Genomic DNA, 67472 nt, shown 5'->3' on the forward strand with positions numbered 1-67472 from the left:
ATCACACGCGACAACGGCAAGATCGATCAACAATCTTCGACACTGTCACATATGTAGAACCTCGGCTTCAGGAAGGTAAATCATTTCATCATGATGCTATTGCTTTCTTCTTTTCATTCTTTTTTTCATGGATTACGAATATTCGTCAAAGTGGCGATTTATGATTTACTTCTTCACACAGGATGTTACACAAAATATAAATACTATTTATATACATATGATTGAAACTAATTATGTAACGAATTTATTGAATTCTAGGAAAAAAGAGATTTTACACAGGGAATTAATGGAGGTTCCCGCAAGTAGTTGATCGCTCTGATGGGTCCATCTGGGCGAGAATTACGTTATTCGATGTACTTCACCGCGTAACCGGAGTGGATGGTACTATATTTGTCACGGTCATGTCCGGGATCTCAACTCTTTCCGGAAGTAAGTTATTCAATCACTAATTGACTTATCAAATCCGAGATTGTTCGTAGATAGTATATCTAAGAAAACTTATATATTCTGTATTATATAAAAGATATGAAAATATTTATATATTACTAAATGTATTTTTATACTGTTTGTTTTTATAAATGAACCCTACATTTTTGACGCTCGTTTATTTTTCTTCAGTACACTGCTACATTACACAGGAGGTCGGTTGGAACCTTTACTCACTTGTACTCGAATATATGAAGTCGCCGCCGATTTAAAGCTGCCGGCGGATACCTTACAAAATAAAAAAGAAGCGACTGTACGTTTAGGAATAAGTAATAACAATTAATAATTTATTACGGTTGGAACCGAAGTTATTTTAACTTATATAAGTAGTAAATTATGTATATAGTAGATAACAAATTATTAAATCATGATCATATTACTAAATTTATAGTAGATAATAAATTATTATTTAAATCATCATCACATATATACAGTGCTTGGTAGCCTCCGTGATTCTCTTTCATTCTCTATTCATAGTCTTCTCTATTGTACTCCCATACTCCTCAAATTTTCCATCTCTCTCCTTCTCGATCTTTTCTTCTCTACTCCATATGTATATGAGATATGTACTGTACAAGGGATGCAAATATGGTAAAAATAGGTGAACACGATGTAATATGTATTTATTGTTGCACAGCCTTTTCCTTAAGTTAAAGTAAATACTGGGAGCTTCTTATCGGCTTCACCTGACGTGGCCAGGTCCGCGGCTATCAGGTTCTAATTTATTGAGACATAGTAGAACATTATAACTGGGCGCTAATTTTATAAGTTGTAAAATTGATAAGTCTCAGGGTGGATATTTGGAGGACCCTTTCTATACGATACTGACTGTTAAACACCGATTGACAGGATATAATGGATGAAATAAAACGTTATACGGAGACTTCATACTATATAATTCGGAATAATAGGTCTCACAGAAAATTTAGCTTTAGGCAGAATAGTGCAAGTTATTTCTACTCACAAGACGACGGGAGGTCTCTTACTCTTCAGCCTTGTGTTATTAAAACTTTGCAATCTCAGGTTGTAGCCGTCCACGGTTCAGAGAAATCTTATAAAGCGACGTCCGACTCCCCGGGAGCTGACTCTAGGATGTTGCTGGACTTTACTATAGCACCGCCATCCAAAGAGTGCCACACGTGATCCCGCTCCTTCGAGCATAGACCGGTACGATGCCGTCGGTCATTTACGCATGCGTTCTTTGCGTATCGAAGATCGATATCAATCGACATTCTATACAATGAGCATACGCCCCTGATCACCTCTATCCTCGTCCGTCTATGGACCGGATGGGAACACACCTCGCTTTCTCCTCGCTCCCGTCCATCGGTCGCACACCGCGTCTCCTTCGGCACAATTCAGTGACCATAGTGAGAGACTCCCGTTTGTCCGAAATATGCAATCAAATTTTAGCGCAACAATTCGATAATGTAATATAATAGTTTCAAAATTCATAAACAGTTTCAGAAATTAATGATAATTTGCAATAATTTCAATAACATCAATAAAAAAATATAAAATGAAAATATTTAAAATATTCCTTTGTTATATAAACTTCCGACGAGCCGGATCACGTCGACGTTGGGAAATAAAACTTACACTGTCACATTGTATGAAACTACTGAAACTATTTTATTCTTTATTGAAAAATAGAAATCTTTCATTCACCTATATAAAACTATATATATGTTTTTAGTTATACAGGTACATATCTTTGTAGGTCTGAATAAAATGTAATAAATGTTTTTACATTTCATTACAATAAATGCTTTAATGAAATGTTTTATTATAATAATAAAATAATAAAGACACGGAGAACCTACGGTACATACGATCAGATTTTGACAAACATCTCCTTTCACATGACTTTGCTGACTATTTCGAGCGTGTCATTTGCAGGCGTGTTCTCACTGTGTTCAGTTACTTTATCTTGTACTAATTTTTTCTTTTTCAACCAGTACGTGGTAGATATTTATTTATATTGTACTCTTGCGTTTTATATTGTTCTTTTTTATTTTTTTATATTTTTATATTGTATATTTTACTTTATATTTGTTGAAAAAGACATATCACTTGAAAAAGGACCGGATTTCGGTCGAAAACGTTTGTCGCATTTGAATAAACTGCCAGTGAGTTGATTAAGGATTCTCGTTCATTCATTGAATTTTCTGGTGACTTGAATTTTGGTTATCTTATAATAAATGTTTGAATATATAAGTCATCTCTCTTTTCGACATTTACGTATTCTTATTTTAAGGGAGGAATCTGCTTTTGGGTCGAAAATCGATTTTACTTTTAATCGATAGTAATACATGTGAAAAATATAATTCTAATGTTTAGATCGAAGTAGTAGTATTCAGGCCCGGTAAAGGCCCCGAAGCAGCTGGGCGTCACGTATACCTGCGCATCGAATACTCGGAGCGTCGAACAGGTCTTGAATGTTCTTCGTATAACTTATATGCAGCTATTTACCTGAATTTATGGTATGAGTCAATGTTTGTATATTTGATAAGCCTATAGAGTTATAACTCTACCATTTGGCGTCTCTCCTCAAGTATCTCAATCCGGCAAAAAATTGACATTAAAATCGCTGCTTTTATAGCTGTCGTGTTTTAATGAAAGGTTATTATGCAGTTTTGAAGGGTATTTAACGTGATGGATGGCGGTGCTATAGTAAAGTCCTAGCAGAATCCTAGAGTCAGCTCCCGGGGAGTCGGATCGCCGCTTTATAAGATTTCTCTGAACCGTGGACGGCTTACAACTGAGATTGGCAAAGTTTTAATAACACAAGGCTGACAGAGTAAGAGACCTCCCGTCGTCATTGTGAGTAGAAATAACTTGCACTATTCTGCCTAAAGCTAAATTTTCTGTGAGACCCTATTATTCCGAATTATATAGTATTTGAAGTTCCGTATAACGTTTTTTATTTCTCAATTATATCCTGTCAATCGGTGTTTTAACAGTCAGTATCGTATAGAAAGGGTCCTCCCAAATATCCACCCCTGAGACCTTATCCAATTTTACTAATTTTATAAAATTAGTTGGCGCCCAGTTATAATGTTCTACTATGTCTCAATAAATTAGCAACCTGATAGCCGCGGACCTGGCCACGTCAGGTGAAGCCGATAAGAAGCTCCCAGTAATTTTTACTTAACGGGAGAAAAGGCTGTCGCAACAATAATAACATATTACATACGTGTCTACCTATTTTTTACCATATTTGCATCCCTTGTACAGTACATATCTCATATACATATGGAGTAGAGAAAGAAAAAGATCGAGAAGGAGAGAGATGGAAAATTTGAGGAGTATGGGAGTTAACAACTAGAGAAGACTATGAATAGAGAGAATGAAAGAGAATCACGGAGGCTCACCAAGCACTGTATATAGTACTGTGATGATGATTTAAATAATAATTTATTATCTACTATATAATTTAGTAATAATATGATCATGATTTAAATAATAATTTGTTATCTACTATATACTATAATTTACTACTATATAATTTAGTTAAAATAACTTCGGTTCCAATCGGTAATAAATTATTAATTGTTAATTAATTTCTTATTCTAAACGTACAGTCGCTTCTTTTTTATTTTGTAAGGTATCCGCCGGCAGCTTTAAATCGGCGGCGATCTTCATATATTCGAGTACAGTGAGTAAAGGTTCCAACCGATCCTCCTGTGTAATGTAGGCAGTGTACCTGAAGACAAAAAATAAACGAGGCGTCAAAAATGTAGGCGTTCATTTATAAAAACAAACAGTATAAAAATACATTTAGTAATATATAAATACTTTTCTTACATCTTTTTATATATATACAAGTATATATATAAGTTTTCTTAGATATACTATCTACGAAACAATCTCGGATTTGATAAGTCAATTAGTGATTGAAAACTTACTTCCGGAAAGAGTTGAGATCCCGGACATGACCGTTGACAAATATAGTACCATCCACTCCGGTTACGCGGAAGCCAGAGAGTACATCGAATAACGTGGACTTCCCTGCACCAGATGGACCCATCAGAGCGATCAACTGTTTGCTGGGAAGCCTTCCATTAATTCCGTGTAAAATCTCTTTTTTTCCTAGAATTAACAATGCGATGTTACATAATTAGTTTCATTCATATGTATAATTAAATAGTATTTCTATAATTTTTTGTGTAACATCCTGTGTGAAGAAGCTAATATCATAAATCGCACTAATTCGCGACGAATATTCGTAATCCATGTAGAAAAAAAAGAAGAATGAAAAGAAGAAAGCAATAGCGTGATCATGATGATCATGATTTACCTTTCCTGAAGCCGAGGTTCACAGTATATGTGATGTGCTCGAAGATTATGTTGATCGATTCTTTGCCGTTGTCGCGTGTGATGCTGGACGCATCCTGGTCGACATCCTCCGGCGAAGATCGGTCCAAGTCAATCCAATTACACATTGCTGGTGCATCGACCTCTTGTCGATTGATCGTTTCATTACTTCCGTACTTCTTAACTTCAAGCTTTAATACTTCCATTGTTTGTCCTCCCCGTGCACACCTAAGTGATGATTATATACAAATTGCGTCGATGTGGCAGAAGGCTGCAACAGAAAATTCACCACTGTCATAAATACATGTGTTATATGCTATCTTAGGATTATACGTTTAAGTACGTTAAACGTGGTCATCTAACGATAAGATAACATTGAATACAACAATAATAAGACCAATTGAAAAATAAGTTACACGTAAAATTATTTATATTAATCATGTTTATCCATTCCTACTTATAATTAATAATGCATTATTTAATAATAATAATAATACATTATTATCATAAATATTAGCGAGACCATCCCCACCACATGCTACCGAACATGCTACCGTGGCGCGACCTGGCATGAAAAGACAGAAGCGGACGGAAGAATCGCGAATAGTCTAGAGAAGCGATCAGAAGGTTCTCGAACAATCTGGAGACTTGATTAGGAGAACTTAGACTAGTCTATAAACGATTCAGATGTTCAAATGGTTCAACTTGTACCTAGTGCCGGGCGGAATTTTTTTTATTTTTTCACTTATCACTGTATTCGTTACTTTAAACCACTTATTTACACATTCCGTGGAGTATTTTCACTGCGCGCGCTTACCCGAATTTGTTACGAGCCTAGTAAGCTGCCGAGAAAAGAATTACTATGGTGCGTAAGTATACAATTGCATTCCTGCGAGTTACTATCGCTGACCGAAGAGAAGGATTAATGAAAATAACGTCGAATGTCTACAATATTGTAAAATTATTAGATTCGAACTATGAATATTCAACTTACGAGAACGAAAAGAACGAAGTATCCTGTCCCAATGCTGAACGACTTGTGGAGCTTCGTCAGCGGAGAAGGGATCAGCGATGCCAGAAACATGATAGCATGTGGTGGGGATGATCTCGCGACGCACACGGACGCGACACGTAGATTGGTGCGTCGCGAGGCCATCCTCACACCATCCATGCTAACGAACCGTGGTGAAGAATCGCGAATAGTCTAAAGAAGCGATCAGAAGCTTCTCGAACAATCTAGAGACTTGATCAAAAGAATTTAGACTGGTCTAGAGAGCGATTCAGATGTTCAAACAGAACCAAATGTTCATGAAAAGACAGAAGCGGACGGAAGAATCGCGTATAGTCTAGAGAAGCGATCAGAACGTTCTCGAACAAACTAGAGACTTGATTAGGAGAACCTAGACTAGTCTAGAAAACGATTCAGATGTTCAAATGGTTCAACTTGTACCTCGTGCCGGGCGGAATTTTTTTATTTTTTCACTTATCACTGTATTCGTTACTTTAAACCACTTATTTACACATTCCGTGGAGTATTTTCACTGCGCGCGCTTACCCGAATTTGTTACGAGCCTAGTAAGCTGCCGAGAAAAGAATTACTATGGTGCGTAAGTATACAATTGCATTCCTGCGAGTTACTATCGCTGACCGAAGAGAAGGATTAATGAAAATAACGTCGAATGTCTACAATATTGTAAAATTATTAGATTCGAACTATGAATATTCAACTTACGAGAACGAAAAGAACGAAGTATCCTGTCCCAATGCTGAACGACTTGTGGAGCTTCGTCAGCGGAGAAGGGATCAGCGATGCCAGAAACATGATAGCATGTGGTGGGGATGGTCTCGCGACGCACACGGACGCGACACGTAGATTGGTGCGTCGCGAGGCCATCCTCACACCATCCATGCTAACGAACCGTGGTGAAGAATCGCGAATAGTCTAAAGAAGCGATCAGAAGCTTCTCGAACAATCTAGAGACTTGATCAAAAGAATTTAGACTGGTCTAGAGAGCGATTCAGATGTTCAAACAGAACCAAATGTTCATGAAAAGACAGAAGCGGACGGAAGAATCGCGTATAGTCTAGAGAAGCGATCAGAACGTTCTCGAACAAACTAGAGACTTGATTAGGAGAACCTAGACTAGTCTAGAAAACGATTCAGATGTTCAAATGGTTCAACTTGTACCTCGTGCCGGGCGGAATTTTTTTATTTTTTCACTTATCACTGTATTCGTTACTTTAAACCACTTATTTACACATTCCGTGGAGTATTTTCACTGCGCGCGCTTACCCGAATTTGTTACGAGCCTAGTAAGCTGCCGAGAAAAGAATTACTATGGTGCGTAAGTATACAATTGCATTCCTGCGAGTTACTATCGCTGACCGAAGAGAAGGATTAATGAAAATAACGTCGAATGTCTACAATATTGTAAAATTATTAGATTCGAACTATGAATATTCAACTTACGAGAACGAAAAGAACGAAGTATCCTGTCCCAATGCTGAACGACTTGTGGAGCTTCGTCAGCGGAGAAGGGATCAGCGATGCCAGAAACATGATAGCATGTGGTGGGGATGGTCTCGCGACGCACACGGACGCGACACGTAGATTGGTGCGTCGCGAGGCCATCCTCACACCATCCATGCTAACGAACCGTGGTGAAGAATCGCGAATAGTCTAAAGAAGCGATCAGAAGCTTCTCGAACAATCTAGAGACTTGATCAAAAGAATTTAGACTGGTCTAGAGAGCGATTCAGATGTTCAAACAGAACCAAATGTTCATGAAAAGACAGAAGCGGACGGAAGAATCGCGTATAGTCTAGAGAAGCGATCAGAACGTTCTCGAACAAACTAGAGACTTGATTAGGAGAACCTAGACTAGTCTAGAAAACGATTCAGATGTTCAAATGGTTCAACTTGTACCTCGTGCCGGGCGGAATTTTTTTATTTTTTCACTTATCACTGTATTCGTTACTTTAAACCACTTATTTACACATTCCGTGGAGTATTTTCACTGCGCGCGCTTACCCGAATTTGTTACGAGCCTAGTAAGCTGCCGAGAAAAGAATTACTATGGTGCGTAAGTATACAATTGCATTCCTGCGAGTTACTATCGCTGACCGAAGAGAAGGATTAATGAAAATAACGTCGAATGTCTACAATATTGTAAAATTATTAGATTCGAACTATGAATATTCAACTTACGAGAACGAAAAGAACGAAGTATCCTGTCCCAATGCTGAACGACTTGTGGAGCTTCGTCAGCGGAGAAGGGATCAGCGATGCCAGAAACATGATAGCATGTGGTGGGGATGGTCTCGCGACGCACACGGACGCGACACGTAGATTGGTGCGTCGCGAGGCCATCCTCACACCATCCATGCTAACGAACCGTGGTGAAGAATCGCGAATAGTCTAAAGAAGCGATCAGAAGCTTCTCGAACAATCTAGAGACTTGATCAAAAGAATTTAGACTGGTCTAGAGAGCGATTCAGATGTTCAAACAGAACCAAATGTTCATGAAAAGACAGAAGCGGACGGAAGAATCGCGTATAGTCTAGAGAAGCGATCAGAACGTTCTCGAACAATCTAGAGACTTGATTAGGAGAACCTAGACTAGTCTAGAAAGCTATTCAGATGTTCGAACGGTTCAACTTGTACATCGTGCCGGGCGGGATGTTTTTCTTTTTTCTCTTATCACTGTATTCGTTACTTTACACCGCTTATTTACACATTCTCTGGAGTATTTGCACTGCGCGCGCTTACACGAATTTGTTACAGGCCTAGTAAGCTGCCTAGAAAAGAATTGCTATGGTGCGTAAATATACAATTGCATTCCTGCGAGTTACTATCGCTGCCCGGAGAGAAGGATTAATGAAAATACCGTCAGTAGGGAAGGATAGCAGATTCTAACGCTGGGATCTGAGTGGCTGAGTCAGGTGGAAGGGGGGGATCGCGGACTATTCGCGAGAGGGGGTTTTCGCGGACCTAACCCGCGGGAGGGGAGACCGTGACATGTTTGCTGACCTAACCCGCGGAGGGGTGGACCGTGACATGTTTGCTGACCTAACCCGCGGAGGGGCAAGGGGGGGGAGAGCCACGTGCGCGATGTAATAGACACCTCATTGTACACAACATGTTTCGCGGGTGACGTGATGTCGCGGACCTAACTCGCGGGAGGGGAGGGAGGGTCGCAGTGCATGATGCACGTGCATACTTGTCATACGCGATATGATTTGCTATCCGCTGATTCGCTCCAGGTGTTAATACCACTGACGCACGTTTTATCTCGCTTTCTATGTTCCTCTTATTGTTACTTACTCCTACTACTGTTACTCGCGGGAGGGGAGGGAGGGTCGCAGCGACATTTTCGCGAACTATTCGCGAACCCAACCGGAGCCACGTGCGCGATATAATAGAAACCCCCATTGTACACAACATATGTCAGGGTGGCGTGATGGAATGTGCATGATAGCATTCGTTACTAAGGAACCAATATCCAGCATCTCGGCACTTCCGCTGACCTGAGCCCTCGAGCGCCGTCCGGCTGCTATGAAATCGGATGAGTGGATGTTAAAGCACATCGCGTCCACGTGCGTGACGTAACCGATGCATCCTTCGATGACACGTTTCGCGGTGGAGGGGGTGAAACAAAATGCATATATAAAGTGAAAAGCGAATGTTAAAAATATTAGTTGTTCAGTGGACTAAGCACGATTAGATCTGAAGAGAAGAAGCTAGAAGGAACAATGTGGAGCAAGAGACACATGGAGCAGAAGCGCGAACAGCAGCGTGGAAGCGAAGCTAGTAAGTATATTTAGCAATTGATATATGAAGCATGGATTTCTAATAGTTCTACATTATTTCTCCGCAGTGCTAATTCCACAGCGGGCGTCACTTCCGAAGCGCGTGATACTGCAGCATCGCAACCACAACGCCGATGACGATGCGTTCGTATCCTAGGAAGAAGATACGCATTGGCAACGACGGAACACAAGTATTTAGAAGTTGGCATAAACGTGAGACATGGTCCGAGTTACATGGAGATTGCTGTGGGAGACAAACGAGGGAATGAATTGATCCTCGGAATGGAAACCTGGAAAGGCCTCATGGAACATCAACATTTAATCCAGGAGTATTTTTCCAAAACTAATAAACGACCCGTAGATCCCATATATATCGGGCCATTAACTGTAGACTTTATTAAGTATAACAATACGAAGTGTGTTCGGTTCGAAGTAACAAACGTGCGATCAATAATGATGGAAGCTACACTAACAACTATGTTTAATCTCGATAAATGTATCGATTACATGTACAATTGGTTAGTAAGCTGCATCGACCATGTAGATTACAAGTACGAACAGTTCTGTAAGATCGCACGTAGCATTGATAATCCTAACGACATAACCGTTACCATACAAAACAGCGAATACTTCGATGACAAGGAACTTATCGATTGTGAGTTATTAGCATTAGCGTTCTGAAAAAAGAACATTATTGTGTAATGTAAAACATAATATTGTGGAATAAAGTATGGAATAAAATAATATTTACTCCTAATCGTTGTAGTGCACTCCCAGTTTATTCGCATAGGTTAGATAAGTATCATAGAAGGTATCAAATGGCGCGAACACGTTCTGTGTAGCCTCATGAAACATTGCATCATGACATTGAGACACGTGCAACTAAGTTGCACATCTTGGGTAGCCTCACAAGATATTTTAGATGAGATAATGCAATTCTTCAACACGTTGCGTTAGAGCGAGATAAAGATATAGGGTGGTAGAGATCATATAATTAGGAAACGATATGCAACGCATAGCAGTATACGTGTCGGGAGTTCTGGATGATGCATCGGTCACGAAAGTCGAAAATGAAGACACTCACTCAAATAGAACAGGCCATTGTGGCATAATCATCGCGTGTGTCAACTTTGGGTGAATATTTCGCATGGACGCAACAGTGCGATGACTTCATCGAGAAATTGGAAGAACGCAATCGCGCCAAGCAGCCGCGACTCTTTATCGGATACAAACAATCCTTAGTGGCTCGAATCGCGCGGCTCGAGGGACTGAAGAAGCGATTAGAAAAACGCTTTATCCATATTGGTGGCGAGTATACAGGGTGGAATAACAGTGTTGAAGGACTCTCGTGGCGAGTGATAGAGACCGCGTTCGAAAGCCGCATTTTAACCGGTGCTGTGATAAATTCCGGCTATATTGAACCGCGGCGATTCTTGGAAGACGCTAGCATCATAGTGCTCGATCATGTGCAAACATTAATGAATGAACACGAAAGTGTGAAAGTAAATACCATGTTCAATGGCGAGTTTGTGGCGGGTGAGAAGATCGCCAATAAGAGTATCAATACGCGAAACCGAGCACTCTTTCGTACGTCCAATCTGAAAGAGTGATTCGCTCAATATGTTTTCGAGTCCATCTTGGCGTCTCTCGAAGAGTTCCAGGAGCGCGACAGTGGATGGGCGTTGTCGCGTATACTGGACCTGACGGTTACATCAACAAGTATAACCCTATGCACGCTGGATGTCATGCCAAAGTACCGAAAGAGATTATGTTGAAGAGAGCAGTAATAAACATACAGAGTAACGATAACGCATGTTTTGCGTGGTCGGTGATCGCTGCTCTCTATCCGGCTGAAAGCAACGCGGAAAGGACAAACGGATATCCCGATTGTAAGTCAATATTAAGACTTGATGGCATTGAATTCCCTATGTCGTTGAAGCAAATAAACAAATTTGAGCTTCTGAACAATATATCGATAAATGTATATACCCCACTGGAGAAGAAGAACGAGGAAAAACTCACGGTCGTACCGATACGGCTCACTGATCAGAAGATGGATACGCATGTCAATCTGTTGTACATGCAGGATCCGCTGGACAACGTGGGGCATTTTGCGTACATAAAAACTTATCCCGGCTGGTGAGCGCCCAACTGAGCAACAACAAACGAAAAAAATACATTTGCGATCGGTAAGTACAATATTATATTATAATGAATACACTCTCTGGGCCAGATTAAAGTAATTAACAGATCCTTACATTCATGCAGATGTCTGCACTACTTCTCCTCCAACAAGAGATTGGAGGCTCACTCTGTCGATTGCACAAAACTAAACGATTGTGCCATCGTTTTACCTAACGAGGACAAGGGCACAAGTGGCTGCGTTTCGACAACCACAGCAGAAGGAGCGGATGCCGTTCGTCGTATACGCCGACTTGGAGTATGCATTGGAGAAGAGAGAAACGGAAAAATCCGGCACATACCCATATCACCATCACAAGGCATATAGTGCTGCGTACTACGTGCGGTGTTCATACGACAACTCATTATCCGCGTATCGATATCGTCGCGGCACCGACTGCATTTCGTGGTTTGTCGAAGAACTGAAAGCTCTAGCGTTTCGCGTAAAAGCAATTCTAACCGCTAATGTGCCCATGGAAAATCGGTAATTATTCAGTTTAGCGGCCTCACCTCAAAACTCGATGAAATTAGGCTCATTCGACGCGTTTTTGCATAAAACGAAAGGATCTGGCAGAAAAAAGTGTCGCTCTGCCACGCGAAGCGAGATATTAATCGTTAAAGTTGTCCACTTATTAGGTTAGGAAACCTGTCATACCGACGAAATGTAGTGACACGAGCATGCATGTGGCATGCCTTTTAGTTACTTGTCGCTAGTAGAAGGCTCGTAATTTGAATTTTAGGTGTAAAACAAATGAAATGCAAAAATGTTATTGTTATTCCTGAGTTGCAATTCGCACGCACGATGTTGAGCCTCATCGAATTTGGGCATCTTACGTATAATACAGAAGGACTAGTAGATGTTTTAATACAGCACGGTGTCTTAGCATCTACAATTAAATGTAATAAATGTGGTAACGATAGTAATATCGATAAATAACATTATGGTACGATGTAGAAACATGTACTCAATAAAGAACAAACATAAGAAACGTGTCTCCGTGCAGTGTGACTTTAAAGAAGTGCTATGAAAAATACGTGGTTCAACAGAAGTCATCTTGACGTGGCAACAATTTGTAAAATTGTTGCACGCTTTTTAATGTTGCGACATCCGCGTCAAGATGACACAAGGACGAAACTGGCGTCGTGTCGGCTACGATTGTTGATTGGTTTAATTTTTGCCGAGAGGTAATTATATTTTCATATATTTTAAGAATCACATTGTATATTGTTAAATAAGTACGTTTATTTCGCGCTTCAGGAATCATAAGTGTATCTCACAACGAATGTGTGCAAATACGTGTGATATGAATGAGTGAGAGAGAGAGCTTGAGTGAGAGAACTGAAGAGTCAAATAATATTATGTATCCCGGCTGTAGGCTCAACGGATTTGACGATAGCAATCTATAATTCCCAAATGATCTAGATCGATAGACTGATCATGCGCCGATCATGTTTGCGATATCCTTTCCGCCCAAAGTGAGCTCACTCGTGCTAGAGCCGTTGTATAGCACACGTATAGTCTTGTCTGAATAAAAGTTACTTTGTCAATCGCAACCTGCTGTTTATTCAATTAAAATCTCAACATATATGTACATAAGAAAGATTAAGTAGTGTATAAAATATAAAATTTTAATATTATTTGTATTTATAGGTCTGTGTGTTCTGAGCTGAAAATCAAAATGAAAAACTTGGGGGCCCAGGACGCACAGTAGAAATCGATGAAGCAAAGATTGGCAAACGGAAGTACAATCGTGGTCGACTTGTGAAAAGGAATTGGATTTTTGGAGGATACGAGCGAGAATCAAAAATTTTTATCGTGCCAGTGGAGGATCGGACAGAAAATACACTCCTGGAGTGTATAAAGGAATGGATACTACCAGGAACAACAATTATTTCAGACTGTTGGAAGTCCTATAATTGTTTAAACAATGAGGGATTCCAACATTTAACAGTCAACCATTCCTACAACTTTGTCGATCCAGAAACTGGTGAGACATGTTTAAAATTGTTAATATATATTACGAATAACGATGTAGGTTGGTAAAAGTAATTAACAAAAAGATTAATATGTATCATACGTTCTAATATATTTTTTAAATTTACAGGTGCGCATACTCAGCACATAGAGCGTATTTGGAGAAGTTCGGGGAAATATTCCAAGATATGGAACCAGATCCGACCACGTCATTGGATATTTGTCCGAATTTCTGTTCAAACGCGTCTATAGTCGGCTGGAACGCATCGAAATCTTTTTTGATTTAATCGCAAAAATGTATCCTCCATTAGTCACTTCCGAGGATCAGCCAGGAACGTCCGAAGAACCACGTAGCACTGCATGAAGAAGTTTCGTTTTCACACACACATAGACACACCACATACACACACACACTACACACATACATAGACACATACATTGGTACTATAATGTTATTTTGTCGATATTAATATCGTTATCATATTTATTACATTTCATTGTAGACGCTAGGACATCGTGCTGTATTAAAACATCTACTAGTCTTTTTGTGCAATTATGTATATTTATATAGTATATTTATATATTTTAGTAAATTGTATTTATGCAACTAATAATGTATTTATATGTATTGATATTAATTTCAAATCTCCCGTTATTTACTTTATAGTAAATTTAAAATTATTATTTTTAGTAGTTTAGTTATATTTACATATGACATAGGTTTGGTTAGGTTAGTTTAGGTTTAAAATAATATAAAACAATAAGTTTTTGTGTTATAAACCTAAACTAACCTAATATGTAATAGTAAATTTAATTATTATATTTTTAGCAGTTTCGTTATATTCACATACACTATAGTTTGGTTAGGTTAGTTTAAGTTTAAAATAATATAAAAATAAGTTTTCTGTTATAAACCTAAACTAAAACCCCTATGCACACCAGCAAACCTAAGAACTGGCCAAAATACTAAAAGTGCTTCAATTGTAATGTAATTTGGTATCTAAGGGTTTCTAGGATCGCTGAATTCGAATTTGAATTCAAAATTTAGAAATTTAAAATGACGGGTCCAAAATGGCGGACAGAAGCACTAAAAATACTTATTATAGTATCCAAAATAATGGTAAAAAACATTTATTAATTTTTAGGTAATTTAGTGTCATTTCTAATCATCTTGACCTTGAGATATGTTATCAAGAACAGCACTCTAAATAATCTTCAAAACATTTTAATCGACGCTCGTTTTATTAATAACTTTTTAATAAAGATGATTATTACCAAGATGCTTTCTTTACCATGAATCCCTTGCATCTCACGAACCGGGGTGCTTTGAAGTTCATAAAATATTTAAAAATTATTATTTAATTTTTCATTTAAAGAGAATCTTTGGTAGGCTCTTCATATTTGTCTGAAAGTTTTGTATTTTGCTCTTCGTCATCCGATAATACCGTGTCATCTAAAAATTCAAAAGTTTCAGAAAGGCCCGGCAAATTCATGGTATCACTTTGTTCATTATTGCTGCTTGTCATCGTTGCTTCAACATCAGAAATGTACAATAAATCTCTTATATCCTGTGAAAATGATAGCTCTTTGATTTTCTTAACTTGTGAATTAAGCTTTAGAGTAGCTATTATTGGATCCGATGTATCCATTGCTCTATAAAATACATCGTGTAGATTTAATTGACGAGAGTGTTGTCTACTATGAAACCGCCTATAATTTTTATAATGCTTATTACGTGCTTCAGATCCTTCTTCACCCAACATTCCAACAGGTAATACACTTGTACTTATAATCTGTGCTCCGTGCATAAGAATTTTATGCAAAGTCGAAGACATGGGAAACCAAGAATACTGATCGATATAAATTTGAACAGTTGCCATACACAATTTGTCAAATCTAACTGGATCTATTGGAAGATGAGACGATAAAGCGACTAAAATCGTTTTGAAGTTACAAAGTAATTGACAATTCAGATCAAGATATTGAGCAAGGAGAGTTTGATTTTCGAAAGCTCGACGTGCCGTATTTCCGTCATTAGTAGTACCATAGCCTTCGACTTTTGGTTTATCCACAATTAAACCCATCTTCTCCCATAAGATTTGTTGAATTAACTTTTTCCGTTTCACAAAAATGGCTTTCTGTTCATTACTTCTCACTTGCCAGACTTTCATATCTATTCTAATGAAATGTGTAGAACACATTCGAAAATTCTTATCCAGGCATGAAGAGGACTGATACCATACTGAAGCGAATTGGGATTAGGCAAAAAGTACCTGTTTTCTTATTAGAAATATTATTGAATTGTTTAGGAGTCGCATGGCAAATTGGGCAAGTCTGCATCGATGTAGTATTTGTGATAATATTTAACACCTTTTCATCTATTAATGTTAAAAATAGAGAAAAATGTATACAAGTACAATAAACATCATCTAGTTTAATTTCTACGACTTTTAAATTCCTTATTTGCTCCTCAATCTCACTTTTCTGTTTTAAAACAACATCCCGCGATTCCCGCACAAAGTTTAATGAAATAGACCTGCAAAAGCTTGCAGATTGAGAAATACGGTTATTTCACAAAATTGCATTAGTGTTGTCAATCGTAGTGGAATCATAGAAGTAACAAATAGGTTTTCATCTTCATTCGGATTTCCATCTGTACATGCATATGATTGTTTATAAGCAGAGTAACCAGAACTACCATCAAATCCCATGAACATATTAAAACAGCGTCTGTAACAAGAACATTAGTATTTTGCATATTCTGAATAATTACATTGGACTGCAATTTAACTAATCTTCGTGCTGTATGTTCTAATAAAGATTGGAGGGATACATGTGCTTTCTTCTCGCTGATAACAATGTTTCTTTCGATGGTCTACATTGCGATTTAGCTTCTCTCACGACATTATACGTTGGCCAAATGTCGGCTCCAGATAATTTGGACTCTAATCGCATATCCATATAAACTCTTTTAGACATAGAATTCTTCAGTATGAATTGCAAAGCTTCTATCGGAGTCTTCGGTTTAAGTACAATTTAAGGGTGTCTATTAATTTCTTTATTTTTTTGGACTTGCTGCAACTTCATCGAGAATCGCATTAAGCTCTTGATCACCTGAATAGTTTGCAGCATAACGACATGGGTTCAGGATTCTCTGGGCATTATTTTTTAACGCGGTACTTATCTTACAGGCATCTCGACGTTTCGAACGATCAGACATATTGCTAAAATCAATTGTTGGACGACCAGGACCTGCAGTTGAACTTAATATTTCCAATTTCTCATTATTGTCATCGACGATTAATTTACGATAATCAAATACAAATTCTGAATCTAACCATTGTGCATTTTTCATTTCAAATCTGCTTTTTATTCTTCTCGCAGCCTGAAATTTAGAATTACGTCTCGTTCTAAGTGAAGATATAAGTGATTTTAACTCTTCTTTCCCTTGAGGATGAACATTGTCATCGCGCAAATCCATTTTTGATAAAATGTATGTAACTCCAGAGTCTACACTTCCATCTTTTAAAATTACATTCAAGATTTCTCTTTTTGTAAACTTTAGTGTCATTATAAAACTTTGCGTTGCTTTTAAATTGAATAAGAAGAAATGTGTGAAAAACAATTAAATTTTAGCTAAATAAAACATGAAAAGAGTGAATGAAGGAAATAAATGACTAATACTATTAATTATGCGATTGAAAATAACAAGGTTATTTTGTACAGTATTGCGAGCTGAAACAATCTCTGAAAGCGCCAGTGTCTTTACAGCTCCACGAAAGAGTGTAAAATGGACATGTTAACATCTGAACACTAAACAGAGAAACTCATTATGCGCGCGTAGTAAGCGCCCGCGCTCGCGTCCATGACGATTCGCGCGACGTGACGGTACGTGCGCTGTCATGTTTATACATTGTTTTCTTAGTAACATCAAAAGGAACAAAAATGAGCATATGTACGTTATACTGTATAACATATGTTGGGGTGTACAGATAACTTGACTCTTAGTGTATCACAAGTACTAGAACGATTTATTAAGAGATATATAAAATACACGTCGTACTCTTATAACGAACCGAACGAGAAGAAGGAAGCGCGCGATCCATGTATTACTACGCGTGCCTAGTAACCTATTACAGAGCCATCTATCAAAACTATTGTATCACTAACTCAATATCCAACACTCCCACTAGTTAGGAACACAATTAACCAGTTAAACAAATTAACTCATATTTAAAGCTGAACGCATTATACGAAATTCTCACAAAAAAGTCCTTTAGTCATAATATCAGTCAATTGCTGATCGTAGGTACAAATTCTACAACAATGTCTTTCTTTAGTACATGATCCCGAACTAAATGAAACCGTACATCTATATGCTTAGTTCGACGATACAATTCTGTACCACTAGACAATTTAACTGTACCTTGGTTATCTATACGAAATAATGTTTCTCTCTGTTTGAAACCAATACTATCAAGTAATGTTCGTAGCCATAAAACCTCCTTGGTTGTGTCCGCTGCTACGACGTACTTAGCTTCAGTCGTAGATTGAGCGACGATACTCTGACGACGACTCATCCACAAAACTGGCACTCCAGCCAGCTGTAATATTGCTCCAGAGATAGACTTCCGATTCTCCACATTATTGGCGTAATCAGCATCACTGTATGCAATAAGTTGGTTGTTTCCCGTTGAAGTATAAATAATCCCAAAATCACTGGTTGCCTTTAGATACCGAAATATCTTCTTAACTGCTTTCCAGTGCTCCATAGAAGGATTAGCCAGATGCTGACTCACTCTTGAAACCGCATACATGATATCTGGTCGAGTAACCACTGCTGCAAACATTAAGGATCCCACTGCCTAACGATATGGTACCTTTAACATGACAGGATCCTTGTCTGTATTTGACATTATATGAACATTCGGGTCAGCTGGAACATTTACTGATTTTGCATCACTCATTCCAAAACGCTCCAAGATTCGCTTGATATATTGCGTCTGATGAATCTTGATGTTTCCTGTATCAGCATCTCGTTGAATTTCTATGCCTACAAAATAGTCACCTATCCTAATAGTGACTTCGAATTCGTCCTTTAGAGCTTTCAAGATTACGTCGATCACCTCTCGTTTCTCAGCTAACACTAGTCCGTCATTAACGTATATTCCTAGCAGTACCATCGAGCCATCTATTCGTCCTCGATATACACATCTGTCAGCAGGACTAGCCTTAAATTTGTAACGAGTCAAGAACTTATTAAAACATTTATTCCACTGGCGAGGTGCTTGCTTTAGACCATAGAGTGATCGTTTGAAGCTTGACAGTCTTATTCTAGCTTGAATTCCTTTCTAGCAGTTCAATAAAAATTTCTTCATCTAGCTCTCCATTAAGAAACGCAGTCTTAACGTCAATTGACCATTTCGAGTTTTTTCCGTAGCAGCCTCTGCTAATAAGGTTCGAACACTCTCATATCGAACTACAGGAGAAATGTTTCAGAGTAGTCGATACCTTCTCGTTGACTAAATCCGCGTGCCACCAGTCTTGCCTATACTGATCCACTTCACCATGGGCATTTCGTTTAATTTTAAACACCCATTTGGCAGAGATAGGTTTCTGGTCCTTTGGTAATTCAGCTGCAATCCAAGTATTATTCTTTTTTCAACGCTTGAACTTCTTCTTCAATCGCTTGTTTCCACTTGCTTGCATCCTTGCTATTCATAGCCTCTTCGTATGTCGTTGGCTCATCAAGTTCAATGAAGTTAGCTTCAAACCGAATCGGTGGTTTAATCTGTGAACGATCTCGTAGTGCTCTTGTAGTACTTGGTGGAGTCTCATACTCAGATAGCTTTCCTCTTCATCTTCATCTTCAGATTCAGATCAGTGGGCTAATCTTGTTCTTGATTTGTCTGATCAATCATAAGTTGCATCGGTGAATCATCTTCAACAACTTCACATGCAGTATCTTCAGGAAAGACCACATTAGCCGATATGACAATCTTCATCGTTGATTGATCCACAAGTCGATAGTTGTTCGAGTCATTTTCATAGCCAACCAACAGTAATTTACGACCTTTTGGTTGCCACTTACTTCGTTTGACTCCTGGAACGTATGCATAAGCAATAGATCCAAACGTTCGAACATGCTTCATTGTAGCCTTTTTTCCAGTCCATTGTTCAAATGGTGTTGAACCTGGTGTCTGCTTCGTTGGCGATCGATTCAAAATATAGACTGCACAATTTACAGCTTCTGCCCAATAATGCTCGTCAAAACCTTTAGCAGCCAACATTGACCGTGCACTCTCTGTTATGGTTCGATTATCTCGTTCAACTTGACCATTTTGTTCTGGTGTGTAGGGTGCCGTTCACTCAACCACAATTCCTTTTCGTTCCAAATATCTGTTAAATTTGGCATTGTTGTACTCAAGTCCATTGTCACTGTGTAAAACTTTTATCTCACGCTCCCACTTGCGCTCAACTAATGCCTCGAATTTCTGGAACATCTCAAAGGCTTCATTCTTGTGCTTCATAAAATATACGAACCGAAAACCTGTCGCTTCGTCTTTAAATTAAATAAAATACTTCTTTCCGCTAAAAGACGATGATTTCCAAGATCCACATACGTCGGTGTAAATCATCTCTCCAGGTTTAACTTGCGGTTTGTTGTTAACTGTCTTAAAAGAACGCCTGTGAGTCTTACCAAGACCACATCCTTCAACAAAGTAGTTGAATATTGTTTGGAACTTCTACACCATCGAGTAATTTCTACTTGGCCATCTCACGTACAGCTTTGACACTGATATGACCGAGTCGTTCATGCCATGTTTGAACATCAGCAACCAAGTACGCTTCTCCTTGAACTGAAACCTGTTTCCGCATCTTCATCCGGAATGTATTGTTGTGAGCTCGTTTCGCCATGGCAACAACTTTATTACCTTTCTTAATCAGCATTGTTCCATTCTGAATACTGACTGTTGTACCATATTTTTCTGCTGATCCGAGACTAAACAAATTCTTTCTCCAACCAGGAATATACACAACAATATCCTTCAATGTTACAGGCTTCCATTCATCTGAAATCAGACAATCTAACATTATCTCACCTGTTCCTTTTATCTCAACTGTTGATACCATCGGCAAGTTGAAAAATCTGATTGACCGACTTGAATGTCGTATACAAATCACAACGTCCCGTAATATGCGCTGATGCACCTGTATCAGCTACCCATTCATCGACATCCTTGACGTTGCTGTTCTCGACTGACAAAACTTCATTCGTGTTCTTCTTTACCTTACTATCTTCGTCAGCAGATTTTATCTTCTTAGGCTTACGACAATCACGTGCATAGTGACCTACACCGTTGCAGTTGTAACAACGTCCGTCGTTACTCTTCAATTGCTTCTTACTCTTATACTTATTTTTCTTCTTTGAATCTCCATCACGCACGTGTAATACTTCCTGTGTCATTTTGCTCAATTCTTCATCCTCAACATCCTGAGCAGCTTCCTCGTGCTCGAGCATTGCACATAAATCAGTCATCTTCTATTCAGCTATAGCCTTATTTCGCCAGATTGTTGCTACACTCCGATACTTAGACGGTTAACCTTGAAGAAGCTTCGCCATAATTTGCGAATCTGACAGCTTGTCTCCGAGATCCTCACATTTCTTCGCTAAGATCTTCACATTGGCAATGTGCTTCGACATCTCAGTACCTGCCTCATATCGATATTAAAGAAAACGAGTCGAGGCTGTCAATTTACTAGCCGGATCACTACGCTGATGAATACGTGCGAAGGTTATAAACATTTCATACGCAGAAGCACAGCACTCAATATGCTCTTGTTGATCTACTTCAATACTACCTGCGATAATCAGCTCGGCGAGGTTATTTTTCGATGACCATACGTCCATCCGTTGCTTGAAAGAGACGTCACTTTCGCCATCTCTCTTAATCGGTTTCGTATCACTAACGATGTATTCATATACCTTATGATGCTTGAGATGACGTTCAACTACAAAACGCCACTGTCTATAATTGTCCTTCCGCAATTTCGCTGTTGTCGGGAACTCAATCTTGAGAGTCGACATCGTTGCCTCCGTGCTTCTCTCTTTCTTTGTACAGCGCACCAAAAAATGGCTACCGACTTGCACGTCGATCCTCGACAAGACGCACGAGACACAATCCGTCTGGCACTCACGAACTCTTCGTCGTTATCGCAGTACACTTACTCTGAGCGCTCTGGGCCCATAACCTTTGTTGGGGTGTACAGATAACTTGACTCTTAGTGTATCACAAGTACTAGAACGATTTATTAAGAGATATATAAAATACACGTCGTACTCTTATAACGAACCGAACGAGAAGAAGGAAGCGCGCGATCCATGTATTACTACGCGCGTCTAGTGACCTAGTGACCTATTACAGAGCCATCTAGCAAAAACTATTGTGTCACTAACTCAATATCCAACAATATAGAATACGTTCATGTTCCTTTTTTTTAATATGACGTGTTATGACCGGTTATAAGTAATCGAAAGTTAGCATTGCTATGAAAAGTTCAATAATGCATCGAAAAATGTCAGAAATATAAATAGTTTTTATCATATCATGATTATATATATGATTTTTTATTTTAATAACATATTTATAATGATCCCAACATTTCTACCTATTAAGAATGTATGAAATCTTTATTATATTTGATATTTATAAAAACTAATTGCAGCAATGGTAATAACATACTGCTTGGTTTCACAGTGCTGTCAAATCAACAGTAATTGATGAAACATTAAAAAACTTGGATCATAACTATTTCAAAGTATCTATAATATGATGATATGACCGATTTGATAAATTCGAAAGGTTGTTTTTGGCCACGTTTTCGGATTTCTGGCCCATTGTGCTGTGGCGTATGTAAATATAACGAAACTGCTAAAAATATAATAATATTAAATTTACTATTACAATTATAGGTTTGGTTAGGTTAGTTTAGGTTTTGTTCGGAGAAATAATAGATGTATTATTCTCGTACGCTTACGGCATTCCTGCACGCTTCGCTCTTCTCCTCGCTTGTATCGACGCATGTTTTTCAAGTTGCTATCGAGTCGATTTCGACTACCATACCGAGACAGGATCGGTCGCTAACACGCAATCGAGTTCAGTAGTTCGCCAATCCCCTCACGAGTAGGGTCAGGCAGTATTGTATTACGCTCCAACGATAAAGTCAAGTTCAAGTAGTTCAACTGTTTAGTTCAATAATTTTAACACGCCAGTCCGCCTAACTAACAAGCACATTTTTGTAAGAACAGGTTTATAACAGAAAAACTTATTTTTTTAAATTATTTTAAACTTAAACTAACCTAATCAAACCTATGACATATGTAAATATAACTAAAGTACTAAAAATAATAATTTTAAATTTACTATAAAGTAAATAACGGAAGATTTGTTTTACACCTAAAATTCAAATTACGAGCCTTCTACTAGCGACAAGTAACTAAAAGCATGCGCACATGCATGCTCGTGTCACTACATTTCGTCGGTATGACAGGTTTCCTAACCTAATAAGTGGACAACTTTAACGATTAATATCTCGCTTCGCGTGGCAGAGCGACACTTTTTTCTGCCAGATCCTTTCGTTTTATGCAAAAACGCGTCGAATGAGCCTAATTTCATCGAGTTTTGAGGTGAGGCCGCTAAACTGAATAATTACCGATTTTCCATGGGCACATTAGCGGTTAGAATTGCTTTTACGCGAAACGCTAGAGCTTTCAGTTCTTCGACAAACCACGAAATGCAGTCGGTGCCGCGACGATATCGATACGCGGATAATGAGTTGTCGTATGAACACCGCACGTAGTACGCAGCACTATATGCCTTGTGATGGTGATATGGGTATGTGCCGGATTTTTCCGTTTCTCTCTTCTCCAATGCATACTCCAAGTCGGCGTATACGACGAACGGCATCCGCTCCTTCCTGCTGTGGTTGTCGAAACGCAGCCACTTGTGCCCTTGTCCTCGTTAGGTAAAACGATGGCACAATCGTTTAGTTTTGTGCAATCGACAGAGTGAGCCTCCAATCTCTTGTTGGAGGAGAAGTAGTGCAGACATCTGCATGAATGTAAGGATCTGTTAATTACTTTAATCTGGCCCAGAGAGTGTATTCATTATAATATAATATTGTACTTACCGATCGCAAATGTATTTTTTTCGTTTGTTGTTGCTCAGTTGGGCGCTCACCAGCCGGGATAAGTTTTTTATGTACGCAAAATGCCCCACGTTGTCCAGCGGATCCTGCATGTACAACAGATTGACATGCGTATCCATCTTCTGATCAGTGAGCCGTATCGGTACGACCGTGAGTTTTTCCTCGTTCTTCTTCTCCAGTGGGGTATATACATTTATCGATATATTGTTCAGAAGCTCAAATTTGTTTATTTGCTTCAACGACATAGGGAATTCAATGCCATCAAGTCTTAATATTGACTTACAATCGGGATATCCGTTTGTCCTTTCCGCGTTGCTTTCAGCCGGATAGAGAGCAGCGATCACCGACCACGCAAAACATGCGTTATCGTTACTCTGTATGTTTATTACTGCTCTCTTCAACATAATCTCTTTCGGTACTTTGGCATGACATCCAGCGTGCATAGGGTTATACTTGTTGATGTAACCGTCAGGTCCAGTATACGCGACAACGCCCATCCACTGTCGCGCTCCTGGAACTCTTCGAGAGACGCCAAGATGGACTCGAAAACATATTGAGCGAATCACTCTTTCAGATTGGACGTACGAAAGAGTGCTCGGTTTCGCGTATTGATACTCTTATTGGCGATCTTCTCACCCGCCACAAACTCGCCATTGAACATGGTATTTACTTTCACACTTTCGTGTTCATTCATTAATGTTTGCACATGATCGAGCACTATGATGCTAGCGTCTTCCAAGAATCGCCGCGGTTCAATATAGCCGGAATTTATCACAGCACCGGTTAAAATGCGGCTTTCGAACGCGGTCTCTATCACTCGCCACGAGAGTCCTTCAACACTGTTATTCCACCCTGTATACTCGCCACCAATATGGATAAAGCGTTTTTCTAATCGCTTCTTCAGTCCCTCGAGCCGCGCGATTCGAGCCACTAAGGATTGTTTGTATCCGATAAAGAGTCGCGGCTGCTTGGCGCGATTGCGTTCTTCCAATTTCTCGATGAAGTCATCGCACTGTTGCGTCCATGCGAAATATTCACCCAAAGTTGACACACGCGATGATTATGCCACAATGGCCTGTTCTATTTGAGTGAGTGTCTTCATTTTCGACTTTCGTGACCGATGCATCATCCAGAACTCCCGACACGTATACTGCTATGCGTTGCATATCGTTTCCTAATTATATGATCTCTACCACCCTATATCTTTATCTCGCTCTAACGCAACGTGTTGAAGAATTGCATTATCTCATCTAAAATATCTTGTGAGGCTACCCAAGATGTGCAACTTAGTTGCACGTGTCTCAATGTCATGATGCAATGTTTCATGAGGCTACACAGAACGTGTTCGCGCCATTTGATACCTTCTATGATACTTATCTAACCTATGCGAATAAACTGGGAGTGCACTACAACGATTAGGAGTAAATATTATTTTATTCCATACTTTATTCCACAATATTATGTTTTACATTACACAATAATGTTCTTTTTTCAGAACGCTAATGCTAATAACTCACAATCGATAAGTTCCTTGTCATCGAAGTATTCGCTGTTTTGTATGGTAACGGTTATGTCGTTAGGATTATCAATGCTACGTGCGATCTTACAGAACTGTTCGTACTTGTAATCTACATGGTCGATGCAGCTTACTAACCAATTGTACATGTAATCGATACATTTATCGAGATTAAACATAGTTGTTAGTGTAGCTTCCATCATTATTGATCGCACGTTTGTTACTTCGAACCGAACACACTTCGTATTGTTATACTTAATAAAGTCTACAGTTAATGGCCCGATATATATGGGATCTACGGGTCGTTTATTAGTTTTGGAAAAATACTCCTGGATTAAATGTTGATGTTCCATGAGGCCTTTCCAGGTTTCCATTCCGAGGATCAATTCATTCCCTCGTTTGTCTCCCACAGCAATCTCCATGTAACTCGGACCATGTCTCACGTTTATGCCAACTTCTAAATACTTGTGTTCCGTCGTTGCCAATGCGTATCTTCTTCCTAGGATACGAACGCATCGTCATCGGCGTTGTGGTTGCGATGCTGCAGTATCACGCGCTTCGGAAGTGACGCCCGCTGTGGAATTAGCACTGCGGAGAAATAATGTAGAACTATTAGAAATCCATGCTTCATATATCAATTGCTAAATATACTTACTAGCTTCGCTTCCACGCTGCTGTTCGCGCTTCTGCTCCATGTGTCTCTTGCTCCACATTGTTCCTTCTAGCTTCTTCTCTTCAGATCTAATCGTGCTTAGTCCACTGAACAACTAATATTTTTAACATTCGCTTTTCACTTTATATATGCATTTTGTTTCACCCCCTCCACCGCGAAACGTGTCATCGAAGGATGCATCGGTTACGTCACGCACGTGGACGCGATGTGCTTTAACATCCACTCATCCGATTTCATAGCAGCCGGACGGCGCTCGCGGGCTCAGGTCAGCGGAAGTGCCGAGATGCTGGATATTGGTTCCTTAGTAACGAATGCTATCATGCACATTCCATCACGCCACCCTGACATATGTTGTGTACAATGGGGGTTTCTATTATATCGCGCACGTGGCTCCGGTTGGGTTCGCGAATAGTTCGCGAAAATGTCGCTGCGACCCTCCCTCCCCTCCCGTGAGTAACAGTAGTAGGAGTAAGTAACAATAAGAGGAACATAGAAAGCGAGATAAAACGTGCGTCAGTGGTATTAACACCTGGAGCGAATCAGCGGATAGCAAATCATATCGCGTATGACAAGTATGCACGTGCATCATGCACTGCGACCCTCCCTCCCCTCCCGCGAGTTAGGTCCGCGACATCACGTCACCCGCGAAACATGTTGTGTACAATGAGGTGTCTATTACATCGCGCACGTGGCTCTCCCCCCCTTGCCCCTCCGCGGGTTAGGTCAGCAAACATGTCACGGTCCACCCCTCCGCGGGTTAGGTCAGCAAACATGTCACGGTCTCCCCTCCCGCGGGTTAGGTCCGCGAAAACCCCCTCTCGCGAATAGTCCGCGATCCCCCCTTCCACCTGACTCAGCCACTCAGATCCCAGCGTTAGAATCTGCTATCCTTCCCTACTGACGGTATTTTCATTAATCCTTCTCTCCGGGCAGCGATAGTAACTCGCAGGAATGCAATTGTATATTTACGCACCATAGCAATTCTTTTCTAGGCAGCTTACTAGGCCTGTAACAAATTCGTGTAAGCGCGCGCAGTGCAAATACTCCAGAGAATGTGTAAATAAGCGGTGTAAAGTAACGAATACAGTGATAAGAGAAAAAAGAAAAACATCCCGCCCGGCACGATGTACAAGTTGAACCGTTCGAACATCTGAATAGCTTTCTAGACTAGTCTAGGTTCTCCTAATCAAGTCTCTAGATTGTTCGAGAACGTTCTGATCGCTTCTCTAGACTATACGCGATTCTTCCGTCCGCTTCTGTCTTTTCATGAACATTTGGTTCTGTTTGAACATCTGAATCGCTCTCTAGACCAGTCTAAATTCTTTTGATCAAGTCTCTAGATTGTTCGAGAAGCTTCTGATCGCTTCTTTAGACTATTCGCGATTCTTCACCACGGTTCGTTAGCATGGATGGTGTGAGGATGGCCTCGCGACGCACCAATCTACGTGTCGCGTCCGTGTGCGTCGCGAGACCATCCCCACCACATGCTATCATGTTTCTGGCATCGCTGATCCCTTCTCCGCTGACGAAGCTCCACAAGTCGTTCAGCATTGGGACAGGATACTTCGTTCTTTTCGTTCTCGTAAGTTGAATATTCATAGTTCGAATCTAATAATTTTACAATATTGTAGACATTCGACGTTATTTTCATTAATCCTTCTCTTCGGTCAGCGATAGTAACTCGCAGGAATGCAATTGTATACTTACGCACCATAGTAATTCTTTTCTCGGCAGCTTACTAGGCTCGTAACAAATTCGGGTAAGCGCGCGCAGTGAAAATACTCCACGGAATGTGTAAATAAGTGGTTTAAAGTAACGAATACAGTGATAAGTGAAAAAATAAAAAAATTCCGCCCGGCACGAGGTACAAGTTGAACCATTTGAACATCTGAATCGTTTTCTAGACTAGTCTAGGTTCTCCTAATCAAGTCTCTAGTTTGTTCGAGAACGTTCTGATCGCTTCTCTAGACTATACGCGATTCTTCCGTCCGCTTCTGTCTTTTCATGAACATTTGGTTCTGTTTGAACATCTGAATCGCTCTCTAGACCAGTCTAAATTCTTTTGATCAAGTCTCTAGATTGTTCGAGAAGCTTCTGATCGCTTCTTTAGACTATTCGCGATTCTTCACCACGGTTCGTTAGCATGGATGGTGTGAGGATGGCCTCGCGACGCACCAATCTACGTGTCGCGTCCGTGTGCGTCGCGAGATCATCCCCACCACATGCTATCATGTTTCTGGCATCGCTGATCCCTTCTCCGCTGACGAAGCTCCACAAGTCGTTCAGCATTGGGACAGGATACTTCGTTCTTTTCGTTCTCGTAAGTTGAATATTCATAGTTCGAATCTAATAATTTTACAATATTGTAGACATTCGACGTTATTTTCATTAATCCTTCTCTTCGGTCAGCGATAGTAACTCGCAGGAATGCAATTGTATACTTACGCACCATAGTAATTCTTTTCTCGGCAGCTTACTAGGCTCGTAACAAATTCGGGTAAGCGCGCGCAGTGAAAATACTCCACGGAATGTGTAAATAAGTGGTTTAAAGTAACGAATACAGTGATAAGTGAAAAAATAAAAAAATTCCGCCCGGCACGAGGTACAAGTTGAACCATTTGAACATCTGAATCGTTTTCTAGACTAGTCTAGGTTCTCCTAATCAAGTCTCTAGTTTGTTCGAGAACGTTCTGATCGCTTCTCTAGACTATACGCGATTCTTCCGTCCGCTTCTGTCTTTTCATGAACATTTGGTTCTGTTTGAACATCTGAATCGCTCTCTAGACCAGTCTAAATTCTTTTGATCAAGTCTCTAGATTGTTCGAGAAGCTTCTGATCGCTTCTTTAGACTATTCGCGATTCTTCACCACGGTTCGTTAGCATGGATGGTGTGAGGATGGCCTCGCGACGCACCAATCTACGTGTCGCGTCCGTGCGCGTCGCGAGATCATCCCCACCACATGCTATCATGTTTCTGGCATCGCTGATCCCTTCTCCGCTGACGAAGCTCCACAAGTCGTTCAGCATTGGGACAGGATACTTCGTTCTTTTCGTTCTCGTAAGTTGAATATTCATAGTTCGAATCTAATAATTTTACAATATTGTAGACATTCGACGTTATTTTCATTAATCCTTCTCTTCGGTCAGCGATAGTAACTCGCAGGAATGCAATTGTATACTTACGCACCATAGTAATTCTTTTCTCGGCAGCTTACTAGGCTCGTAACAAATTCGGGTAAGCGCGCGCAGTGAAAATACTCCACGGAATGTGTAAATAAGTGGTTTAAAGTAACGAATACAGTGATAAGTGAAAAAATAAAAAAATTCCGCCCGGCACGAGGTACAAGTTGAACCATTTGAACATCTGAATCGTTTTCTAGACTAGTCTAGGTTCTCCTAATCAAGTCTCTAGTTTGTTCGAGAACGTTCTGATCGCTTCTCTAGACTATACGCGATTCTTCCGTCCGCTTCTGTCTTTTCATGAACATTTGGTTCTGTTTGAACATCTGAATCGCTCTCTAGACCAGTCTAAATTCTTTTGATCAAGTCTCTAGATTGTTCGAGAAGCTTCTGATCGCTTCTTTAGACTATTCGCGATTCTTCACCACGGTTCGTTAGCATGGATGGTGTGAGGATGGCCTCGCGACGCACCAATCTACGTGTCGCGTCCGTGTGCGTCGCGAGATCATCCCCACCACATGCTATCATGTTTCTGGCATCGCTGATCCCTTCTCCGCTGACGAAGCTCCACAAGTCGTTCAGCATTGGGACAGGATACTTCGTTCTTTTCGTTCTCGTAAGTTGAATATTCATAGTTCGAATCTAATAATTTTACAATATTGTAGACATTCGACGTTATTTTCATTAATCCTTCTCTTCGGTCAGCGATAGTAACTCGCAGGAATGCAATTGTATACTTACGCACCATAGTAATTCTTTTCTCGGCAGCTTACTAGGCTCGTAACAAATTCGGGTAAGCGCGCGCAGTGAAAATACTCCACGGAATGTGTAAATAAGTGGTTTAAAGTAACGAATACAGTGATAAGTGAAAAAATAAAAAAATTCCGCCCGGCACGAGGTACAAGTTGAACCATTTGAACATCTGAATCGTTTTCTAGACTAGTCTAGGTTCTCCTAATCAAGTCTCTAGTTTGTTCGAGAACGTTCTGATCGCTTCTCTAGACTATACGCGATTCTTCCGTCCGCTTCTGTCTTTTCATGAACATTTGGTTCTGTTTGAACATCTGAATCGCTCTCTAGACCAGTCTAAATTCTTTTGATCAAGTCTCTAGATTGTTCGAGAAGCTTCTGATCGCTTCTTTAGACTATTCGCGATTCTTCACCACGGTTCGTTAGCATGGATGGTGTGAGGATGGCCTCGCGACGCACCAATCTACGTGTCGCGTCCGTGTGCGTCGCGAGATCATCCCCACCACATGCTATCATGTTTCTGGTATCGCTGATCCCTTCTCCGCTGACGAAGCTCCACAAGTCGTTCAGCATTGGGACAGGATACTTCGTTCTTTTCGTTCTCGTAAGTTGAATATTCATAGTTCGAATCTAATAATTTTACAATATTGTAGACATTCGACGTTATTTTCATTAATCCTTCTCTTCGGTCAGCGATAGTAACTCGCAGGAATGCAATTGTATACTTACGCACCATAGTAATTCTTTTCTCGGCAGCTTACTAGGCTCGTAACAAATTCGGGTAAGCGCGCGCAGTGAAAATACTCCACGGAATGTGTAAATAAGTGGTTTAAAGTAACGAATACAGTGATAAGTGAAAAAATAAAAAAATTCCGCCCGGCACGAGGTACAAGTTGAACCATTTGAACATCTGAATCGTTTTCTAGACTAGTCTAGGTTCTCCTAATCAAGTCTCTAGTTTGTTCGAGAACGTTCTGATCGCTTCTCTAGACTATACGCGATTCTTCCGTCCGCTTCTGTCTTTTCATGAACATTTGGTTCTGTTTGAACATCTGAATCGCTCTCTAGACCAGTCTAAATTCTTTTGATCAAGTCTCTAGATTGTTCGAGAAGCTTCTGATCGCTTCTTTAGACTATTCGCGATTCTTCACCACGGTTCGTTAGCATGGATGGTGTGAGGATGGCCTCGCGACGCACCAATCTACGTGTCGCGTCCGTGCGCGTCGCGAGATCATCCCCACCACATGCTATCATGTTTCTGGCATCGCTGATCCCTTCTCCGCTGACGAAGCTCCACAAGTCGTTCAGCATTGGGACAGGATACTTCGTTCTTTTCGTTCTCGTAAGTTGAATATTCATAGTTCGAATCTAATAATTTTACAATATTGTAGACATTCGACGTTATTTTCATTAATCCTTCTCTTCGGTCAGCGATAGTAACTCGCAGGAATGCAATTGTATACTTACGCACCATAGTAATTCTTTTCTCGGCAGCTTACTAGGCTCGTAACAAATTCGGGTAAGCGCGCGCAGTGAAAATACTCCACGGAATGTGTAAATAAGTGGTTTAAAGTAACGAATACAGTGATAAGTGAAAAAATAAAAAAATTCCGCCCGGCACGAGGTACAAGTTGAACCATTTGAACATCTGAATCGTTTATAGACTAGTCTAAGTTCTCCTAATCAAGTCTCCAGATTGTTCGAGAACCTTCTGATCGCTTCTCTAGACTATTCGCGATTCTTCCGTCCGCTTCTGTCTTTTCATGCCAGGTCGCGCCACGGTAGCATGTTCGGTAGCATGTGGTGGGGATGGTCTCGCTAATATTTATGATAATAATGTATTATTATTATTATTAAATAATGCATTATTAATTATAAGTAGGAATGGATAAACATGATTAATATAAATAATTTTACGTGTAACTTATTTTTCAATTGGTCTTATTATTGTTGTATTCAATGTTATCTTATCGTTAGATGACCACGTTTAACGTACTTAAACGTATAATCCTAAGATAGCATATAACACATGTATTTATGACAGTGGTGAATTTTCTGTTGCAGCCTTCTGCCACATCGACGCAATTTGTATATAATCATCACTTAGGTGTGCACGGGGAGGACAAACAATGGAAGTATTAAAGCTTGAAGTTAAGAAGTACGGAAGTAATGAAACGATCAATCGACAAGAGGTCGATGCACCAGCAATGTGTAATTGGATTGACTTGGACCGATCTTCGCCGGAGGATGTCGACCAGGATGCGACCAGCATCACACGCGACAACGGCAAACAATCGATCAACATAATCTTCGAGCACATCACATATACTGTGAACCTCGGCTTCAGGAAAGGTAAATCATGATCATCATGATCACGCTATTGCTTTCTTCTTTTCATTCTTCTTTTTTTTCTACATGGATTACGAATATTCGTCGCGAATTAGTGCGATTTATGATATTAGCTTCTTCACACAGGATGTTACACAAAAAATTATAGAAATACTATTTAATTATACATATGAATGAAACTAATTATGTAACATCGCATTGTTAATTCTAGGAAAAAAAGAGATTTTACACGGAATTAATGGAAGGTTCCCAGCAAACAGTTGATCGCTCTGATGGGTCCATCTGGTGCAGGGAAGTCCACGTTATTCGATGTACTCTCTGGCTTCCGCGTAACCGGAGTGGATGGTACTATATTTGTCAACGGTCATGTCCGGGATCTCAACTCTTTCCGGAAGTAAGTTTTCAATCACTAATTGACTTATCAAATCCGAGATTGTTTCGTAGATAGTATATCTAAGAAAACTTATATATATACTTGTATATATATAAAAAGATGTAAGAAAAGTATTTATATATTACTAAATGTATTTTTATACTGTTTGTTTTTATAAATGAACGCCTACATTTTTGACGCCTCGTTTATTTTTTGTCTTCAGGTACACTGCCTACATTACACAGGAGGATCGGTTGGAACCTTTACTCACTGTACTCGAATATATGAAGATCGCCGCCGATTTAAAGCTGCCGGCGGATACCTTACAAAATAAAAAAGAAGCGACTGTACGTTTAGAATAAGAAATTAATTAACAATTAATAATTTATTACCGATTGGAACCGAAGTTATTTTAACTAAATTATATAGTAGTAAATTATAGTATATAGTAGATAACAAATTATTATTTAAATCATGATCATATTATTACTAAATTATATAGTAGATAATAAATTATTATTTAAATCATCATCACAGTACTATATACAGTGCTTGGTGAGCCTCCGTGATTCTCTTTCATTCTCTCTATTCATAGTCTTCTCTAGTTGTTAACTCCCATACTCCTCAAATTTTCCATCTCTCTCCTTCTCGATCTTTTTCTTTCTCTACTCCATATGTATATGAGATATGTACTGTACAAGGGATGCAAATATGGTAAAAAATAGGTAGACACGTATGTAATATGTTATTATTGTTGCGACAGCCTTTTCTCCCGTTAAGTAAAAATTACTGGGAGCTTCTTATCGGCTTCACCTGACGTGGCCAGGTCCGCGGCTATCAGGTTGCTAATTTATTGAGACATAGTAGAACATTATAACTGGGCGCCAACTAATTTTATAAAATTAGTAAAATTGGATAAGGTCTCAGGGGTGGATATTTGGGAGGACCCTTTCTATACGATACTGACTGTTAAAACACCGATTGACAGGATATAATTGAGAAATAAAAAAACGTTATACGGAACTTCAAATACTATATAATTCGGAATAATAGAGGTCTCACAGAAAATTTAGCTTTAGGCAGAATAGTGCAAGTTATTTCTACTCACAATGACGACGGGAGGTCTCTTACTCTGTCAGCCTTGTGTTATTAAAACTTTGCAATCTCAGTTGTAAGCCGTCCACGGTTCAGAGAAAATCTTATAAAGCGGCGATCCGACTCCCCGGGAGCTGACTCTAGGATTCTGCTAGGACTTTACTATAGCACCGCCATCCAAAGAGTGCCACACAGTGATCCCGCTCCTTCGAGCATAGACCGGGTACGATGCCGTCGGTCATTTACGCATGCGTTCTTTGCGTATCGATGAATCGATATCAATCGACATTCTATACAATTGAGCATACGCCCCTGATCACCGTCTATCCTCGTCCGTCCTATGGACCGGATGGGAACACACCTCGCTGTTCTCCTCTCGCTCCCGTCCACATCGGTCGCACACCGCGTCTCCTTCGGCCACAATTCAGTGACCAGAATTGAGAGAACCTCCCGTTTGTCCGAAATATAGCAATCCAAATTTTATAGCGCAACAATTCGATAATGTAATATAATAGTTTCAAAATTCATACAACAGTTTCAGAAATTAATGATAATTTGCAATAATTTCAATAACATCAATAAAAAAATATAAAATGAAAATATTTAAAATATTCCTATTGTTATATAAACTTCCGACGAGCCGGATCACGTCGACGTTGGGGAAATAAACTTACACTGTCACATTGTATTGAAACTACTGAAACTATTTTATTAACTATTTTATTGAAAAAATAAGAAATCTTTCATTCACCTATATAAAACTATATATATGTTTTTAGTTATACAGGTACATATCTTTGTAGGTCTGAATAAAATGTAATAAATGTTTTTACATTTCATTACAATAAATCTTGTAAGAAATGTTTTATTATAATAAATAAAATAAATAAAAGACACGGAGAACCTACCCGGTACATACGATCAGATTTTGACAAACATCTCCTTTCCACCTTGACTTTGCTGACTATTTTCGAGCGTGTCATTTGCGAGCGTGTTCTCACTGTGTTCGGTCACTTTATCTTGTACTAATTTGTTTGTGTCTTTTTCAACCAGTACGTTGGTAGATATTTATTTATATTGTACTCTTGCGTTTTATATTGTTCTTTTTTTATTTTTTTTATATTTTTATATATTGTATATTTTACTTTATATTTGTAGAAAAAGACATATCACTTGAAAAGGACCGGATTTCGGTCGAAACGTTGTGTCACATTTGAGAATAAACTGCCAGTGAGTTGATTAAGGAATTCTCGTTCATTCATTGAATTTTCTGGCTGACTTGAATTTTTGGTTATCTTAATTATAATAAATGTTTGAATATATAAGTCATCTCTCTTTTCGAAACTTTGACCCGTATTCTTATTTTAAGGGAGGAATCTGCTTTATCAGGTCGAAAAATCGATTTTACTTTTAATCGATAGTAATACATGTGAAAAATATAATTCTAATGTTTTAGATCGAAATTCGTAGTATTTTCAGGCCCCGGGTAAAGGCCCCGGAGCAGCTGGGCGTCGAGCGTATACCTGCGCATCGAATACTCGGAGCGTCGAACGAGTCTCGCCTGTAGACCCGTTTCTTCGTATAACTTATATGCAGCTATTTACCTGAATTTATGAGTATGAGTCAATGTTTGTATATTGATAGCCTAATGAGAGTTATAACTCTACCATTTGGCGTCTCGCTCCTCAAGTATCTCAACTCCGGCAAAAAAAATTGACATTAAAATCGCTGCTTTTATAGCTGTCGGTGTTTTTAATGAAGGTTATTATGCAGTTTTGAAGATGATGCAAACATTAGATAAAATAAAAATCGGTCAGCAGTGTTGATTTTTCGCCGAGAGATTTTTCTCTTTGGTTCATCAACGATGGGAATTCATAAATAATGAGAAAATATTTCAATTTTTCAATTTAGATGAAATTTGGAGGTAGGAGAACGGCCGCCAATTTGCAATACAGGCGGCGAGACTGTACGAAGATTTCTCCAGGGCGACCTCTACAGGCGATATATTTAAACAATAAAAATTTTTTCATACTCTCAAATATGTAATAATAAATGCCTAAAAGTTTCATAATAATCCGCAGTACAGTTTCTCCAAAACAAATTCGTAAAATATATCTTATTTTCAGCGTTCTAAAGCAGGTTTCCCCCTTAATAAAAAAACCAAATCTTTATGGACAAAATTTATTAATTCAGAATCTCTATAGTATGTAATGTATACTATACATTAAGTTACACTATAAGTGCATGTAATGTTACATTTATCATTAAAAATAAGATGAGAATACGAGCCTTTGACATAATAAATAATATTGGACAAGTTAGAAAGATGCTTATTGCCCCTTTGTAAATCTCCTAAATCTACTTTGTTTGACAATTTAAATAAAAACTATTTGTAATTACTTATAATACTTATAAATACATCCTATTTCAACTTATAGCACTTATAACTATGAGAATAATATTTTAACAAACGAAACAGAGAATCTTATCAAATCTTTGGCAACTTAACTGACATCTTTAACGCATTTTCGTAAATGAAATGTAATATATTAATCGAAACTATGTATGATTGGCAAACATACATAGTTTTAAAACAGCTTTTATAAACATGCTTTCAATTCACGCGAATGCTGTCCCAGGGACAGCATTAATGAAGTACGTCGCATAATGCTTTCTCTCTCGGTTTTACATCTCGCGTAGAGAATGGAAGATCGCCGCGACACCCATCACCGTTTTCCCACTACCGTTCCTATCCCGCCCGTTAATGATTAACGCCGTTGAAAAATGAAAACAAATAGATTAGTTTTCAATTATCATGGCACCGAGAGAGATTCATAAAGTAAAAGACAGTTTTCAAAATTTCAGTTTGTAACGATTATTACTTAAGTTAAAATATATCAGCTCTTAATATAATTAGAATTAATTATTCTGTTTCAGATTAAAGAAATTCTCACGGCACTTGGTTTGTACGAGCACTTGCATACGAGAGCCGGCCAATTAAGTGGCGGTCAAAAAAGGCGACTGTCCATCGCATTAGAATTGGTTAATAATCCCACGATGATGTTTCTTGATGAGCCCACAACGTAAGTACATAACAATAATTAATGATATTACAATGATATTACGTTGAATTAAAATTACCTGGCGAATATCTATATTTGTTATTGACACACACCGCGCGTACAAGGTGTTTATATCGTTCGTTGTGAGAAGATATCATCACATGCCCCAAGTGGTCGAGTTGGTTAAGACGCCCGCACGGAATGAGGGAGGTCCCAGGTTCGAACCCTGGCGTGGGGTGGTATTTTTTCACAACGAAATACAATTAATTACAAATTCTTCATTAACCATGGAGTATTTTCATTTAATTATTTCCGTAAAAGAGATCACTACGTTATAAAGTCTAACGATATGTTGGCGCGTAGTCGGGGGGTAGGGGGGTAGGGGAGTAAAAGTATCTGCAGTATGTCCAAACGAATTGTTGGCTTGCAGCTATCACAATAATAATTCTGTCCGTCCATCAGGCGATGCCAGTGTCCGCGATGATATTACGTTGAAACAATAATTAATGTTATGTACAGTAAAACATTGATTGTATCAGTTACTGATACCTGATCTTTCTATCTTTGTCATACACTTTGAAGCTTTCTTGAAACAGTCAAGACAAGAATCAAATCAAATATTCTAATATTTTAATTAAATAATTAATATCTTAATCATTTGTAATAATAACTTACGCATTCAACTTTAAGATGATTAAACATCTTTATATGAACATGGTATCTTAATTTCTTCTTTTATAACATGTCGACGAATATCTACTTTATTCTGCGTAACGTTCAGAAAAAGATGTATTAATAAATTAAATATTCGCGTATTTATATATCCAAAAAAGATATATTACTTTTTAAAATCAATACTGCAGGAAAATATCTGATTTGTTCCGTTTCTTTTTTGTATGGATATAGATTAATAAGTGTCACTATTGACCAACTAATATCACAGCATATATCAACGTAACAAAGGGAATCACCTATAAACAACATTCTCATGCTTGTCATTTTATATTTGCATTTTTTGCCTTGCAGAGGTCTGGATAGCTCATCTTGCACGAAAATTGTAAATCTCCTAAAGCGGCTCGCACAAGAGGGTAAAACAATAATTTGTACTATACATCAGCCTAGTGCGTCCCTATTCGAATTGTTCGACCAGGTGAGTAATAATATCAATGAATTATTCCTAATTAAGAAATACGCATAATTATGCACGCATATTTATATATTATTATTATTAAATTAAATATATGTATTTCTATTTTATTTCCATATTGATAGAGAAAGTTTATCTCTTCAGTGTCAAATAATCAATCAATCAAATCAATATCAAATAATAACAAAAGATATGAGATGAACTGTGGTGGACGGTTTTCCAATCACGCGATAGAGAACATGTCAATCTTAGAAGGAAATCCATAGCTATAATCTTGATAAGCTTGAAATATGTCGTAATATACATACATAAACATATTTCAAACTCATTAAACTTGAAAGGATATACTTCCTTGTAGTTGTGGATTTCCTTGTTAAATCACTTGACGTGAAGCACTATATTAGATTTGTGATAATAGAACATTGTATTGTGTAAAATTATGTTTATAATTAATAAACAATTTACGGTTCTTACAGGTATACGTGTTGGCAAAAGGCAGTTGCTTGTACCAAGGTGCAACGAACAAATTAGTGCCATATCTTGAAGATATGCAAATGCCATGCCCGATGTATCACAATCCTGCCGATTACAGTACGTATAATAACATAACAAATATAACGAACTTAATTTCTAATTAATTATTTAGAAATTTTATTTATTTTGCCATGTCACTTTGAATTAATTATAAATGATAAACTAAATAAATATAATATCTAAAAAAATCCTGCGGACGCCCATGATCAATGGTGATAACGGAATTGTATATTTACAATTGTATCACTATGTTTCTAGTAATCGAGCTTGCCTGTGGAGACCACGGTGAGGATAAAATAGATATACTAAAAACTGGATCGCAAAATGGATCGAAAAATTTTCAATCGTTCGATAATCCTGAAGCTCCGAGAGATGATGAAAGTTTAACAGGTACAAAAATCGATAAATACATCATTATTAATTCTTTCAGCTCTTATAATAGCTTTCATAGCTTATAATGTACAAAATAAAATGTTCTTCTTCTTTTTGGATAAACGTATCAATGATCATTAACATTAGATAAAATCTTATTCTGACGTAATAACAATACATGTTGCCTGCTTCTAGTATAGCACAATGCCATTTTCTCTAACACATATGCATATACAACATATAATATTTATATAAAATCTAATTTTTTTCAGAGCTGTATTCCTTGAAAAACTCACATATGAAAAAGAATGGTGACTTACACGCAACGAATTTTCTTCATCAAATCAAAGTTTTACTTCGACGTGGATTCATCATGTCCAAACGAAACACGGTATGTTTCACACGTTTTGTATACATTTATTCATAAATTTATATAATTTATATATTTAACTTCTTAATCATTAATAGACATATATCTTACAAACTTTTTAAATATTTACGTGGCATCTTTTTATCTCATCATATTCACACTGTGCTTATATTGTTTTATTGCAGACTCTTACGCATATGCGCATCGGAGTAAACATACTTGTCGGTTTGATGCTTGGATCGGTCTTCTGGCAATCGGGCGCTGATGGCTCACGCGTTCTAGATAACTACAAACTTCTCTTTTCTATCCTCATACATCACATGATGACGACGATGATGCTTACCATAGTAACCTGTAAGTGAATTTTATTCGCTTCCGTTTAATTCATTATAAATTGTACAAAAGTGGCTCTCCACTCTGATTACTATAAAACTAATATGTATTGAATGATGAAATCGCTTCAAAGATCAACTTATTATCTGTTTCTCTTCAAATCAATTTATTCAACCAAGTCAACATTCAACTAAATAATTTCCTTGATTTTCAACCATTTTTGATTGTGTAATACGTTCACATTTTAATCATGGCATTGCCATTTTTTATCTTATATTGAGATTATCTACTAACTCAATCATTTTAATACTTTGTTGCAATTTTGAAAGTTACATAACAACACAAGATTTTATTCATGATTTGCAGTTCCAATGCAGATAGCTATTCTTCTAAAGGAGCATTTTAATAGATGGTACAGCTTGAAGGCATTCTACATGGCAATGACACTGATTGACATGCCAATCTCGATACTATGCTGCACCTTATTTAGTGTAATTGTCTATGGCATGTCGGCGCAACCGTTGGAAATAATACGATTCTCCATGTTCTTCATCATTAGCTTGTTGATAATGTTCATAGGACAAAGTACCGGCCTTATGATAGGCGCTGTATTCAACGTTGTGGTAAGTATAATCTCGATAAAAATACCTTGTTTAAAAAATGGTAAAAAAAGGCGTCAAGTATGCGCGGAGTGTTATCTCGATTTAAAAAAATGTATGAAATCTTTAAATTGCGCCAATTACAAAGATTCAAGGATCTTCCTGTCCCAACCCAAGTGGTAGTACCTTTATTTCTCCTTAATAAAATTATTATATCACAAAATTACCTTATTCAACCTAAATAATATATATCGAAATACAATTGTATAACTACTTTTAAAAAATAACTAGAAAAACTTGGCGCGCCCGGGTCGCATTAAAACTACTTTACTTTACTCAACTAACGAACAATATTACACGAGCGTGCAGCTTCATTAAATGAAAATGGAATAAATTATATATATTTTTTTTTATTATTACATAAGAGGAGGAAAAATTAACAGAAGACACTTTACTTTCTTCATTTTATTAGATTTCTCTTTAAATTATTAAATTATTAAATTGTATTGTTATATTATTTATAAATATTATAATAAATCATATGTATTATAATATAATAACAGTGTGTACATGTGTTTTAATGCGACCCGGGCGCGCCAAGTTTTTCTAGTTATTTTTTAAAAGTAGTTATACAATTGTATTTCGATACGTATTATTTAGGTTGAATAAGATAATTTTGTGATATAATAATTCTATTAAGGAGAAATAAAGGTACTACCACTTGGGGTGGAACAGGAAGATCCTTGAATCTTTGTAATTGGCGCAATTTAAAGATTTCATACATTTTTTTAAATCGAGATAACACTCCGCGCATACTTGGCGCCTTTTTTTACCTTTTTTTAAGCAAGGTATTTTTATCGAAATATCATGCATTTTTGTAGTTAAGTATTCTATAAAGAGTATATATATATATATATATATATTTTTTTTTGCAACAAAAAAATATGCAGCAGTAATATAATTCATTAGTAAAACATTTTTAATAAATTCTATATATAACGTAATATGTAGTAAAAAATAAAGCTCACTATACACATCCCAGCAAACACAAAGTAACAGTAATATACATGTTATGTTATAATTTCCCACTCAACAATGTAATTGTTACATAACACGTATGTTATGTTGTATTTATATTACTGAGTGTGAAATTATAACATAACATGTATATTACTGTTACTTTGTGTTTGCTGGGATGTGTATAGTGAGCTTTATCAGGACTCTTTATATCAAAACTTTTATTACATCTTCGTATCATGGTCCTACCTATATTCTCTCTGTACTATATCTTACGATATTATCCTACCAGTTTCTCTCTCTCTCTCTCTTTCTCTCTCTCTCTCTCTCTCTCTCTCTCTCTCTCTCTCTCTTCCTCTCTTACAGAAAAAATATATGCATTTTTACCAACTATACCTTTATATTTTCGAAGCATATGTATACATACATATATATATATATATATATATATATATATATATATTCGCACCAATATATATTTTTTCCAGGTACAGCTTTAATTTTGAAATCTGTCAGTTTAATTAATTTAGTATCATTAATTGTAAATGGTTTTATGTATTTTTGTATTGCCGCAATAATAAGCACCAATATATATTTTTTCCAGGTACAGCTTTAAGTTTGAAATCTGTCAGTTTAATTAATTTAATATCATTAATTTTTAATGTTTTTATGTATTTTTGTATTGCCGCAATAATAAGCCACGATGATTACATTTAAAACAATTAAATTTAATTTAAATTAATTTACATAGGTCATAAACGCACACATTCACGTAATCATTGGCGCCTTTGATTGTATAGTCAAAGATTGCCGCCATTTTCCGGCCAATAGCCAGTCTGTTATAGAGGGTTTCTATTTTCTAACATCACTGCTCCCTAGTGTAAAAAAATGGAAAGTTACATCATGTTTGTCCAACGTGGACGTTTCTTATACGACATTCTCTCTACATAACGTACTTTATATCATGATATCTCCGCTCATGCGGCACGTAGAGGAAAAATAAAAAAACTTTTATAATATGATTCAAACCCAAGCTATCGATTGAACCTAGCTAGAAATTGATCGGTTCAGCCATTATTGAGTTCCAAATAACTCGGTTACTCGCAACTCGTTGACTCGCGTAAAGAGACACGTCCGGTCTCGCTGCGCGCTTTACTTGGCGCGAGACACTACCGTGTCTCTTGATAGATAATTGTATAACATCACGTTAATGGATGTATATGATCAATGCAATTATCAATATCTATGTAATTATCACTTCCAAAAATCATTTTTGTGACTAAATTGTATTTTACTATTATTACAACACGTATTATTACAAAACGTTTCCTAAAAATGTTTAATCTTTTAAAAATTTTAAATGTAATGAAGACATTTTGAATTTTACAGAATGGTACATTTATTGGACCAACATTGGCAGTAGCACTAATGATGTTCTCTGGATTTGGAATATTGTTACGCGATCTACCGTCTTATCTAAAATGGGGAAGCTACGTCAGTTATCTACGATATGGTCTGGAAGGGTAAGGATTATTCTATGTCCCATTAATTTTTTATTCATTATTTAATATTACTTTAATGTTTAATTTAGATATGTATAATTTAATTAAAACACGTGACATGTTGAATATTTATGATTCTATTTATATCTCTTGCGACTTTAAGAATTTATTTATATTTATATTCAAAAGACATTCAGGAGAGATTTGTTTATATTCGTCTTTGCACACATTACTTATATTCATATTTGTAAATTTACCTTCCATTTGTTGCGTGTAATGTATTTACAATCCTATAAATGTAAAATGTTAAATTTACGTTATAAAAACGAGATGCTTTTTGCAGCTTTATTGATGCAATCTACGGATTGAACCGCCCTGTTCTACCGTGTGAAGAACTTTACTGCCATTATAGATATCCTACCAAATTTCTCTCGGATATTGACATGAAGGAAGGCCAATTTTGGAACGACGTCATGGCGCTCACTGCAATACTCATCATCACGCGATGCTGCACATATTTGCTTCTGCGGTGGAAGATTGTATGGACGCGATAAAACTAATACGAGCACAGTATCGAAAATACTGCCAGTTTATTACCAGCAGTGCACAAGTCTAAATTTGTTATGTATTTCCTTGTAAGAACTAAATTATACTTATATATCTGTATATATAAGTATATATTAAATATGTATTAAGCATATAGTAAATATATTATATATCTTATATATCTTAAGTATAGAATTTTCGATTGCTGCTAATGGACTAGCAATATTTTCATTAGATTTGTGAATGTATTAGATTATTACATACATGTATAATACATTTTATAATTTTATACGTATACATATATGCATAATAAATTTTATACATCTTTATCCTGTAACCTGGCAATATCTTACATATATTATATTTGAAATACAGAAATATTTCAATTACAAAAAGTAAAAAGTGTTATATTTATTTAAGTCCACATAATTATAGTCTCCTCTTTCCTTACCGCTTCACTGTATTTTTAAAATATTATACCTATCATATAGCTAATTATTTGTCATGAAATAGTTTCTTACTTATGTGTCACGTAAGTACATACATCTCGAAATTAATTTTGTACGTCATTTTCTCACATAATAAATTTTCCAAGAAAGTACTGCGTAAATGATTATATGTAAACAGAATATCTAAGAGCCGAGTATTATTAAAATTACATGAAACGACACTGTTGGCATGTCCATCATCGAAAGAATCTCGCTTGGAGATCGTAAGTAACAATATATTTCCGAACATGATAAATTCGGTCGATCGCTGTAGCTCGCTTGCCTTCATGTAGATCATGCCTTCGCAACAAACAAGATTCGCTTGCGGTTTTTCTGCTCGCTTCGACGTTATCAAGAGACACGGTAGCGTCTCACGCCAAGTATATGCGCAGCGCGAAACCGCACCGTGAACTATTACGCGCGAGTCGGCGAGCTGCGAGTACCCGAGATTATCAGATCTCAATAATGGCTGAATTTATAACGAAACATAAATTCATTTTGACAACGCAATAATACTTTTCTAACACAAGTTACTAAAGTACAGCACTCTAACACCCTCACTTAATCTATAACTTGTACGCTCTTACCTTTCTTTCTTTTCTTATTGCATACCAATGCCTGTAACATAAAATTGATGTTTACAATCTGTTAACGCCTTCGTTAACACATCTGCTATCATCTCTTCAGTACACAAGTACTGAATTCGCAAAAATTTTTCCTTAATCCATTCTTTAATTTGATAATACTTAACATCTATGTGTTTACTCCTTTTGTGTAATGTGTGGCCATCGCATAATTGTCCTGCTGCTTGATTATCATTATAAATTGTAACAGTTCCAATTTCTTTTGATAACTCAGACATAAGTCCTTTCAAAAATACACATTCTTTTCCACATTCACTTATGGCCACATACTCTGCAAAAGTAGTGCTATCTGCAACAGTCAGGGATCTTTGCTGTTTAGCTGCCCAACTTATCGCACCATTTGCGAGTTTGAACACATATCCTGTGAAGGATCTTCTATCAACAATACAGCTACCATAATCTGCATCAGCATACGCTTTTAATTCATATTGTCCTGTAGAAAAACTTAAACCCATATTCGTTGTACCTTTTAGGTACCTCACTACCCTTTCAGCCGCCTTAAAATGTTCCTTACTGTTGCAGTTATTAAACTGACTTAATAACTTTAAATAACTTACAGCGAAACATATGTCGGGTCTCGTTGCCACTGCTAAATACATTAGAGCGCCTATGAGTTTTTGATACAATGGATTTTGATTGGCATTATCAGTCGACTTATCTAACCTTAAGCCTAGCTGCACAGGTGTTCGTGCAGGCTTGCAGTTTTCCATCCCGAAATTTCTGATAATGTCCATAACATAGTTCTCCTGATCGAACTTGACAGTATGCAATTTTCTATTTCTAGTTACTCTCATGCCTAAGCATTTACTTACAGAGCCTAAATCTCTTATTTTAAAACATTCAACTAACTTTTCTTTTAAGTTGCTTGTTTCTCTTTTAGAGTTAGAAAAAACATAAAAATCATCCACATGTAAACCAATTACAATGTAGTTATCTTGTTTTCTCTTTATGTATACGCACGGATCATATTTAGATCTATCAAATTTCTGCTCAACTAAAAACTTGTGAATCTTGTCATTCCAAGATTTAGCCGCCTGCTTAAGACCATATAACGATCTTTTTAGTCTGCATACTTTATTTTCTTCGCTGTTTTTAACAAAACCCTCGGGTTGCTCCATAAATATCGTTTCCTCGAGATCTCCATTTAAAAACGCAGTTGTTACATCTATATGATCCACTTCTAAATTTAATTCAGCAGTTAAAGCAAAAAGCGTTCTAAGTGATGAGAGTCTCACTACAGGTGCGAAGGTTTGATCGTAGTCCCTACCAGGCACTGCGTAAAACCCTTTGCGACAAGTTGTGCCTTATATCTTTTTAAACCATTAATCACCTTCTTAAGTTTATACACCCATTTACATTGAACGACATTTTCGTCTGGAGGCCTATCAACTAATTCCCACGTTTCGTTTTCAACAAGCGATTTGAATTCCTCCTTCATAGCGTTCTGCCATAATTTTCTATCCGACCTTTCGCACGCTTCGAAATAAGTCTTTGGATCTTGAGGTCCAACAGCGAGGAAAGAATATTCAAAATCATTATTTCTATTAGGCTTTCTGATTCGTTTAGGATATCGTCCCCCAATTTGATCAGCCTGATTATCATTAATATTTTGAAAATCCTCACATTCTAAATTATCATTATCACTCAAACTTTGGTAATCATCATCATTTGAGATGGATTGATTTGTCTGATTTTCCATTTCCAATGTGTGACATGAAGCCGCATCTGAACTTCTTTCCTCTCTGTCTTCAAACTCAATCACATCTATTACTACTTTATCGCCTTTATCTACAATGACATGATCACCATTAGTGTTACTTACATCATCTCGTTCGCAAGTATCATTATTATTCTTAAAAATTGACGAATTAAGTACATCGGTTTCAAAAAAGACTACACTCCTAGCAATACTAACTTGCTGTGGATTACTCTTATCAATTAAGCGGTATCCCTTAGTTTCCTCACTATAACCTACGAAAATCATTTCTTTTGATTTTTTATCTAGTTTCAGTCTTTTCTCTTTTGGAATATGTACTTGAGCACGACATTCGAACACTTTAAGATCTGAAATATCAATCTTTGATCCAGACCATATCTCTTCCGGTACAGCATCTTTAACCGCTTCTGTAGGAGATCGATTCTTTAAATAAATCGCTGTGTTCATGGCTTCAGCCCAAAACCTTTTATCCAAATCTGATTCAAACAGCATACATCGAACCTTTTCAGTCAATGTCCTGTTTGTCCTCTCAGCAATACCGTTTTGCTGAGGACTGTATGCCACTGTAGTCTGATGCACAATCCCGGATTGTTTCGAAAACAATTCAAATTCCTTACTTGTAAATTCACCACCGTTATCTGTCCTTAAACACTTAATCGATTTATTTAATTGTTTTTCAACAAGTGCTTTAAAAAGACGAAATTTTGAAAGCGTTTCTGATTTATGCTCAAGCATGTACCCAAAAACTTTTCGGCTGTAATCATCGACAAAAATCAAACAATATCTAGCTCCACCCCATGACTTCACTTCCATAGGTCCTTGGATGTCGCTATGAACGAGATCTAAAACAGCCTTAGCCCTACTACCTTTCTTAGGAAAGGATTTGACGCATTGCTTTCCTTCGAGACAAGTTACACAAACTTTATTGTCCTCATCCTGGAAATCGATACCTGTAACAATATCTTTTAATATTCTCATTCCTTTTCTATTCAAATGGCCCAATCTTTTGTGCCATAATTCCTGACTGGACATTCGAACAGCGGACACTGCCCTCACTGATTCCTGTAACGAAGTATCTACTACGTATAAACCATCTCTTTTCGGACAAGTAAATTCAATATTACCAGAGATTGTACAACTTGATCCATCAAAAACTTTACAGGATTCTTTATCGAAAACGACACTGTAACCTTTTTCTGTCATTTTGTTCACTGAGAGCAGGTTCGCTGACAAACTCGGAACATATAATACATTCGTGGCAGTCTTTAAATTTTGACTATCTAGCCTAAGGTTAACTTTACCGACACCTTCAGACTTAATTTCCGAATCATCGGCAACTGCAACCGATACACAAGCTCGTGAATCCAGGTCATACATTGCACATTTGTCCTTTGCCATATGGGATGTCGCCCTGAATCGATGATCCACGTTGAAGGAGTTGTAATGGTCACAAGTGCACGAGCCAGCAACGTAGAGTTCTTCTTACTCACTGCTTGATCGGCTGACACATGTTGGTTCTTCGCTTTCTCCTTCTTGGCAGGATCCTTTTTAAGTTGTGGACAATCTGGTTTTTTATGACCCGGATCGCCACACTCGTAACATTTGATGTCCTTCTTCTGCTTGCGCTGAGTCTTTTTAACTGATTTAGACACGAGCGCTGTTCCAGGCGTCGATTCATCTTTAACGCGCCTTCTTTCACTTTCACCGAGTAAAGCAGCCTTGACATCCTCAGATCTAGCCTCCTCCTGCAGTTGTTGGTTCATAGCGGCCACAAAGTTGTCAATCTTGAGAAACACCATTTCTCATAACGAAAAAGATCCATTTATCTTCAATATTCTCGCCCATATCAGCCAGCCTCTGTACTACAGACAGTATGTCTTCAATATACGCTTCCATGGAACTATAAGATTCTTGTCGAATATTGAAAAACTTGCGTGTTAACTCAAACTTGGTGGCCATGCTGCACCCATCATATGCCTTTTTGAGGTTAGCCCATGCATCTTTTGAACTTTTCACATTGTGTACGTGCATGTAGCAGTTCGCCTTGACGGATAAGCAAATTTTTGCTAGCGCGTTCTGATCTCTGAGTCTATTGGTTGCACTATTGACGGACACTGTTCCATCGACGTAACCAAACAGGCCCTCGAGCATCAAAGCCATCCTCATCGCAAATTTCCAGCTCCCGTAATTGGACTGGCCCTCCAGTTTTTCTATGTTGGCACTGATGTTGAAACAGTGGTCCCGGTAGAAAAACTCTCAGTGGAGGTTCTTGCTGCGGTTGGATTTACAGTAGCTTGATCCATTGTCTCCGGCATGATCGTGTACACCTAACCTTTCAACTTCTCTTTATACAGGGTGAGTTTTATTTCGTGAACCAGTTTTTTACCCTCTAAGACGAGTTATCGACTGCACTTGCAATTGACTTACCGGCGTATAGATGGGTGTAGCGTAGAACGGCCGCGCGAACCCCGCGCGAAGTCCCGAGTTCGAAATATTAATGCAGCCAAGTTAGAAACTATAAATCGAATTACATGATAAAACGAAATATATAAAATGCTCAAAGTAGATAATAGAAACTATATTTGTTAAAGCGGAAAAATACAGTTTTGTGGAATAATTGTAACTCTGTTTCTCTGTAAGAGGGAATATTTTTGCCTTATACTTTTTGCATATGAAAGTAATGGCATTAAAAAGTGACCTGTTTTAGCGCCTTCATCCAAACTTTTTTGTCATGTAAGGCTCATACAGAGATAAGTTGGAGTCATATTGCGTAAGAGCACACGCGGATATAAAAAAAGTATATCAACGTGTGACCATACGTAATATGTCCACAACCTATCAATGTTTTATTTAAGCAAGTGCTCAAAATGACCTCCTTCCATCCTTTCACAAAGTACTGCTCTGTCCAAGATTGCACCACGCACCCGGCACAAGATTTCAGGACTTATTGCACGACAAGTTTGTACAATTTTGTCCTTTAAATCTTCAGCGCTAACAGGTCGCGTAGCATATACTTGCTCTTTAATATAACCCCATAGGAAAAAGTCCAGAGGTATAGGTCTGGTGAACGCGGTGGCCATTCGCGGGGACCGTGAAGTCCGATCCAACGATTACCAAACTTCTCGTTTAACAATGTTCTTGTTGCCTTGGCAGTGTGTGCAGGATGGCCGTCGTGCTAGAACCACATGTTCACTCGTGATTCCAGTGGCATCTCATCTAACAAGGCAACAAGTTCATTTTCAAGGAAATTTCGATATGCTTGGCCATCGACCTTCCCATCAATAAAATATAGCCCAATAATGTGGTCACCGAGAATACCTGCTCAAACGTTCACCGACCATCTGACTTGGCTATGCGCTTGTCGCATCCAGTAGGGATTCTCGTTAGCCCAATAATGCGAGTTATGGCGGTTGACGATGCCATTGTTTTGGAAAATACATTCATCTGAGAACAGAATGTTCTTAGAGAAATAATAATTTTCCTCATTCACATTAAGAAGCCAGCGACAATATTCCAGCCTACGGGGTTTATCAGTAGCGTGCAACTCTTGGGTCAGAATTACTTTATAAGGATGGAAGTGAGCCGATTTTTGAACCTTACAGACGGTTGTCTGGCTAACTTGTTGATAGCGCGCTATGGTCCGCGTACTTATTGTTGGTTCCTCGACAATCATTTGTTCAATTGGCGCTCTGTTTATTTGCGGTGTGCGTCCTTTACGAAAAATAATAAAACAATGGAAATGATACAAGTATACAATATTTTAAATAGCAACAGAAAATAAAAAATATTAACAGACAATCGTATAAATACATAATGTACCTGGATGCTTGACAGGTTTAAATTGACCAAATCTTCGCATCCTCGATTCCAGCTTTATAAAAAATACATGGTCCGGATGCTTTCGCTCTGGATATGTGAGAGCATACATTCTCGCGGTTCTCCGTGGTTGCCGATCGTACTTCCTGTAAAGTAGGAGCATGTCGGTCATTTCCTCATTCGTAAAATTATGTGCCATTTTTGTACAAATATTATACGACAGAAGATGACGAAACGAAGTGAGAGAACCGAACGATCTTTTTCACGACGATTGTTGACGCGACACGTAGAAACAAATAAATATCAGATCCTGACAACCAAAGGATTGTCGATATTCATTTGTTTTTACATGTGCTTGCTTTTGGTTACCGCGGGATGCTGCGAAAGCTTTGAGATACCTAGGGTGAAAGTGAAGACATAAATATTTTTTTTAAACTAGAGTCGCAGATGTAAAAAATGATCAATTTAAATATTTGGTAATTTAGATGCAATTTATTGCAATATAATTTTAAAGATATCTTGTATCATTATTTTCACTGTTTCATTCCATACAGAGAGAACAGTATATCTTATTAATAAGAACGCAAATTCAATAATCGTTGCATACATATAATTTCACATGATTTTATATGTTCAACATATCTCTGTATGAGCCTTACATGACAAAAAAGTTTGGATGAAGGCGCTAAAACAGGTCACTTTTTAATGCCATTACTTTCATATGCAAAAAGTATAAGGCAAAAATATTCCCTCTTACAGAGAAACAGAGTTACAATTATTCCACAAAACTGTATTTTTCCGCTTTAACAAATATAGTTTCTATTATCTACTTTGAGCATTTTATATATTTCGTTTTATCATGTAATTCGATTTATAGTTTCTAACTTGGCTGCATTAATATTTCGAACTCGGGACTTCGCGCGGGGTTCGCGCGGCCGTTCTACGCTACACCCATCTATACGCCGGTAAGTCAATTGCAAGTGCAGTCGATAACTCGTCTTAGAGGGTAAAAAACTGGTTCACGAAATAAAACTCACCCTGTATAAAGAGAAGTTGAAAGGTTAGGTGTACACGATCATGCCGGAGACAATGGATCAAGCTACTGTAAATCCAACCGCAGCATGAACCTCCACTGAGAGTTTTTCTACCGGGACCACTGTTTCAACATCAGTGCCTAACATAGAAAAACTGGAGGGCCAGTCCAATTACGGGAGCTGGAAATTTGCGATGAGGATGGCTTTGATGCTCGAGGGCCTGTTTGGTTACGTCGATGGAACAGTGTCCGTCAATAGTGCAACCGATAGACTCAGAGATCAGAACGCGCTAGCAAAAATTTGCTTATTCGTCAAGGCGAACTGCTACATGCACGTACACAATGTGTATACATATGTGTATACATATACATTTGTTTAATAGATTAATTTTTATTTAGTTGGTTGCGACTGGCGCGTGTACTTGACGCCTTTTTCCCCTTTTTTCAAAAAAGGTAATTTTTGTGAGAATCATTTATTTTTTATTATAATCGAATGTCAACACCCAGTATATTATAATTAATTATCGGAATACAAAAAGTTTAATTTATCATGTCAAATGTTTCTGGAATCACAAATACAAGTTTTTTGGGTTTTTCGGGTCAATTAAAATCGGACACCCCATATGTTATAATCAAAAGTCGACACCCAGTATATTATAAAATCATAAATACAAGTTTTTCGGTTGGTCAATAAAAATCGAACACCCTATATATTACAATCAGAAGTCGACACCCAGTATATTATAAAATCGCAAATACAATTTTTTCGTTTGGTCATTAAAAATTGGACACCCTATATATTATAATCAAAAGTCGACACCCAGTATCAATATGATTACTTACTCATCGGAATAAATAAAGTTTAATTTGTCATGTCAAATTTTTCTAGAATCACAAATACTAGAATGTGCATTGCTCTCTTAAGCGGAGCCGTCAGCCGTGCTGGCATAGAGCTCTAGATATGTACTTACGTACAAGGGTAGCGCAAACGTTTGATCTTCGCAATGCCGACAACCGCATTTTCCTATTGGCTCCCTTCCCTTTTTGACCGCCATGTTGGACCTATCACCTTGGCGTCCAATGAGAAGACAGAGTCAGTTGTAACCTAACATAAAACGTGAGTGAGACGTGAGTTAATTTTGTGGGCAAAATGCCACAGTGTTGTGCAATGAACTGCTTTTCGCAGCAGGTAACAGGAAAGCTCTTTCACTGTTTACCAAGAGATCCTGTTCGTAGAGCTATATGGATTCGTAGAATCGAACGAAAAGACTGGACACCGAGTAACAACAGCAGACTGTGTGAGGTATTCTAGTAATTACAGTATTTTACAATATTATAAGATATTTGAACATAATATTTATATGTAATTAACAAAAGCAGCCGTGTAATAGATAATGAGATCATATCATATCACGATACAGAAGAAAATATAATTTTATTCTTAGAGAATGTACAGACTTGTACAATGACCTTACGTTTCAGAATCACTTCACTCCTGATCAATATGAGCAAAATAGAATAGACGGACGACGAAAACTAAAGCCTAATGCTGTTCCATCCATATTCAGACATCGAAATAGGAAATCGCCAGTTGATAGAGATCTCGTTCATATTTCGCGCACCTGCAGTTAGGTCCAACATGGCGGGGCTTGCGCTACTCTTGTACGTAAGTACATATCTAGAGCTCTATGCCGGCACTGCCGTAAACGCTGTCTAGTGGTTAAAAGGTGAACTGTACGGTCTCTGTAACCAAGACGACGACGACGACGATAAGAGAGTTTCTTAATACAAATTTTCACGATGTGGACTTTGCATCGTAATATCTCCGGGCATGTACGAGAAAAATAAAAACACTTTCATTATATAATTCGAGTACGCAGAATCGATTGAACCTGTTCTTAACTCGATCGATCCACGCGTTATTAAATCCGAAAATCTCGGCTAGTCTCAACTAGTCGTCTAGAGTAAAGATCCACGGTCCGTCTCTCGCTGCCATTGCGCTGCGCGTGAACTTGGCGCGAGACACTACCGTGTCTCTTGATCCGGAATTTCACGTCACACAAACTTTCGATTAAAATATTTCAGAAACTAAAGCCTTATTTAAAAATCAAACGGCACTTTTATAACATAATGTGGATGCAAGCTTTCGATTGCAACCAATTCGAATAAGATTGGTGCAGTCTATCCTGAGATATCGTATGCTAGAATTGTGACGTTCCGTTTTTCAAATTCAGCTTCAGGTTCAGACTCACGTACGTATGCTCCATAGACATAAGAGTAGGTATATAAGGCGGGTTCTAACCCATGGGGCTCAAGGGGGAGTGAGGGGAAGGGGGAGGGGAGGGAGGGGAAGGGGACGTGGCTTGGGAGAAGGAGGGAGGGGAGGGGAAAAAGGGCGGGAGCGCCATTTTGGATTTCCCTCGCCACTGGATTTCCCGGATGTGGTTTTCCGGCGGATGTGGTTTTCCTGCCGATAACGTTCTATTTTTGGAAATTCCTTAATTTTCGCAGGATGCGGTTTGACGGTCGTCCCGCGATCTGACGCAACATCGGCGACGATCGCGTCACGCTCGAACCAGCTCGGACGAGTTCGAGGTCGCGCGGTTATCTGTAAGTTTTTCGCCGGACGAGACGCAACGGTTATCTTTGTATCTTCTCGTGCATGGAAGGGTAGCGGGTTCAACACGACAAAGAGACGCAATTTGATTAGGAAAAAAGACTTTATTTGCATTCTACGATTAGCGGGTTCTAGTCAGAGAATTGAACGGTCCCAGAACCCGCCTATATTATCCACTACTTTATCAACTACGGATACAGTGGATTGTATCAACTACGGATACATATAATATTAAGTAAGATAAATAAAAATATAGCATGGCTAATACGGCGGTGTATAATATAACGAGTAGAATGGAGAGACATAGTATTTATTGTGCCTAATACGTATACATTATGCGCGTACGTGGGAGCTTTCGGTATGCAGGGCAGAACTCAGATATTACCGAAGACTACGACAAGCAGTTCGCAATCGAGCAGATCAGTGTTGTCGAAGTCCTTGCTGTCGCGTATCGCCCTCGGGGACTCGGAAGGATCCTCGACGCCCGCAGCGGCGTGCTTGAAGGCGCGCAGTTTTGCCTCGACTCGTCCGACGATACTGGCCATCGTGGCGATGATGCGCTCAGCGCAGTGCCGCAATCCGTACAAATAGCGAACCGTCGGCGCGGACAGGGTCAAACGACCCGAAAGAGTGTCCAGGCGTATGGTCGGCTGACCGTTGATGCTGGCGAAGCGTATCGTCAGGTCGTCCATTCACATGGGTGGAGGTACGATGACGTGCTCACCGTTAGCCCGCGCGAGGTAGTCGCAGACGATGGCTCTACTGTTCACCAGTCCTTTCCACATCTCGGCGTTCAGCAGTATCTTCTTGCCGGTAGTGTCCCCCATCGCAACGTGCACGGTCACCGTGTCCAAGGTCGGAGGGACGCCTATGCCGATCTCCAGATACTTGTAGCCGGTTCTGGTGAGGTTGTAGCTGCGGCTGAGCAGCCGCATGCGCCGTACGTCGACGTTGGACATCGCGGCGAGGTCTCCCCACCTAAGATATGAGATTCTGATTAGATATAAAAAGATATAAAAACGATTGATAAAAAGGTCGTGGAGACTTATTGACGCAACTTACACGCGACGTCGTTTCTTCATGGAGCTCCCGTTCGCCTCCGAACTAGGAGCGGCATTGTCCATCTGCTCTAGTGGTGCCTTGATTTGATACATCGCGCGGTGGACAGGACGTGGGTCTTCTCCTCTCAGATTAAGGGCGCTTGACTGGCGTATTCTCAAGCGAGACGCTGATTATATACCCTTCTTCTCCCATGTAAAGGCGCGTGACGTAGATGGGAAAGCGCGTGTGACTAATCAAACGCGACGCTCGAACGAGCGAGTCGAGCGAGCAGATCCCACAATTTCCGCAGGATATCCTCCCTAGGACACGTCACGCCGATCGCGTCGAGATCGAACTCTTCGGACCTCGTCACGGTCTCGGTGAACTCGTTGTACGCGAAGAAGCGATCCCGATGAACGAAGTAGAGGTGTCCATCGGTAGTGGTAGGCCGTGCGCACCGACGACGGTATACCCGGGAAAACGGTCGCAGCGTGTGGTACCCGCGAGCCGTCATGTTACATTCGTCCATTTCCAGTACAGCGTAATCACTGTATATGACGTAGGTGCGATCCGTGTGCGAGTTCAGCGCGGCGTTGATCAACGCGTTGGGCGAAAGCCCGAGATCCGTGATACGTCGCGGCCACGACGCGCGTAACTCGAGGGTGGGATAAGATACCATGTACACCCAACATCGGCGAACAACACCAGGTCCCCCTTGACCGTCTGATACGCCGCCGACAGGCGCGTGACGGTCTTTGGCAGGAACCTAACGTAATCCCTCAGGAAGAACGGCCTGTCGACGATCTTCCCATCCAGGCCGATCGACCACGCGTACTGCCCTTACGTGATGAACAAGCGCTTTCCCAGCACGAGCAGGGTGTCGATGTCGCGCCAGGTGCACGGATCGGGCGGTTCCGGCGATGCCGTCGTCGTAGTCGCCGGCGTCGTAGTCGTTTGTACGACCGTAGGCTCGGCGGGCACCGCGGTCGACGGCTCGTCCTTCGCGGCGCCGTAGAGATTCCGCACGGCAAGAACGTCCTCCATACCGAGCACCACCGGCCAGTCCACGGCGGGTGAGTACGCGTACATGAGCGAGTTCTCGTCCGTGGTGTGCGACAGCCCCAACGAGTGACCGATCTCGTGAATGAGCGTTCGCAGCAGATGATGCGAATTCTGCGGATTGGGGGTCAGCGCGATGTGCCACGCCTCGCGGTGGTCTATGTGCACCTCCGACACGTCGTCCCGGGCCCCTGTGGGTAACGTTGCGTGAGCGAGCACCTTGCCCGGTCCATCGAGGTCATTGGGACAAACGGCGCCGCCGTACCTACGGTCCAGCATCGTGTGCCTACCCTTGCGGAACGCTATGATGATGTCCGGCTCGTTCGTGTCGCGCGAGAACGTCAGCGACGAGTTCGCGGCCTAGATAGCGAAGGCGGTCTCAGCCGTTCGCAGGGTAGTCCGATCCGCAAGTTGGAAGTTCCACGTGAGATTCAGCCTCGGCCACCGCAACGGCACGACGCCAAGCCGACGACTCGGCGCGTCGCTCACCCCGCAGCGTGATCTAACCATATAACGAAGCGTCACGTTGTTCAGCGTACCGTCGACCGGAAGGTGGTAGTACTCTTGGAACAGCGAAATCGCGTGACGCAGCTCGTCGTTCGTTATCAGGGATCGATCCGCTGTGCTGTCGAGATAGCCGTAATGTCGAAGAAAATTCACGGCTCCGTCCCTGCTCCAGTACTCGTCGTACGCGGAAGCGAGCGGAAACGCAATAAGGAGGAACGCGACGACAGCGGAAAACGACATCGCGGCGATAAGACCCAGCGCGCGTACGCTTCGCGCGAGCACGGCGGTGCGACTGACGTCGTGCGGGGAGGCGATCGCGGGGAGGCGATCGCGACGCGACGATCCGTCGCTCGCGAGGATGCTGCACCGAACCGATGACGTTCGGAAGACACCGGCGCAAGAGTGCCGATTTTGGCTACCCCTCGCACCCATGGGAGGAAATTCACAGGAAAATGCATAAGATACTAGTAAACCGCACGTTTCCTGCAACACGCTCCATACAATACACGACGAAGCGCATCATGCATCAGTGCAGAATATCGTTCGCGACAGAGTGCAACAAAAAAAACAATGGAGAACATCGTGGACGCAGCTGGTGGAGTGCACGCCGCATCGGTGATGTTCACCGATACGGCCGAAATGTTGACTAGACGTATACATCACGTAGCGCGCAACATGGCGCGCATCAACGCCGAGTTTGATGTGCATACTACAACGTATATGATGCAAGACATGTAAGTACTAAACTATTCTTCCAATCCTAGCGTATATTATTGTGTATTATGAGTATATTATTGTGTATTATGCGTCTTCTAGGGGTTTATTACGAATATATCTCCTGGAGATGGCGGAGGTACTGAGGCTGCAAATGCTGTTCCTGGTGGCGGTTGGTCGTGACGTCAACCTATATATCGGGACTGACTACATGGTCGCCGCTACACCACCTCCGGAGTAAGTGCAACCGACCGCGCGCACGTTTCGCTAGAATAACGCTTACTTATCCGTAACTCTCATTTCAGACAACCGTGAGCGAGAGAGAACCACACACTTGTTTATATTATAAATAATTTATTATATAAAGTTTCATTTATTATACAGTGCTGGCAAAAAGTTCCGGAACGGTTAAAAATCTTGGAAAATAATGATTTAGTGGAAAACTGTTTCAAACAAAAAGTATAGGGCTTAAAAAAATCTATTAGATGATGATATATATTTGACCTTGGTATGACCTTGGAAAGCCCAGTCATGGTCAACATAAAAATCTTAAATGGAAACCCCTATTTTTTATTACATATTCTTGTAGCTTAGCTCGAGAGCTTTTCGAAACGCTATAATAAATTTTTTTCTCTTATGTACTTTTTGACTTCTAAGGCTTGAAGGTTCACAGTACCGCCGGCATTAGAATTACCCAAGGTGTATCGCGTGGAGGTTGCACGGTCGGATTTACACCTCTTTTGTGTGTGTGTTTGTGTGTGTGTGCATGCGTGCGTGCGTGCGTGCGTGCGTATGTGTGCGTGTATGAGTGTGTGTGTGTGTGCGCGCGCGCGCGCGCGTGTGTGTTCTTCATAAAACTAACTTCACAAAAATAGTTTATACTCGTATGTACGAACAACGGCATTAATGCCGTCCGAATACCCGTGTGATCACACACAACGATCGGGTCGCTTACACAATGCCGGTTGTAGGTGAGGTAAACACGAGCGAGCAAAATAGTTATCGGAACACCTCACCTATACGCGAGAAAGTTTATAAGTGACGCGCTTTCTTAGTGTGCGTCACACGTATTTTCGGATGGCATTAATGCCGTTGTTCGTACATACGAGTATAAACTATTTTTGTGAAGTTAGTTTTATGAAGAACACACACACGCGCGCGCGCGCACACACACTCATACACGCACACATACGCACGCACGCACGCACGCATGCACACACACACAAACACACACACAAAAGAGGTGTAAATCCGACCGTGCAACCTCCACGCGGTACACCTTGGGTAATTCTAATGCCGGCGGTACTGTGTAACCTTCAAGCCTTATAAGTCAAAAAGTACGTAAGAGAAAAAAATTTATTATAGCGTTTCGAAAAGCTCTCGAGCTAAGCTACAAGAATATGTAATAAAAAATAGGGGTTTCCATTTAAGATTTTTATGTTGACCATGACCGGGCTTTCCAAGGTCATACCAAGGTCAAATATATATCATCATCTAATAGATTTTTTTAAGCCCTATACTTTTTGTTTGAAACATTTTTCCACTAAATCATTATTTTCCAAGATTTTTAACCGTTCTGGAACTTTTTGCCAGCACTGTATAAAATTTCTTATTATATAAAGTTTCATTTATTATACCTATAATATATGTAATATATGTAATATGTAATATATGAGTATAAGCTTAGAAATATATATGTAACACTAAACAGCGATTGTCTCTATTACGTATCGCGCGGTCGATGATCCTTCCGGCACCACCACGTGTACAACCGCAGCGCGTTCTCCAGCGCGCAGGTCCCGCTGTGCTCGCAGCAGCGATACGTCCCGGGATCGCAGCTCTCCAACTCGTTGAGACGACCGACGTCCGCGTAGTCCTCGTCGATGGATCTGACGGTCACGCGATATTCGCCGACGAGGTCGCCCAGTATGTCCTCCAACCACTGCCTCTTCTCCGTGCCCTTGACGTAGACGAGCGCGTTCCCTCCTTTGCCGGATACCGCTCTACGGATTAGAGCGCTCGAGAGTCTGTAGCTCGCAATACCGTCTGTCCAGCGCAGGCCGTGGTGGTTGGCCGTAAGCCAGTGGACCTGTGACTTCTCCTTTTTAGTCAGGCGGCTCCATGGCACCGGTGCGCGGAAGACGTGATGCGCTAGCGTACGTTCCGCCGTACGCAGCGCGGTCACTTCCTTCACCGCGAAACCGCCCTTGACGATGAAGCCTTGTAGGTCGACAAATATCGGTTCGTCGGTCATGGTTACGACTATATGACTCGTCGAACCACGCTCGTAAGCGGATTGTACTCTACTACGCGATCGTGAGGTATGAGGCAGGAAGCCGTGGTCTCGGGCGGGACGTTACGCCTGCAGTCGAACTCTATACGTACGTCGACGGTGGCGCTCTTCACCGCCTCGTTCTGCCTAGAGCAGTCTATAACTACGAGCGGACCGCAGTGCAGTAACTTGCTCATCGTCAGCATCGCACCGTCATCGTCCCGATCGAGCGCGTAGTACGCTCTGCGGAATCTGGTGTACATGTCGTACAGCACTGCGTACCGATTTTTCGTAAAGTCCAGATGCATGTCGTCGTAGGGGTAGAATTCCGAATTGAGAAATAGCTTTACGTTGGAGAGGTCGCATTCGTCAAACAGAGAGGCGTCCTTCGTCACGACGTTCCTTCGACCGGTCTGCAGCGCGAAGATGACGTAGCGCGGTTTTTCCAGCTGCGTAGCCGCTTTAATGACCCAGGTGTGTGTGGTCGTGCTCTGCAGAAGTGGGAACTCGTACAGGTCCCACGAGTGAAACGCCATGCTGAGAAATCGTCCGTTCTCGAGGGTGCGCAGCAGCCGTAGGTTGTTGATCTCGTTCAGGTACACGTGCGGCATGCGCCACTGCACCTTGTGCAGGTCTATCTTCGGCTCGTGTCGGTCGCTCGACTGCACGACGCAGTTGTTGTCGTTACGCGCGCGAATCAGAACGAGTTCCTGTCGCGCGTTGATCACCACGCGTCTGTAGTCCTCGCAGAACCCCAGCAACATCCCGAGAGGGACGCAGAGGTTGAAATCACCCGGTCCCGACGTGTTGTTCACCACGCTCCATTCCGCGTTCTGCAGGATGTTAGCGTGCACGTGAGTCAGGGACGCGTAGTTCTTGAGCGTACTCGTGACGCCGACGTTTCGGCTCCTGTCTATCTCAACGCCGTTGAGCTCGTAACGAATCTCGTCGAACAGGAACGCCGCGCAGTTGTTCACCAGTCGCGCCTGGTCCTTGTGCGCCACTAAATCACCTCCTTCTCCAGCTGACGTCCCGACGATCGAGAACATACCCTTGATGTACAGGTAGCTCTCGCAGGGCAACGTGTACAGATCCTGCTGTTGTATGGGAATCCTTATCTCGTCGCTGTACCTAAACGAGGTGTTTGCGTACGGGTTATACGTGTGGGTCTCGAGGCCGACTATGCGCTCGTCGAAGACCGGTTCACCGGCGATATCAAGCACGTCGGCCATCGTCGACGGCGTATCCCAACGAGCGGAGGAAGGTGACGTTCTCCGCGCTCAGCAGCGCGCCGTTACCGCTCGCGCGCGCTTCCCCCTCGGGGCGATCGTGCTTCCCCGTGGTACCTCTTCTTCCGTCCTCGTCACCACCCCGTAGAACGAGCATAACACTCCGCTCTACGCAGCGCGCGATCGTCGCACGTGCAGGCGCACTGTTATCTCCTCGCCGCAGAAGTCGATCGGGCGACCGTTCTGATCGACGACGCGCACCGTTATGTCCGTGACGCTCCGCGCGACGAGCGGGAGGTAAATGATCTGGCCGGGTCTCTCGGACAGTTTATATCCCGGTGGCACGTTGGGTGAGAACTCGTGTATCGTGTGCGCCGGTCTGTCGTTAGTGTACGCTCCCGCGGTGACGTTGCACTCCAGGCGAATGACGTTCACGCTCATAATGTTCACCGGTTCGTCGGAGGCGTACCACCTGTTGGGTCGAAGAACGCGGGGCGAGAAACCCAAGAGCGGGCCGATGGTGCCGGGTAGAGCGAAGTTCACCCTGTAGACGCACTTTATCTCGCTTCGCATGGTGTTGTCGTTTGCGCGTAAAGCGAGCTCTCCCTCCCCCGCGCTTTCCTCATCGTCGTACATGTCGTACGCGTTGAGGTAGTCACCGTCGTCGTCGCCACCGTCGAGGCCCTCCGCCACCGTCGCTCCGCGTCGATGGAGCAACGCGTCCCTCAGGAACCGGCTTATGGCACTGAGCTCGTAGGATCCCTCTGGAATCGTTATCAGCGCGTCCTTCTCGCCGAAGTAGAATCTGTTGTTGCTCGCGTCGACGTTTGGTATCGAGTTGTAGGTCTCGAAGTCCGCGAGACCGAGCTCGTAGCGGCCGTCGCTCAGATCGATGGGTGGGAAGTAGCTCACCGTGAGGACGCTGCTTTTACCGGTCAGCGTGAGCGTCAGCGACATGCGAAACGCTACCACTCGATGTTCCAGAGAAAACGTAGACACAACTGCTCACAGATCTGCTCGTCGTACGTCTGATAGCGGTGACGATTGTACGCGATCGTCACGTCACCGCCCAGATAGCGCTCGAGCGCACGCGGCGGTCGCAGGTTACCGAAACCGTCGAAGTAGACGGCTCTGTCGCCCCTTTTGGCGTACGCCACCCAATGGGTCCCAGAACCCGCGGAGTCGTCGAGGTTCACGACGCCGCACTCGTTGCGACGAGCGCGCGCGGGTAAGGCGTCGCGCATGAACACCCCTCTGAAGAACGGCACGCGAAGGCGCGCGGCCTCCGCCGCAAGCTGCGCACCCGTCGTCGCGCCCGGTGGCAGTCCTAGCGTCGACGGGGACGTTTTTTTTCCTAACGCGTCCGCCACTGCCAGACGCACCGCGCCCAAGCGCGTACGGCGCGAGATACAGGCCGCGCCCTTCCATCGCGCGATTGTGACGTTGCAGTTCCTCCAACTGACTGGGCTTGGCCTTGTTGTCGTTCACCGCCTTCGCGACCGTGGCCGCGCCGCCGATCAATGACCCGAGCGTGCCCAGGACCGGCAGGAGCGGCAAGAAGCCGCCGCGTTTCATTATTGGAAGCCTCCTCGCTGGTCTCTTGGTCGCGGTCTCGTACCCCTCTTCCTCCTCGTCCTCGTTCCAGCAACCGTTCGCTTCCTTTTCGCGCCCATTCCGAGTTTCGTCTTGGCCTTCATGGCGGCCCATACGGCCGCCACGGCGGCTCTCTCGCCAAAGCTCAAGTCGCCCGTCCAGACGCGATCGCGCGCTCTGTCCGCGAGCACAAGGTCGGCCGCGTGCCGATCGTCCGTCCGTCGGCTGCGCGAGTAGGCGATGTCGTGCTCGCGGCAGGCAGCGTCCAACGGATTGACGCCGTGATCGTCCCGCGCGAGTCGCTTCGCGAGTATCGTGCCGGGTCCGCAGAACTGGTAGCCGGGAACGTGAAGTTCGATCGGAAGTTCGTCTATGGCGCGATTGAGCAGACCCGAACCGCAAGCGGCTAGACGCATTTGTCACGCGCCGGAGCAGTCGTAGGCGCGTGCGGGGGCAGCCTCGCGTACGCGACTGATCGAACCGGTGGCGTGGATCAACCTATAAATAGCCGGGCGCCTCCGCGCGCGCGAGCGATCACGTGCGACATGCGCTACGTCAAGCAGCCCGCGCGGATACGAGTGTTGACCCTGTGCGACAGGATCGGGGGTGGAGAGGGGAGAGCGAGCAGACACGGTTCCCTGCTACCGAATACCATACGCGCCCTGGTCTGCGGCCCGTCGGGATGCGGCAAGACGAACGTCGTGATCGGCCTGCTCGAGAGTCCGCACGGCGTGCGCTTCGAGAATGTGTACGTGCACTCGAAATCGCTGGGTCAGCCGAAGTACCGCTACCTGGAGCGTCTACTGGGATCGATGGAGGAGATCGGGTACCACGCGTTCCCCGACAGCGGTGACGTCGTACCGCCGCACGAGGCCCCGCCGCACTCGATATTCGTTTTCAACGACGTCGCGTGCGACAGGCAGGGGCGCCATGAGGAAGCACTTCTCGATGGGCAGGCACTCGCTCGTCGACTGCTTCTACCTGTGTCAGACGTACGCCCGGATACCGAAACACCTGCTGCGCGACAACGTGAATCTGCTGATCCTATTTCGACAGGACGGTACTAATCTGAGGCACGTGTACAACGATCACGCGAACACCGACATGACCTTCGAGGAGTTCGTCCGCTGTGTCGCGACTGTTGGCGCCGGCGGTACGGCTTTCTCGTGATAAACAAGGACAGCGTGCTTCGCAACGGTAGATACAGGCGCGAATTCAACGAGTACGCCGTGCCGTAGACGGGGACAGGATAGTAGAGGGGGGCAGTCGTCGCAGGCATGTCGAGCGAGGCTGTCGCGCCCGCGCTGCAGGAGCGCGAGGCGATCGCTGAGGAGATCGCGCACGCGCGCGCGATTCGATTCGCAGGAAGCACTGGAGTCTGAGAACCGGCAGAATGGAGGACGAACGTGCTCTTGAGAGCCACTTCAAGCCGATCGTCGAGCCGTTGAAACGGTTGGTCGAGCACTCCGTCGACGAGCCCGACGCCGTGGACGCGTCCCGCGTGAAGAGGAAGTTCGAGCACGAGGACACCGACGCCTTCACGTCCGCGATAGTTACGCCGCAGAAGCTAAAGATAGGTCGACACAGACTGATCGCCACGTCATCACCGCTGATAAGCTCGACGCCCGCGCGCGACGCGGCGCCCGAGACGCCGGTGCCGATGAGCCCGCTGGAGCGATCCTTCGCCAAGGTTATGCGAACAGACGCGAGCAGGGACGCGCTGCTAGATACGCTGGGACCGCTGGGTCGGAGGTACGTGGGCGCGCTGTTCACGGACAGCGACGGCCCCGCCAGCAGGACGAGCGCCGTCGACAACGTATACGGGGTGTTCATCGGCGAGACCGGCACGATGCTCGGCGACAAGCGCTTCGACATCGGCGCGGACGACTCCATATTCGTGGGCGGTACGCGGTACGAAGGTACGCCTGGTCTGTACGAGCTTATCTTCATACGAACCCCCGACGAGAGCGTGTACAACGTGCACGATACTACGCTGTACTACAGGATCCTTTTGGCGACGAACGCGCACAAACAGAGACATCAGGAGCAAGGGCAGATCAAGGGTAACAAGGGACACAAGTACAGGACGATCATCGCCCCGTTGATGGGCGTTCGTCCGACCGCGGGTCACTGGGGAGCCGGCATGGAACGTCCGCCACCCCCGACCATGAGGGTAACCGACAAGATAGACTACGTACACTGGGACGATCCGAACGAACTGGTGGATCGCCTCAGGCTCATCGAGGCGTCGCGCGGCGCGGGCAACGACTCGCACGACGCCAAGTTCCTGTCTATAATCGAGGAGCTCCGAGAGGCGGGCGTCATTGCGCCCTGACGCGCCCGTAGCGACGCATCGATGCCCGTGAACAAGTTCGGCGCCACCCTCGCGCGGAGCGGCGACTACGCTACGGGGTTTCGAGCCAGCGACGCTCGCGGTTACGTGCGCCACAACGCTCTCTGCCTCGTCCCAGACAGCGACGAGTACGACGCAAAGAGGCGTCGAATACGGAACGTGGCAGTACCGCGGGAGGAACACGACGCGGTAAACCGGTATCACGTAGACCAGCGGGTCGACTCGTTGTCCGAGGCCCAGCGCAAGGACTACCGCGACCTTCGCGAGGCGGTCGTCGCGCTGCGAGCGGATGTCGAGGGTGCGTCCGCGTCGCTCTCCGCTAGGATGGACGCGCTGGGAAGCAGGATCGGAGCTCTGGAGACGCGCACCGCCACGACGGACGCGCACAGAGACGAGACGAACGGCCGGATCGGCGAGTTGGTCGCAGCCGTCGAGGAAACGAGGAAGCTGATCGTCGCTCAGGAGGAGAGATTCACCGCGTCATTGTCGCGGCTGCAGTCCGATACGACCTTCCTGAGGACGCATGTGGACTCGCACCACACGAGGCTGAACTACCTCGCGGATAACGTGGCGAAGGCGCGAACGGACGTTAGAGCAAACACGATCCGATTGGACAAGGTCACGACGACCGCGTAGTCGTGCGAGGAACGGGCCACCAATATCGAAGCAACGGTGTCGAAGGTGAGGGACGAGCTGAGCGGACTCTCGAGCACCGTCAGCTCTCTCGTGAGATCCAACGAGGCTGCGCAGGAGCCCGCGGGCAACGTCTATAACGTACCCGTATAATAGCCGCGACGCAACTCGAACGTCGCGGGCTTTATTGCGCGATACGAGGAGAATCGAGGGACCGGCGCATCGTTGGAACAGCGAATCGTACGGACGCAACGAGGATCGTCGGAGTGTCCGTACCGAGGACCCTCTCGCCGCGTCGCGATGAAGACCAAGTCGCGCGGTAACGTTAGTTCGGAGAGGTTACAGCTGACTCGCGAATTACACGCACCAGCGAGAAGAAACTCTCCTCGCCGTCGCGTTATCGTACGCGGGTACGACGACCTGTGGCAGGCGGATGTGGTCGACATGCAGTCGTACGCGCGTCAAAACAGAGGCTACCGCTACATACTGACGATCATCGACGCGCTGAGCAAGTACGCGTGGGCGGTACCTCTCAAGCGCAAGTCCGGAAGCGAGGTCGCCGGGTTGTTCGCAAGTATATTTCGCGACGCCGGCAGGTGTCCACAGAACCTGCACACCGACGAGGGCAAAGAGTTCTACAACTCGCACGTGCGAGAACTGACGCGTAAGCACGGTATAAATCACTATTCCACGCACTCGGTAATGAAAGCCTCGTTAGTGGAACGTTTCAATCGTACGCTGAAGAATGAAATGGGGAAAGTGTTTACGCTCAATGGAACGTACAAATGGGTGGACGTGCTATCGCATCTCGTTAGCGAGTACAACGCTCGGCGTCACCGCGCTATCGCGATGCGTCCGGTCGACGTCACGCCGGTCAAGGCTGCACAGCTGCTATCCACTGTTTACAAACGCGTGAAAATACCCGCTCCAGCGAAATTGCACGCGGGCGATGAGGTGCGCGTGAGCAAGTATAAGACCGTCTTCGCGAAGGGTTATACACCGAATTGGAGCACGGAGGTGTTTACGGTGGCGAAGGTGCAACGGACCAATCGCGTGACGTACCTGTTGCAAGACTATAGCGGTAAATCGATCTCCGGCGGATTCTACGAGCACGAGTTACTCAGAGCCCGTTACCCGGACGTCTACCTCATGGAAAAGGTGTTGCGGCGGAGAGGAAACAAGGAGTACGTCAAGTGGCTCGGAATGGACGCGTCGCACAATTCTTGGATCAGTTGGGATGATGTGTTGTAATTGCACGCGTATATATGATATAGTATATGATATAGCATGTACTTAAAAATTATTTATCACAATAAAAGATTGCGACAATGCTAACACGCGCTGTTATTTCTCGAACGGCGTCACCGCGCTATCGCGATGCGTCCGGCCTTGCCCGCACAGCTGTTATCCAATGAAGCGAAATTTCTTTCGTCCAATGCATCGAAATTTCTCGCGAGTAAGTATAAAAGACCTTCTTTCCTAAGGACCGTGCACCGAATTGATACGAATGCGTATTACTATTTATTGCATAAGCGTATTACTATTTATTTATAGTATACACTATATGAATTATTACATCGTAAGAGTTCAACGCGCTATCGCGACGCGTCCGGTCGACGTCACGCCGGCCTTGCCCGCACAGCCGCTATCCAATGCAGCGAAATTTCGCGCGAGCGAGTATAAGATTACCTTCGCGAAGGGCCATGCACCGAATTGGAGCAATATCGCATACGGTTTGCGATAAAATCATATGTACGTATGTGTATTGCTATTTATGTTAAAGTATTCAAATGTTACATACAATATATACGAATACGTATTACCACTATTTATTGGATTATAATAACATATTACAATATTTCATACAATATATTATATACGAATGAATGTTGTATTACAAAATTAGATACGATATATCATACAAAAATTTTTTTTCGCAGTAATACGAATGCGTTCCCCTTACGTGTCACCGTCGAATACTGTAGTGCCCCCACGGGAGAGTACTGGTTGAGCCGGGTACGACGTACCGTTTGTCGTCGTGTGGGCTGAGGGCTAGCTTAGTCTCCGATACGGTGTATACGCGATGCAGCTTTGACTGTATCCGCGACTGTCGACAGGTCATTTCCGTCCATTCCCTCAAACAGCGCGCGTAGTCGTCGAACGTTATCGTTCTACCCACGACGCTCCTGCACACGCCCTTGATCCTCTTCGTGTCCCTCTTTCCGCGTACCCTCAGCGCGTACATCTTCGACCTCAACCCGATGAACTCCGTCATGAAGGCGCCGTTGTTCTCGTCCTTCATGAGACCCGGCACCTTCTTGTTCCGCAGGGGCATACCGTACAGGTTTTCCGCGGATAGTC

At 41.6% G+C, this 67472-nt stretch overlaps 3 protein-coding genes and 2 non-coding genes across 5 annotated transcripts; 2 read left to right on the forward strand and 3 right to left on the reverse strand.

The window, feature by feature from the left end:
• The first annotated feature begins 32029 nt into the window (after nucleotides 1-32029).
• LOC105287297 lies at nucleotides 32030-43445 on the forward strand. Its single transcript, XR_003406978.1, has 12 exons — nucleotides 32030-32448; nucleotides 32657-32839; nucleotides 33042-33165; nucleotides 36851-36996; nucleotides 38002-38125; nucleotides 38599-38713; nucleotides 38915-39046; nucleotides 39301-39419; nucleotides 39584-39752; nucleotides 40098-40354; nucleotides 42737-42870; nucleotides 43193-43445. It is a non-coding gene; the product is annotated as an ATP-binding cassette sub-family G member 4 (transcript).
• On the forward strand, nucleotides 37140-37213 carry Trnas-gga. The gene has a single exon. It is a non-coding gene; the product is annotated as a tRNA-Ser (tRNA).
• An 11556-nt stretch (nucleotides 43446-55001) lies between the features above and the next one.
• LOC113562578 lies at nucleotides 55002-55430 on the reverse strand. The gene has a single exon (XM_026972356.1). It carries the CDS (start codon nucleotides 55428-55430, stop codon nucleotides 55002-55004), a length of 429 nt encoding a protein of 142 aa, XP_026828157.1.
• A 161-nt stretch (nucleotides 55431-55591) lies between these two features.
• On the reverse strand, nucleotides 55592-56089 carry LOC105279901 (hatching enzyme). Its single transcript, XM_011340020.2, has one exon. The coding sequence runs from the start codon at nucleotides 56087-56089 to the stop codon at nucleotides 55592-55594; it is 498 nt and encodes a 165-aa protein (XP_011338322.2).
• A 3204-nt stretch (nucleotides 56090-59293) lies between these two features.
• Nucleotides 59294-60535, reverse strand: LOC105282282. The gene has a single exon (XM_011344150.2). The coding sequence runs from the start codon at nucleotides 60533-60535 to the stop codon at nucleotides 59294-59296; it is 1242 nt and encodes a 413-aa protein (XP_011342452.2).
• Nucleotides 60536-67472: the final 6937 nt, after the last annotated feature.

The sequence above is a fragment of the Ooceraea biroi genome, chromosome 9 (genome assembly GCF_003672135.1).
Source record: "Ooceraea biroi isolate clonal line C1 chromosome 9, Obir_v5.4, whole genome shotgun sequence".
In the NCBI taxonomy this organism is placed as follows: domain Eukaryota; kingdom Metazoa; phylum Arthropoda; class Insecta; order Hymenoptera; family Formicidae; genus Ooceraea; species Ooceraea biroi.

Coding starts and splice junctions, on each gene's coding strand:
- LOC113562578 (XM_026972356.1), bottom strand. CDS start 55,430: ATGGTATCTTATCCCACCCTCGAGTTACGCGCGTCGTGGCCGCGACGT.
- LOC105279901 (XM_011340020.2), bottom strand. CDS start 56,089: ATGCTGGACCGTAGGTACGGCGGCGCCGTTTGTCCCAATGACCTCGAT.
- LOC105282282 (XM_011344150.2), bottom strand. CDS start 60,535: ATGGCCGACGTGCTTGATATCGCCGGTGAACCGGTCTTCGACGAGCGC.